Here is a 60,948-nt window from a genome sequence, read left to right as displayed (position 1 = left end):
TCCTCCCATGTGTCCTCTCCTCACTCCAATCAATGCGACCATAGTTGAAATCTCCCATAATAATCACCCTCCTTCCACCCATTTCTTCTATTTGCTTGTGCATACTGTCACCACCATCTTTTCCATCACCTGGTCTATAGCAGCACCCAATTGTATATTTAGTTCTACTAGCCACAATCTCACACCAAATGGCCTCAAATGTACTCTTTTTCTCTATCCTGCAATTCAACTTCTATTCTCCTTGGCTGGAGCTCATCAGCTATCATCAACAATACTCCTCCCCCCATTTTATTCTCTCTGTCATTCCTGAACACACTATACCCATCACATTCAATCCCACTAGTTATATCATCTACAGTCAGCCATGTTTCACTAATACCTATAACCTGTGGTCTGGAAGTGCCAACCATGGCCAAAAACTCTTCCTTCTTGTTCCTAATACTCCTAGTATTAGTGTACATGAATTTAAGACCCCCATTAGCCCCAACCCTACCTTGATGCCTTATATTAACTATCCCACTCTGATTTGTTGTCCTTATTTGCTCTGGCATATTATATTCATTCTTACATTCAACTGCCTCCATAAGGACTGTATCTCTACCCCCCCCCCCAACAAATCTAGTTTCCCTGAATTTGCACATCCACTACATTCAGCAACACTTTCTCAAGTCTTCTTACACCGTAACCATTCAAATGCAAGCCATCCATCTTATATAGATCCTTTCGCCCATCAAACTCACTCCACACATCCACAAATTCCACACCACTCGTCATACATAACCCACGCATAAAGTCATTTGCAATTATAGCCCTCCTTTTAAACATTTCACTGTCATACCGTGGCAAAAGACTAATCATTCTAACTCTCTCACTCTTTTCTTTTGCTACCTCAAACAATTCATTCAGGTCTTCTATCATTTCCATTTTATCTCCTTTCAAATCATTCGTACCTGCCACAACAATCATTTCTTTCACCCTTTCCTTTTGCTCTCTAATAGACGCAGTTACGTCCTTTATGGTCGCACCAGGTTGGTACGATTTTGTCAAATCCTCTACTAACACACCTCGTACTAACGAGTCTCCATACAGCACTCTATCCTTCATTTTGTTCATGTTCACATTCATACGTCTATTTTTCCTGTCATACCTCTTATTATTGGTTGGTTCATTCAGTCTACTTTTGTTCATGCACTCTAGCTGCTGTTTTGCTCTTTCTATCGCACTATTCAACAACGCGATCTCACTCAATGTATCTATCTCATCTTTTTTGTTCTCTGAGAAACCATTTATACTATCATTCACACTTTCTACATTCACACTCTCACAATTTTCATGTACAACTTTGCCGTTTCTTGTCATATCCCTATTTCCTTCATTTTGAAGGTTGACAAAAATATCACACTCACGATTCGAAATACGCTTCAATTCCGCATTCTCCCTACATTTTCTACACACATTCAATCCTTTATCATCATCTAACCACACTCCGACCGCACTCCGCAAAGCGTACATTTCACAGCTAGTACACTGACTCATTTCTTTTATGCTACCGTTCTTTGATAACGATGGCGAACCTTCATTACTGGCCGCCATTTTCCTACGCACAGTGCCATATTTATCCGTAACGTGTTTTGTCAAATTAAACGTTATAACACACCAAAAATAGACGCACTAAAATACGCAAGGCAAATAAAACAAAACTACACAATATTAAGTAATTTGTATCGATAACTGAAAATGATACTTATCTTATCTGGAGCTTGCACGAACACTACTCATTACGAATTCATCTAGCAGCGACTTCCGACATAGATTATGTTATAAAACACTTCAGTACACTAACCACGTTAATAAAGCTCTAATAATATACCAAAATTAAACACTTAAGTCCATTAAATTGAATCCAAAACACCAATAAATCAGCAAAAAACACAAATCTCTCAGGAGCTCTCCGATAGCACTATTAAATTTAAAAACTATATCTGGAATATAGTTTTTAAAATGAGTATCCTGAAAGTTCTTGGAAGCTGAAAGTGACGTAATTGTGCCAAGACATCGAACTTATAATTCAGCCACAGGAGAATTTTCATTTTCTCTTGAATCCTTGCAAATATTACTCTAGGTAGGAGGAGATCCTAAAGAGAGGTGTTTCTTGTGAGAAACCTTCATAGTGCAGTAGCACTATTTTCACTTCAGTTGGAAAAACCTGGGATTGAATTATGTATACTCTGGAAATTTTATGTGGACGTTTTAGCCAAATTTGCTTTAGTCTCATATGATGACTAATAAGGCCACCATACGAGACTGGTTATTGCACTGGGTTTTTGAGAGTAAATGCACCCTCCGTTTTTTTAGCATTGAAGTTGGCAAAACTGCACTCTTCCTAAAGATCAGCGTTCAAGAAATTGGTTAGGAAGTTCTTGAACTTGGAATGTTAGATTGCTATTAAGTTTTCTAGATGAAGTAAAGGAATGGTATGTGATGTCAACAGCAGAATCATGAATAGAAATTTAAGTCAGTGTAAGAAGCACTTTATGTAATGGGAGCAAGAGGATGAAAGTAAGATGCCATAAAGTAGCTCACATCATTTGATTCACCCTGTTTCCTCAAAATTTTTAAGAAAACACTAGAGGCTTCAAAACATAGTATTTTTGGAAAAATGAAGGCAAACCACCCACCATGAGAGGTAGTCATAAATCTGAGAGGACCTTTCACTTCACAAAGGAAAGATCAACCATAAAATAGAAGTTCGGTAAGCAGGGTGTCTCCCACTATGTCAATTTTTTTTTAATAATTCGATTAAAATGTTCAATTTAAAGTATATTTAATCCATTAAAATATGAACAAGAAAAGAATTTGCGGATTGCAAATATGTTTGAAGTTGAATAATTAACGAGCTGTAAAATTATATATATAAATAAAATAATCAGCTAGCGCCTTTTATTATATTAATTACATATATATATGTATATAGTAAGGGGTGTATGTTCAGGGTGTGCGGTGCACACCCAAGAAATAGCAATATCACCCATATATTTTTGCATTTATTCCTGTTAAAGACTCACCTAATTGTTTCCTGGCTTCATGTGATTCCTAAAATTAAACACGATACTAATGCTTCATGAAGAGGACACTTTGATGCATAAACATTGCATCACATTTGCATTAATGGTCTTGGTGTGTTGTCACAAATACCGATGCCTTAGAACCGATGTACATATGGGGCAACAGGTAAAATTCTTAGCGTTCCAGTGGTTTTAAATCACCCAAAAGACGAGGCAAGGTGTGCACTGAGACAATAGTACTCAGAATCAGTGTCTATGATTGGTTATTGTGTCACCCAACGCAACTGAATGTTCATGAGTTGCTGTTTTTGTTTAGTTTAATCCGTTTCGTGTACTTGAAGCTTGAACTGACGTGTTTATGACAAGAACTTTAGTATATTGTAGTCGAAGGTAAGCCTAGTCTTCTTCCATATTACACCTTTGAGTAATTCAAATATAGCACTCCTTCATTACTGTTTTATAATATACGACGTGGTATCAAAAAGATTCGAGACTAGCTCTGTTTACGAGAAATTACTTTATCTACGTTTACACACTATCACCTTCAAAATAGTTCCCTTGCATATTAATACAGTGCTCCCAGCATTCTTGTCATTTCTGGAATGTGTCCTGGAAGTCTTTTCGAAGCATGTCAATCACTTTATGCGATTCGCGCTGGATCTCTGCAATAGTGTCAAAACCTTTGAGCTGGATCTTCATCTTCAGGAAGAGGGTGAAGTCTGCAGGAGCCAAATCAAGCGAGTATGGTGGGTGCGGAAGTGAGATCATGTTTCTAGCGAGAAGCACGTGTGAGGAGAGCTCGGTGAAAGGGTGCATTGTTGTGGAGCATCCAGTTTTTCGCACACCACATCTGGTCGCTTTTGCCGAATGTCCTCCCTCAGATGCCTTAAAACCTGGCAGTAGAACTCGCTATTGGCAGTCTGGCCCTGAGAATGAATTCCCGATGCACAATGCCTCGAATATCGAAAAAGACGATGATGGGCTCTTCCACTGTGAAGACTTGCTTCGTCTCAGGGTTGTACCCATACACCTGGTAATGATCCTCAACATAAAGGATGGGTCATCCATGGCACACTGACAGAGTTCTGGCAGACTTTCCCATGGTGTTCCTTCTGCTGGGTCAGCAGCAACACGGCACATGTTCAAATCACACGTGAGGATTTCCTGGACTGTTTCGTATGACACTGATAATGGCAGCAATGTTGTGGAATGTTCTCCGACGATCCACATACACAAGTTGCCGAATGATTTCGACATTTTTGGGGGTTGAGCAGAAGAACTGATGTTCTTCCACTCTTTAAGCACGCATTCCACTCAAAACACCTAGAACGACTCATTGCAGCATCGCCTTAAACTTGCCAAATCATGTCAAACATCTCTGTGGCAGTTTGCCCAGTTTCATGCAGAATTTTACGTTTGCTCTTTGTTCTAACTTGCAGTCCATGATGAAATCGCAGATGTGGTAACGCAGGTGGTCAGAATAGCATCAGTTGCACACAGGACAATGTCTTTTGGCACTGACTTATGAAGGTAGGTGCTCCTGTGACTGTGTATGCAGCCTTGTGCTGCCATCTGTTTGAGCGGTACAAACCCAGTCTCGAAACATTTTGATACCACCTCATATATAAAAACAAATATATTGCCCCTCACTATGCAGATTTGTTACAATTAATTGATAAACTAAAGTATCCAAAGTTATCCTAGAATTAATTGTGTTAGACCAACTGAGATGAACGCTGATGCATTATGCACTCTTAAACCTTTCAGACATCGATAAAATGCAATCGTACAGTCAAATTGACGTGAGTTTTGTAGAACACGAGTTGCATACGTCACAAGACAGCACACCCAACCGAAATGGGCATGCAATGCCGCTGATATATATATATATATATATATATATATATATATATATATATATATCAGCTCCATTGAGATATATATATATATATATATATATCAATGGAGATGTCCCTACTCAACATAAAATGAAAAATTCCATCAACTGATATCCTGTATAACTCAGAAGTTTGTGGTTCTTAATAATGTCACTCCTCTTTCCTAGCATCTGCAGTGGTGGCCCGTACATAAGCACCTCGAAGGAAAAATTAAATTTTTTATTGTGTTTATAAATAATAATGCTTACAACATTATATAAATGCAGTACATGTTAAAGGTTACAGCTTATGTTTTGACATTGATTGAATAGTTAATAATTGGAATTGTTCGATTAACGCTTTAGATTACGAAACAAATGCACTGCGATCTAACGCCGATATTCTTTTGCTCTTGTCATTGCACGTCACATCATTCCCAACTGTAAATGCTCAAAGGGCAGTGTATTTTTAGTATGCTTACATGCTTTATTTCTGTGAGATATGAAACGTTTATTATTGGTGCGTGTGCGTGGTGAACTATTTTTTTTTGTAAATCTTATTTATTTATTATAGATACAAGGTTGAATTATGACGAGTGTGACACTCGTTGTTGAAAATGTGAAAAGAATTATTTTTTCAATTATCTTTACACGAAACAAATGCACTGCGATCTAACGCCGATATACGTTTGCCCCTGTCATTGCTATTGATACGAAACTTTTAGTATTGGTGTTTGTTCGTGTTGAGGATGAAATATATTTTTAATATGTAAATTTATTTATTAATAAATTCGTTACTGATTAGGAAAAAAAGTTTTTTTTTTTTTTTTTTGTATATGCAGCACCCCCACTTAAAATTTTCACTGGCCGCCGATCTGCAGTCTGCAAATTCTCAATCTGTTTTCATAATTACACAATGCTGATATCATTTTTAACAGTCCTTTGAACTCTCTCTACTATATCAGAATAACAACGGAAACCAGAATAGTCCAAGTGAGGTCTTATCTAGACCTTGTCAAACAGGCAAAAGGACATCTTTAAATGTCAAAGTTCATTTCAGCATTGTAATAATATACTTTTGAGTTGTATTTGCAATATTGGCTACAAGATTGCAAAAATTCAACTTCCTAATCCCGCCAATATAATATAGGTTATCTAATCAAAGTTCACGACTTGATTTACTGACATTGAGATGATATCCATTTTCCCATGGCCACAATTCCAACCTATTCAAATCATTCTGAAAATACTGCATAGCAGCCACATTTCTGATTATCCTACCTATCTTTGCATCATCAGCAAATAGCTGTATGTCGCCTATATCCTTTTCAATGTCATTAATGTAGATTGAATAACCCTGGCTCAATGAGTAATTCTTGAGACACACTACCAGTTAGTTTGTGTTGCAGATCCCCCACAATATGCCACTTTTTGATATCTGTGTCAGTCATCCTCTTATCCATACCAATATTTCATATTTCATAAACCAGTCCCATGTTCTCCAATTTATGCAAGTCTACCATGCTGTATTCTGTCAAAAGCCTAAGCAAAATTCAAAACTTCATGGTGTACATTCCCCTTGTCTAGCTCAATGTAGGGATCCCAAACGTCTGGTAAAATACGGGCTCGTCCCGTTTTTTGGCTGATGCGTCCCGTTGTCCCGAGAAACTCTTCAGAGCAGCTTTTTGTCCTGTATTTTAGAGTACAAATTCTATTCTATTACAAACATCGCTCTCCGTCATTACAGCGAACTGTAGACGCGTTATTTTCTCAAGGCGAGTGATGGCAACAATGATAAGTTCGTTAGAACAGTGCGCATGTCCATTGACATTTTGGCGTGCTGTGATATTGGCTCAGCTTTAAATAGAAAGGTCCGCTTGGCCCACGCCATTTTAGAAGCTTGTTCCGAGAGAAACAGGTTGATGCTTAGTAAATCCAATTGTTAGGCCGCATATTTTTATTATTTGTTTACTTATACTTAGTAAAACTTACCACGCACACACTTGGAAAGTTAGAATCATTTTGTAAGACTGGCATATGTGATGGATGAGCATACTAAACTTTCACCATCAGTCATAAGTGTCCCGTATTTTTTTCCAATGTATCTGGGATCCCTAGCTTAACGGAAACATTATTACAGAATGCGAGCAAGTTGCTAAGACATGACCTCCCTTAGTAAATCCATGCTGTTCGTTGCAAAGCAGGGATTATCTGTTAACCCTTTTCCAAACTCTTCCACTCCTGAGATACTGATTGGTCGATAGTTGGATACGTCGGTCTTTGCACTACCCTCGTGCAATGGGATTACTATACATTCTTTCCATTCCTGCAGAATCTTCCCTGTTCTGAGACTCAAATTATATTGCCTAGTTAAGGGAATAGCCAGTTCAGCTGAACACTCTTTTAGTATCCATGCTAATATCTCTTCAGTTCCTTATTAAATTTGTGGAAGAGCTCCAATCCCTCCTCCTCATACACTTGGGTTTCTTCATTCAGTGAAGAAGTAGCAGTGAACTGAATGTTGCGTACACCAGGTTGATAGCTTTTAGCAAAACTCATTTATTTGAACATTCTCACACCATCTGCATTAGTAGAATTATTCTTTCATATTCATTTTTCTTTTAGTTGCAGCGTATCGCTAAGAATGCTTTGGGGTTATCATTAGCTTGCAGAGTCAGCTTCTTATCATACTCAGACTTAGCTTTCCGTACAACAGTTATGATTTCTGGCCTCGTAGCAGATCAAATTCAGTTTCATTCTTCTCTTTAGTACATTATTTCTAATGTAACTTATATTTGTGTATTTCAACACGTACTTGCTCAGAATCGGCAAACAGTTCTCACTTTTTAAGCAACAATTCTCCGATTACGTCAAAATACAAATTACTAAAGCAGAAAGCATTAACCCACCCTCTCTGAGGTGAGATGGACTTTCAACTTGCATCATCTGGTTTCAACTCGAGTCGCATGAAGAACACGACATTTATCACCTGCATCTTAATTGGAAATTAGTTGACAATTGCTATTGTCTGGCGCTTTTTACCCTTACCAGAAACTTTTCTACGTTGTGTGGCACGTCGTACAGTTCGGGAATACCGCAATAATTCACATGATGAAATGCCTTCCTTCATCGTCGGATCAAGTCAAAGCCACTTCTACAACTTCATAATTACCTTCGAGTAAATTGCTGAAGCGCTTCTTTCTTCATTGCCCCTCAGTTCTCAATAGTCTGATGAGGAGACATGCATGCCAATTCAGAGAATTTTGCACACACGAAAGGCTGCAATCTATCGCGTGTTTGGTGCTGTAGATATCTGACCACTGATCCGGAAACTCCCTTTCAAGAGACCAAACTTGTTTTTCTCCCGAGCACTTCGGATCTTTAATAAGCAGGGTGGTGGTTTCAGTTCTGCTTGTTAATTATGATGCGGGAGGAGCATGAATCCCTTTCACAAGTGAATTGTTGAGTATGAGAAAAACAGGTCGGACAATTCAGTCATTAAAATGCTTTTATTGGCCAAAGTACAATAATAATAATGTTCTGCGAATTCTTTTCCTACAGACTTCGGAAGTGGTGGTGGGGAGGGGATAAAATTTTAATATCCGTCAATCAATGTGATATCGAAATTTTAAGCCACACATATTCGATGCAAGTATGATGGCGAGTGCATAACGCAACAGCTTAATGAACAACTTGCAGCACGTTGGGGAAATCAGTCTGAAAGTTCTGAATTCAATTCTAATGTCTACCATCAACATTGAAGCAGCCGAGAAATGTTCTAATGGAATGATCACGGTTTTCATCCGCTTTTCCAACCCCACCGACGAAAGTTTCGTGATTGCATTGCAAGTGATTACTGCTTTCTTCCGTTAGTTTTCCGCAGGAGTTAATTTCTTAAGCTGGGATTAAGGATGTGCACACAGGTTAAACTGATAGGGGGTTAAAAAAAATTGCCTGGTATGCTTCTCCTGTTACACTTGTAATGCTTATGACGACATGAAATACCCGTTCCACATTATTATTCTTTCTTTCTTTTAAATTCCTTCGCTATATCGGACAACGCAGCAGATTCCTGGGGACAGCTGAAATTTCTCGGCTGCACTGCAGGCAGCATCGATGACCTGTTGTCGACTATTCTGCAGAAAGCGCTGTGCACCTCATCTCTTTCTGTTTCTAACGCGCCAGCGATTTCTCTCATGGGGTCGGATTCAATGGATTTCTTGGAAACCATGCTCCTTAAAAGCGAAGCAAGCCTTTCTTTAGTGCTCAGCGGGTTGTATTGAGGACCAAATGATCGTAGTAAAGCGTTTACACCGCGACCATATCTTGTAAGTTTCGGAATTCGCGATGCTATCCGAAACATGCAATGCAGAATATCTGAACCAAGGACGGTCATTTTGTTACTGGCTTGACGGCTGTTTCGCTTGGCTTCCGTTGCATTTAGCACTGTGTGAAGTGTTGCCAGAAGAGCAGGAACTCTTCTTTGGAACTGTCTCGCATTTCTTATCCGAGATAATATGCCATAAATGCGCTGTGCTTCAGAGCCAAGGCAAACTCCTTCCCAACAGGTGGTCAATAAAGATAGCAACGCAGACCAAAAAGATTCGTCGAGGACCTTTTCCATCGCGCTGTTCACTTCCCGCCATCGCTCACTGTAATCTTCGAACCCCTCGAACAAGTGCCGCCACTCTTCGTCTTCTCTGTCGACGATCTGCTGGACTTTCTTCCACTTTGCTTTGGTGATCCCGAATTCAGTAATTCCTGCCCCGAAAACGGAGCTCGCGGCTAATCCGATTCCCCATCGGAGTCCAGTCTGAACCGCAAGGGTGGCCGTGATAGGAATGGCAGGAGCTGCGATGGCACCCAGACTTACACTCAGCACAGTCGCAGCACCGATGCCAATCCATTTCGCCAGATTCGTGTTGTGATGCCAGTGATCGACCTTGTCGGCGGACTGTTTTATCTCCGTGATGCTCTGATTTCTTAGCTTTTCCCATCGCAAGTATCTTTCGGTGAATTCCTCTTTTAACGAAGGTTGTCGTGCGAACAAATCCAAGAGTTGGTCGTCGCAGATTTTCAACTTCCGTTCAATTTCTTTCGTCATTTTTTCTTCGTTTCCAGAATGCTTCGACATTATTTCTACCTACAGAGGAAAGAAAACGTTTCTTATTAATGTGACCAATGCATTAGCTTTTTAATCATTTAGATATTTTTCGCGCTACGCTGACAGTCTTTCGGGAATGCTTTTCTTAATGAGGCCTTAAATCGTGTGCTTTAAAAATTTCGAGAATTTAAATCTACACTCAATGTTTATTATAGTTTAAAAATCAAGGATTTTGCGAAGAGCCCGCAGGGAAATCTGTGTATTACTCCTACCCCTGGTGTAATCACAACCTTTATAAGCGGAATGTGTTCCACTTTTAAGGGCTTTCCGCAGATTCTCAGTTTAAAGAAAGAACTGGAAAAGCACCAACCTACCTGTTCGGATAATAATCATCACTGGCCACCTGAACAAGTTTCTTTCCCACTGGGGGGGGGGGGGATGATATTGTGATTCTATTCAGCAGAAATAGTGCTGTGGATTTCACCGAAATTCGTTAACACTTATCACGTCCATTCGATTACTCTGCACTAGAAGAATCAGAGAAGAACTGCGCACGCACACAATTACACGTGGCTTCTGCGAAGGGAATGAAGCAGCGTGGCTTCCAATTTCGATGTGGATGCTTTAAACGATGATTTTCTCTGCAATGGTGATTGGAAGCGAAACGAAAATACTTAATGTGCTCGGGGCAGATCCCAGACTTAAAATCAACCCGCAGTTCATTAAATTGCATTAACTGCGTTTTCCAACCTTTCTTTTAATGAGCTCATTTTAATCACTTAAAGAAATCCGAGAGAAACATTCTCGTCTGAAGTGGCTCCTCTAGAGGCGAGGACAAACTATTTCCAACACTTTCTGCACTTCTTCACGAACAGCTGGCTCGTTTACACGTTTTATCAAAACACTCGAAAATGCTTTCCAACTAAAGAACAAGGCTGCTTGAATCAAAGGAGGTAAATACTCGAAAGTTTCCTTGCGAACATTCTTTGAAGGATTAAGCCTTGCGAACCCTTGCAAATGAGTTTTCTTGGAGTTTGCTAATACCAATTCGTTATAAAAATTGAGAGAGACGGGAAAAGAAAATCAGCGATACAGAAGGAAATAGATGGAACAAAGTACAGATTAGAAAGTGAAGTTTATTTATTATTTTTATTACTTCGTTTAAATTTCAGATGGCAAAAATTTTCTCCACCATATAGAAAATTTTGGTTCTATCGCAGGTTGAATCGCTTCTTCACCTTCTGTTCCTAAGATATACAAATTGCGGCCTTAGTGAATGCTGCATATTCATCCAGCTGTCTTATTTATCTCGCACAGCTGGTGGTCCCACTTGTAGGCAACAATGAGGAGACGAAGCATTTTGTAATAGACCACATGACCTAATATTAGCAAGCCTGGATGTTGATTAATGTACAAAGGAAACAAATACTCGAGAGAAGAGCCTCTGAAGGATTAAGTCGGCTACAAACAAAAATGTAAATCCACTATACGAAGAAAGAATCACTGAAATGATTAAATGTGCGGAGAACAAATCGCAATCACTTAAAAGTGCGAAGAAAGGATAATCACATACATTACATTACTGATGAAGTTAAAATATGATTGGGACGAAAGAAAAAACACAGGAAGAATCCCTACAATTAGTTTTTGAAAATGACTACAAAAATTTGGCTAAACGCTTAAAGAAAAAAAAAGTATGCAAATTAAAGTCATCTACAGAACTTTCTTTAGGAAGGTGGTAAAAACCAAAATTGGCAATCAAAAACAGAAAACGTGTAATCCCGGAGGAAAAAGATGTCCTGCACCGTTCTTAAAGAAATGAAAACTCTGTGGTAGGGATTTTTGATCCTAGAGAGTGGGCAAAGTCACCTACCGTGAATAAAGAATTCAATGTAATCTGTAGGTCGGAAATGAGGATGAAGTAAATAAGGTGATAATCGGATTTAAAAAAAAAAAAGGAAAGAATGAGATATGATAATATAAATGCTCAGAAGCTACATATTATAATTCAACGCTTATAAAAATCTTTTCAACAGGAGAAATTTATAGAACATTTAAAATTTGCTTCATTTCCGTTATTTAAAGGAGGTAACAGAAATCTAATTATAAATTATGGCATCAATATCATCTAAAGTTTCAAAGGTTATTGAAATCCCAAATTTAAAAAAAAAATAAATAACTACCTCAATTTCGACATCCTTTTACGAGACTAATCAGAGGAATATAATAATATAAATAGAGGAATATACACATACACAGCAGCCGTTTTTTTTTTTTTTTTTATATATATCTAAAACGTTCGACCGTGTGCATCACGACTTACTCCTTCGGAAATGTCCAGGGGCATTACAAATGATTGCTTCAAATTTGATTTAAATAACATAGCGCAATAATAAAATAAAGAGTACCACAGGGTTCGATACTAAGACTTATTTTTAATATATGTCAATGATCTGCACGAGTACAAACGTTTTCGCAAAATGATATCTTTCATTGATGACACGGTGTGTTAATATACACTGAAACGATCCTTCAGGAGCTAGGAAATAGATCAACCCTGATATATTGAAACTAAGTGATTTAGCAATAATGGCTAAATCACTTAGTTTCAATAAAGTAAAAGTAATTATGCATCTATTTCACCTTGACTAATGTGCTAGGTCATGATATAACCATAAAATGGCATGAAATAAATTATACTGGTACTCAAAATTGTCACTGCAGTTTAGTCAAAAATGTCAGTCAAGTATTTGGTGGCATCCACAGTGACAGCAAACTGAAATGGACTTCCCATATCACATTTTTAATAAACAAGTTGATGTTTGTAATTAACAGAATATATTATGTTAGAAAAATTTTCAATTTAGAATTTTAAGATGCTTTTTATTCCTGGAAAATCTCTATAATGGCGACGAACTTGATGTTGATATCAGCATAGAAAATCAAAATGAAGACAATCTAAGACCCCCAATAATGCGAGAAGAATTTGATAAAGCATTGTCCGAAATGAGTAAGGGAAAAAGTCCAGGTGTACACAATATTCCTATAGAACTGCTACAAAATCTAGGTGATGAGACAAAAACCTTACTTTATCAATTAATAGCCCAAATCTATGATAGAGGAGAAATACCAAAGGAGTTTATGAGATCAACAGTAATACCAATACCGAAAAAGAATAATGCAAACAAATGCAGCCAATTTAGAACAATAGCTTTAATCCCACACGTTAGTAAAATTCTGTTAAAAATTATTCAATATAGAATTTATTCAACAATAGATTGTCTATTGGATGAAGACCAATTTGGATTCAGAAAGAATAAAGGAACAAGAGAGGCAATACTCTGTTTAAGAACAATAATAGAGAGAAGATTAGACCTAAGTCAAAATACTTACATTTGCTTCCTTGATTTAGAGAAAGCGTTTGATAAAGTAAACCAGCAAATAACATCGGCATAGATTTGAGGGATAGGAAAATAATTTATCAAATTTTATAAAAATCAAAAGGACGGATTAAAATCAATGATAAGGAGAAAATAATAAATATAAGGAGTGGAGTAAGACAAGGATGTATTCTTTCACCACTTTTATTTCATTTATATATTGAAAAGGCCATTCAGGAAACTAAAGATAAAATAAATAGTGGCATAAAGATAAATGGTGAGCAAGTCATATGTATAAGATTTGCTGATGACATAGCCCTTGTAGCAGAAAACAGAAGAACGTTAAAAACAATGCTAGAATTACTAAATAATAACCTTGAAAAATATAAAATGAAAATTAACACAGAGAAGACTAAAATCATTGTTACAGGCAAAATTCCTATCAATATAGAGCATATAGACATCAGCGGAAAACAAATAAAACAAGTGAAAAGCTTTAAATATTTAGGAAGCCTAATAACAGAAGATGGCAGAACAAGAGAAGACATGAGATCAAGAATAAACAACGCAAAAGCCCAATTCTCTAAGATGAAAAGCATTTTAACAGGAAACCTCAACCTACAATTGAAAAAAAATTAGTAAAGACATTGATATGGAGCATTGCACTGTATGGATGTGAAACCTGGATTCCAGGCAGAGAAGATGTAAGAAGATTGGAGGCTTTTGAAATGTGGTGCTGGCGCCGCATGAACAAAATAAAATGGACAGAAAAAAAAATCAAACGAAGAAGTCTTGAGAAAGATAAACGAAACAAGAACTCTAATTAAATCGATCAAAATTAGAAGGGATAGGCAGTGACGGATTTGGGCATTAAGGGGCCCGAGGCGTTTGCGATTTTTGGGGTCCTTTAAATTATTAAGTTACAAAACAATTCATTTTATTTATTTTTTAATATTTTATGTATAATTGCACAATGCATACACATACATAACAATAATTACTTCAAAACAAAAATTATGAAATATTTGTATATTATTACCTACCTATTTTCATATAAATATGAAAATAGGTAGGTAACTTTAATTGGATATTACGTATTATAGGAACAATTCGATAGTATTATAATCACATTCAGGTACAGTCTGTATTTTGTACATAGGTATTTTATGAAATTATACTGGCACTTTTCTACTTTTTTCAGCAGAAAATTTGTCAATTAATAAATCAAATTCTAATTCTTGTAATACAGAATTTTCAATAAACATCAGTGACAAATTTGATATTTGATCTTGCCCCAATGAATTTCTTAAATAATTCTTGACACGCTTAAGGACAGAAAAAGATCTTTCTGCAGAAGCATTACAAATAAGCATTGTTAAAAAAAAATTTAATATTGTTTCTACATTTGGAAAAGTTGATTGCAATCCGTTAGTGATTGTTTTGTACATTTGAAATGGACACGTGATTTTTTCTTCTTCTTTTATGTATTTTAAGAAATGGACTTCGTCATTGAAATAGCTAATTTCAATTCATTCTTATATTTCCCAATTTAGAAATGCAATCGTTTATGTCGTCTTTACTCATATCGTGATCGAAAAATAATAGAAAATGACTTAACACATTAGAATACATATTAATTTTGGTGGAAATTTCGGTACTCAATCTATCACAAATCATATCATGAGTTTCTACGATGAACAATTTGCGACCGGTTAGAATTGTCTCATTCATGTTATTTGATGCTGCATTTTATTCATCAAAATGTCTTTTTTGTTTCTTTATTCGGTTTATTTCATAATTTGTTTCATCAGTTAATAGATTTGCTTGTCGTTCTATGGTTTCAAAATCATTTCGTACATCCATTATAAAATTATGCAAAGATTTTAAAAGTTTTATATATTGCAACAAATGTGTTTAAACTTCTTGTAGCGAAAGACTTGTGTTATTTATTCTTTGCAATAAGCTATCCCATAATATTGCTAACACTGCAATTTCCTATTTATCGAAATATTTTTTTAACTTGCAATCTATTATCTGGTTTTTCAAGTTCATTTTCGCCTATTTTAATAAGAACAGTTTTAATATGTTTATAATTTAATCGCAAAGCAGATACGGCATCAGCTCGTGATGACCATCTTGTGTCGCCGATTATTTCAATATGTTTGGAATTTGTATCGGCAAAAGTGTCTGTAAGTAAATTTGATCGTTGCGTAGATTTAGAAAAAAAATTATATACGTTCTGTACGAAATCGAAATAATAAACAGCCTTTGAACAAGCTTCTGCAGCAGAGTTTCCAATAATGTTAAGTGTGTGAGTGGAATATGGAATGAAAATTGCTGATTCGTTCAACATCTTAATTCTTGCTTGTAGACCACTATATTTGCCAGCCATATTTGCCTCATTGTCGTATGTTTGGCCACGACAATTTTTATATCTAAAGATAAGAGTATTTAAATTGTTAAAAAAGAGTTCCTCTAAATTTTTTGCGTAGTGGTTATTTAATTGCAGAAAACCAAAAAACCGTTCCAACACATCTCCTTTACTATTTATATATCTCAATATAAAAGTTAACTGGTCTATATGGCTCACATCGGGTGTGGAATCGATGATCAACGACTAATACAGAGCTTTTACTTCCAAAATTAATTTATCCTTTACTTCACAGTTCCCCACAAGCAATAAATTCATCACACATCGTATGAGATAAGTAATTAATCTTCCCGCTTCCGATTACAAGTTACAAAATTTTCTCTTTTGTTAACACCACCAACACTTTCATCTTCTCTGTGCCCCCGAAATCCTAAACCCAAACTTGCTAACAACTTTACTGTGGCTACAATTCTTTTTAGAACATCTCGCCAATATTTTTGTTCAATATTAATCTGATTAATCAAATGAGAATCAATACGTCCAGTTATCGACAATCCTTTTTTTAAATCAACATTGAAGAAATATGTTCTTTCAATGCGCGTTTAAGATTTTTCCAATCATTGTATCCTGTACTAAATTTAGTAATAGAACGTGTAAAACGTTTGCAAACATAGCAGTAAATCAGTTTGCTACTTTCTGAAAAAAAAATAAGCCATTCTCGATTTCTTTTGTGCCATTTGCTTTTTCACAGTAAAAATGAACACTTGAAATATCTCTGTGGTACGTCTGATTTCTGTCATTATATTCAACTTTTAAAAATGTTATGTCTCCGATATTGCACGGTTTATTATTTATAAAGTAAATTTACCATTTTCTCTGATATTTTGCACGGCCATAAAGAGATATCTTTTGGAAAATTATCGGAGTCTGGTTGTTTATGTTGATCTGCATCAGCACCTTGTTCTTTTTCTTCTTCAGTATTTTCCTGTGTCTTGCACATCTCGTTCAAGTTCAGCATTGTCAGTTGTGTCGTCAGGCACCTCCTTCCTTCGCAGAATTTTCTTCATTTCGTTCAGTGTTTTCTATTATGTTATAATTTTTTAGACTATCTTCTTTTTTTTCGTCTCGTTCATCACGTGTTGGTTGACGATCATCGTTGCTCTGAAATTTAGATGAAGTCAAAAAAACCTCCAAGGAGTTTTTTTGAGAGAGCGATTTTTCTTTTTTCTGCCCAGGACAAGTACGCTCGTTTCATGGCTAATATATTAAATATGCATATATATTCAAAACAATTATTTCATAATTACAATTACAAAAACCGAACCACAACAAAGGATACTGAAGGTTACAAGAATTTCATTGGTTCCTTAACCGTTTATACCGCCTTTATTTGAAGCGGTCGATTTGGAAAACAAAAATAGAATTTATTTTATTATATAGTTACAATTAAACAACAGTACAGACAGTAGTTCCAAGAATTAAGACAAAATTGAAACAAAATGGAATATTAGTTTTCCAAATTTTTACTAAAAAAAAAAAAAAAAATATATATATATATATATATATAGTGCGGGTCGGGGGCCCCCCTAGCCTTGCGGGACCCGAGGCGGCCGCCTGTGCCTAAATCAGCCACTGGGGATAGGTGGTTTGGACATACTTCGACATGGACTTGTGAAAAGAATAACTGAAGGCAAAATAGAGGAGAAAAGAAGAAGAGGCAGACCAAGGAAAAGCTTTCTTGACCAAGTCAAAGACAGCATGGGTTTGAGGAGTTACCAGGAGGTTAAGAAGAAAGCCAATGACAGAGTGGAATGGAGAAAATTGTTGCTGAGCTACCAATCTCAAGACTGATGATGATTATTCCTGGGTAAATTCTTCACTCCAATATGGTATCACATGTTGGAATGGAGATTATTACAACAATCTGCTTCTTCTGATTCGAATACAAAATAGAATAATCAGAGCAATAGCCGTGATTAATTTTTTTTTTTTTTTTTGGCATATTCAACTAGTGACGTGTTTACCATTCTTAACATTTTGCCATTACAGAAACTTATGTTTCTTGCATACCTAACTGTATGTAATATACCTAACTGTATATAATGTCAACTATGGTTTACGTTGTGGCTGGAACTTGCTGGGAGTTCTCAAGGCAAACAAAGAAAATTTTCATAAATCCTTTGAATACATAACAAGCAGCCACCTAACTTAAGCCTAATGAAATAAGGTCTCCATAACATCAACTTACACTTTTAGAAAAAGAGACTAACCTCATGGGATTAATTAACCCTGACTTTTATTTTATTTTAAATAAATATTATAAAATTACTCTAAATGCTATACATTACGTCTCAATTATATCCTGTATACATACATTTGCGTTCAGCCATTTAATTTTTTAGTGATAGACATGGCCTACATTTGAATTTTTTTATAGTAACCAGTATGGCACTGGCCCTTGGTTACACACCTTGTACAGTTCCTTCTAGTTTATTTCCATTTTCTGTTCTTTATTCCTATCTTTTCTTTAACTATCATCATCACCAAATTCCTGACATGTGCTCAAGGGTGTACAGGATATGACCGTACTAGATGAAAAATTTACATCATTACTGACTTCCTATCTACAATTTTCCTCCAAATCAGTCTGCTACCTGTCAAGACTCCAACATTATCAGATCTTATATTTGTCTTCTAAGGCAGTGCTTCCTAAACTTCTGGATGTCAGGGCCCCTTTGCAAAAATTAAAATATTTCACGCCCCCCTCGAAAAAAATCGTAATAGAGAGATATATTATTATAATATTTATTGTATTTATATTCAATACAAAACATACACAGCGAATATTGCAAAAATCAAATGCATATATTGCATTTTTTGCCTCATACCGTTTGGTTCTGAAGACGATGCGGGCTGTTCTGGTAAAATATGAAATACTGTCCTTTTTTTTTGAGTATGTTTCTGCTTCTTCTGATTGTTCGCGGGTATTTTTTTTTATTTTTTATCAGCCACTTATCCATCTCAGGGTTAAATTTTTTTAACGTAGAATAGATCAAATAATATCACTACTTACTGATACTGGCACACCACAGACTGATAACATGAAATTAGTGATTACCTGAATAAGGGAATCCCCGGACCAGGAACATTTTTCTCTTTTGTGACTTTTCTTCCTTTACGGTAATTAAGCCTAACGCGAAACAGACAGCAAATGCAGGTTAAAACGTGCATATGATTGGTGCGGTATTAACAAAAGATCGCGCAACCGAAAGATAAAAGCACACAATTGAGTTGAAATGCTAACTCTCTTCAACCGAATTCCATATGTGAAACTGCCATAACATTTATTATGTATATATATTACACAGTTTTAACATTTTTACGAATTTTAACACGTTCGGTTGAATTTTATTGCTGCCTTGGGAAATCGAACTTACACACATCTAATTAATAACAATAGTTTTTAGTTAGATACTGTGTTTGCCCATGCAACGTATGGTTTTGTTTCAGTCTGTACAGCATAGTTTCATTAATTAGTGTTTTTATCCCAGTTGTCTCTATTTGCACTATTTGTTGAGAAATATATTACACAGACTCCTCATACCTTATTCACTGGCCTAATAAAAGTACTTGTTTTTATTGCCTCTGCAGTATAGTGGCTGTTAGGGAGGGCGTGTTGTTTACCACTGCAAGCAAGTTACTATCTCCTCACATGAACTTGTTCAAGCTTTTTTTCATGTGTGAAGTATGTGCGAAACTTTTATTGGTAACAGAAAACTAGCTCGGATGACAGTGATATATAAAACGAGTTTTGATATGTATATAAAGTCAATATCAATAGTCCCTGATTACGAACGCGTGATGAAAGGGACAGGGAGATTTGAAGCTTCCCTGGGGAGCATTCGAAGTAAATACAATTAATCACTGCTTTGAAATGAAACATATGAATAAGCAATATTTACTAATTTCAATAAGCGCAGGAAGCAAAGTTTGTAAACCAACACCAATGTGTGAATTTTTCCATTAAAATATAAAAAATAACAAAAAAGAAATAATAAAAGTTAAATACGTTTCTTTTAAAATAAAAAAAACTCTACTTAGTCTTAAAACATTTTAAATTTGTTTTCATTATTTCATGCACCCATCAACAAAAACCTACAGTCCCCAAGGGGGCCGCGGCCCACAGTTTGGGAAGTGCTGTTCTAAGGCACTTTTTACCGTATCGATCCACCTCTATCTTGGTCTTCCTCTGGGTCTTTTTCTTGCTAGCCTGGCAGAGAACACTTCTTTAACTATCAATCTCTGTATTACCACTTGAAAAGTAATTGTAGGATTTAAATATATATTTATAACATGTGTAATATTACTTTATTAATTTATTATTATTATGTGACACCTCCAGGGAGTCCAAAGACTCATCAAGGGAGACTGTGCCAACACTATCGAACGACTGATCCCCTTCCAACTATTAACCGCGCTCAAACTTGATTAAGTTTTTGCGAGCGATTAATAGCAGTGGCTCTACCAATCGACCAACTTCGCTGGCTAATCACTTGTATTGTTCTGATTATCTGTTGCATCACTATTATATTTTCATTCGTACTTGTTTAGTGTTAATAAATTTCAATTTCACTAACGGACCGTTGTTCATTTCCCCACTTGTAGATGAATGTCATGATTTAATAACTGCATTATCAACTACTTTTCACTAAGAACTTGATCTTTGTAACGGCTGCTGTTATAGTAAGTTCAGCCTTCGGCTTAACCGAGTGTTTGATACGTCAACTTCATTAAATTTAATCATTATGATTAAGTTTAATCAATTATCTGATGATAATTTTATCATTAGATAAGATTATCTAATGAGAGAGGCCTACGCGTCTTCTTTTTACTGCAAGCAACAGCACCCTTGCTGTGAATTTCACTTGCTATCGTTAACAATAAAACAATAAAATAAAATAATAAACAGTTTATAATTCACGCCGAAAGACTGAAATACAAATAAATGCAGCGAGCAACGATGTCGTAAACGAACTTCTATTCCTCGAAATCTTTTTTTTTTTTATGTAGCGTGGCGGTTGAGTGGAATGCATTGCCTGAGTGTGTTGTGAATGCTAAGAGTGTGAATGAGTTTAAGCTTCGGTATGATAGATGCTACAGGCAGGAGAGATATTCTATAAGCTGTAGACTTTTGTAATATATGTACACTTACTTCACATTGTAATGTAACAATGTATACTTCTTATATAATATGAAAGCAATGCATTCCACTCGCCACGTAAAAAACACACACTTCTCACCCTCTTATTCACTACTTCCTTGTGCAATTTTCAGGGATGGCCTCTAATCCCTTCCCCTTCCTTATTTTCCACTATCTGAAAAATCTCTCTCGTATCCATTCGATAAATACCTCTCGACAGTTTAAACATCTCAATCATGTCATCCCTTCGCCTTCTCTGAGCCAACCTCTGCAAATTACATGACATCGATCTCTCGTTATAGCTCACGTTCCACAGTCCTGAAATCATTTTTGTCAACCGCTTCTGCATCCTCTCTAAAGTATCTTCATCCCATCTAAACCCCAGTGACCAGATATGAGCACAATGGTCCAGATATGGCCTTATACAATGGAATCGCTACCATTTTTATCTCATAATAGAATAGAATTTTATTAATCTGAAAACAGCATGTTTTCAGATGATCTGCCTCCGTAGCGCCAATGGAAGAATAGCGCAACATTGCGCCCTTCGATTGGGAAAAACCTTGATTCGATACTCGTCGTGACGAGGGGAGTCCTCATATGGGCTTTTCAAAATTGAAGGCGAGTTATCCGATCTCATAGGGAGGTAGCAGGGTTTTTTTCTCCCGGAAACTTTTTTAAATCCTGAGTACAGACAAATCGACCTTCAGAACACAAGCGATTTTCAAAATAATCGGCAAAAAACTGTTGTTGGTCATGATGGGCAGTGGATGGAGTTGATGGTAATAGTGGAAAGGATGAGATGTATTTAGCGAAGTAGAGTAGAATGCCCTTGTATGATGAGTCTTTGGACTCCATGGAGGTGTCATGTAATAATAATTATGTTAATATTTGGTATATTATAAAACCCCACAAATAATGATCAAACTATATATTAGTTACATGAATCAAATGATCTACAAAGATTAGTGAAATCATTAAATGAAATTTCAGAACAGTATAATATGGGAATATCAAAAGTAAAAGGCAAAAGTAATGGCTTTCAAAGGAGAAAAGCCCAATAAGTAAAAGAGTGATAATAAAATATTGGAACAAGTAAATACTTTCAAATACCTGAGATGCGACTTCTCATATGAAGATGAAAAAGAGACATTAAAATATCAAGTTTTTTGTAAATTAAAAGGCATAATAAATATATTTAAGCCATCCCTAATACAACACACCAGAAACAGACTGCGTACTGTCTAAAGCAGCTTTATTATATGAAAGTGAAATATGGACATTAAAAATGAAGAATGAAAGATTCTAACAGCAGAATATATCAAGTGGGACCATAAAACAAAACAAGAAAATTTAAAATCCCTGAGTATAGAAGTAATTAACTACCATATAAGTAAAAATAAACAAAAACGGTTAGACCATCTAAATCGAATCGACGACAGCAGCCTACCAAAAATACTGCACAGATGTAAAATAAATGGAAAAAGAAGAACTGGAAGACCAAGAAAGAGATGGCATGAGACTGGAACAGGCCACTCGGGCTAAATTCCATCATAGAAAGTACTTAATCCTCCTCAACGTCAGACCAATCATATACACACCTTCAGTCGATTTTTGTTTATTATTATTATTTTTTACAGCATACTTTTCTTCTGACATCGATGAGCCTCAATGACGCACCGCAACTTCATGCAGGATGGTCTATTTTTCCAGATACATTAGGGAGAAGTTGCTTTCTCCATAATTTCTGCATAAAAGTTGCTGTCCCCTCTAAAATAAGTTCTCAGATCTCCTTCGACATCCCAAATCACCCCATTCTCCATTCAAAAAACTATAAGGATACAAGACTTACTGTTAAGAACATATGTGCTTCGACATCAAGCACGTGGAGAATTAAAAAAAAAAAGCCAAAAATTGGGATTTTCAGAATATACAACTAACAGTCATCTGGCAGCATAATGTTAAAAACCTCACATCAATGCAGCAACACCAAGGTAAGATCCATTATTATTCCTCCCCCCACCCCAAATTATTCTGCGTTTGTTTTTTTCGTTAATCTGCTTGTTGTGTAACTCAATGTTGTATATTCTTTTATGCCACTCTCATGACGAAGTATATTATAGTGCTGGCAAAGATCTGTTTACTTTTAGAAGTTAAGCAGAAGACATGTTCAGAAGCGATATTCGAACTCAAGGTGAATTTATGTTGGGTGAAATATTTGAAAAGATGCATCAAGCAGAAAAAACAAACAATCACTAACAGATTTACTTTCATCGGCAGCGGTGTTGATAAGATCTAATAGAAATTTCTATGAATGAAAGTTCAGTTGCATTTTTAAAAGAACCAAAGACGAAGCGAAGAGCGAAATTATGAAAAAAAAAAAAAAGTTTTTAATGGTAAGGTATTCACAAACAGATCCAGCATTTGTATTTGAAAAATTTCATCGACAGTACACGTGGTGATTTTTAAAGCGACGCTGATGATAGATAATTTGTTTTAGAAATAAATAATATTAACCAGAACCAAAACTCTTCATCTTTCAATTTATGAAGCATTTCATCAGGAATATCTTTAAATAAACTTATCTCTGAACATCAAGACGACATCCGTCTTATTAAACCTCACAAATCTGGTCTTCCCCAGCATGGAATTTTAAGCGAAAACACTACCCACAGGATTCAATGGCAAGAGGCTAAGCTACTACATAGATCCACGTACGAACATGACCGTTTACACATAAAAAAAAGTGCTGAAGTCAAATTTGGGAAATTGGTATTCTCAAATGTATTAAATAAATTTATCCATATGATTTGTTATGATACATAAGACGAAATCTTTACATACAAAAAAAGTTATTTGCTGTGGCATAGGTCTTGTTCTGTAGTTATTTCAACTGTTTCGACGTATGCATTTTCCCTTAAGTCTCTGCCCAGACAATGAGATTATAATCATAACGAGAAAGTTTGGGAGGAGACGCTATAACGATTAGTTTGGGAAATACACCCGATTTCTAATACAACAGAACTTTTGTACCTATCGCAGTTATTACAACTGACCTCTTAAGTGAAAAAAGTTGAATAAGAATTCTGGGAACGGCAATTATGCCTGCTGTTTCGTGAAAATATTAATACGAGCGTCTATTATTGGATCTTCAGCACATCGGTTTAAAATTTACCCGATTTCAATCGTGCGAAAATTGATAACAAAATCACATCAACCAATTTATTATCTCTCTACAAATTGATTATTAATCTTAACCATCGAACCGATGCACTAAACTGCAATGTCGTGAAGGTAGGAGGTATAAAATTCCCATGAAAACGGAAAGTACAAAAAACTGAACATTTAATCATATTCAAGTGAATATAATTTTAAAAATTACTTGTAAAATCTTAAATTTTGCTGATTAAGCTTACTGTTATACGTTTTGTGAGCTAAATATGGTTTTATTGCTTTCCATAGCTTGTGGGGGAGATTTCTTCAGTGCAATAACTTCAGTCCACTTATGAGATGCCAAAATCGGTTTAAAATTTACGATTTCAATCGTGCGAAAATTGATAACAAACTCACATCAACCAATTTATGACCTCTCTACAAATTGATTATCAATCTTAACCCTCCAATCGTTTCATTTTTCTCTTTAAAAGTTTGGAATGCACTGTTGGCTTTTCTTCACGTGTTCTCTTGTTAAGCGTAAGGTTGCTGTCTGGCCCTTGACATTAAAATTAAAGAATATGTCAAAGCAATTCCTCGTGAATATTGAAATAGTGGAAAAAATAGTGGTATTTGATTTTAATTAAATCAAAAAAGACATTGCTAGATTTATTTCTCATATAATTTAAATCTAGCTGTTTCCCATAGTTATTCATATTATGAGAACGTCTCTCACCATCGTCGTCACCTAATAATTTCTCATTCGAAATCCACACCCATAACAGGTTACCAACGTGTACTCGAGGCATACTGCGTTATGTTATGTTTTCAATAACAAGTAGTTATTTATTCCAACACGGCCAAGGATATATGGCCATACATCTCCTGTTATAATCAAATACAACTTATTTATATTTACTATACTGGGGTGAGAAAGAAAACTTTTTAAGCACTACACAACATTACTTAACTTACCTGCTAATGCAAACCAAAACCAAACCTTCAGCAGCGCATGACCAATGCTGCCCGTACACTTACTTCCTGGTAGTTGTTTAATCTGAGTGACGGTCGTGGATATCGTAGCGCCACCACCCTACAGAGCGATGAACCTGATATATTGTTAATATCACATTTTAATCTACGAAGTGCTTATTTAATAGTTACATTTGAAATTGGGAATTCGTGCATTAAATATGTCTGTGATCGTTCTTCTACATACATACATTATATATATATATATATATATATATATATATATATATATATATATATATATATATATATATATATATATATATATATATATATATATATATATATATATATATATATATATATATACACTTTATAATATAAAATGATAATTAAAATAAAGTGATATTACATCCCATTTTGTTCCGCTACAAAACTTAGATGTTAAACTTAAATATTAAAATTTAAAAAAATAATCACTAATAACTAAAAATAATAACTATCCAGGTTTGCTGGACGTGTATATACTTCCTATGCTTTTTTTTTATTGTTCTCTGTGATGAGTAAGGTTTTTCTACGTGCCCCCATAGAGAGTGAGGCCCCCAGCTTGCGCATCATGCGCCTAATGGTAAATGCGGCCCTGAATATATATATATAAATAACGAACTTCTATGTATATATATATAGAACGATGATATATATGTAACTCCGTAGATATGGAGAAAATATATGAGCGATATTCTGCACCGACTGATTCAGAATTTATGCTAATTATGAACATTTCCAATTAACCCTCCCCCCACCTCTCTCTCTCTCTCTCTCCCATGAATTATAAAGAACTACTCTAATTTTCTACTAAAAGTTTTCACTAGACAGTCATTAATATCTATTTTTTTCATTTTAACGTTTATTAAAATAAGAAATTTGTTGTATTCGGCGAATTCCGGCGTATTTCTTTGTGGGTGGGTGTTGACATTATTCCCAGTTAAAAAAATAAAATATATAATAATAAACAAATTCAGTAGTGGAGTGTCAGTTTATTTCTTAAAAAAATTCAAATACTGACAATGTTACTGCGACTGGAAGTAAATTTTTATATTTTCATCATTACCAACACTAGACAATAATCTTCCCTTCCCAGGAAACACTTTGGTCTCCGAAATACTAGACAATAATGTTCTCAGCTGGAGGTAAAGTATAAAAGCTTAGATTACTCTCAATGCTATTGAGAAAGAATGGTTGTAATCGTTCAGAAGTCGCACTAAACAGCCTCAAGCAGTTTCGAATTAATTCATGTATATTGATTGTAGATGCAATTTCATGCTCTATAGATATTATTATTATTAGACCAGTGAGTCGTTCCTGAGGCATCGTAGAGCGATTTTTTTTTTTTTTTTTTAAGTTTTAATTTTGAGAAACTCGGGGGAAATATTGCGAAATTATGTAGGATCATCCGCGAGCAGCAGGACGGCTGGACTTATTTAATTTTTTTGGTTTTTTAATTAGTAATCAAGGTTTTTACCAATTTTTTTCGAAGGTTGTAATTTTCCCCCGAAATATGTAGCAAAATCTGGCTCCCAGAAGTTCGCCTAATGGTAAAACTGGACCTTGGCATAAGAACCCAGCTTTTCTCTTTCTTTGTGGGGGAAGGACCCACCTATTAATCTGCTGATGTTAAAAAAAAAATATTTTCAGTATCGTTCATAACACAATTGTTACGAACGAAAAGCGCTTAGGTTAGGGAGCATACTCATGCATTTTATTGTACTAAAAGAACATAGCTATTTCAAAAATTGCCACCGATCTAAACTAGCTGAAATATCTTTTATAAATATGCGGTCATTTCTTGTTTGTACTGATATGTCAGATAATGATGATGATAATAATAGTGATAAGAAAAGATGCGGTACTTTCATTGAGTGGAGATTATTAGAATGAAGTAATTTATAATGTACTTTCTTTGTGTGATTTTAGAAAAGTGCACATCATTATTTTCTGGCTATTAGTGTCAACTGAACATCAGAAATCATGAAAATGACTAACTATAGTGGATTTGTAATGGTTTTGACCGCCTGACTTAGAAGAGTAAACCTGTGTTACTTTGGATTTCCTCAATTAGGAAATTCAAGCTAATATTTTGGTGATTTTCAAAACCGCGCGGTTAGCCTAGTGGCTTTGCGCTTCGCAACCATATGCTTGGGGAAGGAGTGTCCCAGGTTCGATTCCCGTTGTAAACGTGAGGAATTTGAGGATCTTCCTCAGGCATAGCCAAGTTAGCCGGTCTTGGGCGCGGTCAGTAGGGTTTTTTCCGCCACTTTATCTGGCGTTTTTCATCCCGCAAACAGGCAAACCGGCCCGTGAACATACGCCTCTACAGTCAAAAAAAAAAAAAAAAAATATATATATATATATATCCCCCAGCGGCAGACCAGGCGACGGGTCGGTTGGGAGTAGTACTAACAAATAAGTCGCATCTAAAGTAACACGCGGACCCTGCATGGGAAGCGGGAATAACGCGTAGAAGAAGAAGAAGATTGTGGTGATTTTCAAGACAGATGTATGCTTACAGCTTCAGATATACTGCTGCTGTTTGAGAACACTCTTTTCATATATTTAGTATAACTCATTCTGTATTCATTTTTAGATTAGGATTTTCATGAATTTATAAAATAATCGTTTGACAAAAATAATTATATTCAATCAAGTTCTGGGAGAACTTTAAAATGTATTGACGATTAAAATAATTAGCCAAAAAAAATTGATAGTGACATTGATCTTCCATAGTGATACAACAATATGAAGTGAAAAAAGTATGAAAGGATTTCTTATTCTGCACTGGCATTAAAAACTATAATTATGCGATAAAAACAAGCAGCAAAAATGAATATAACTCAGGTATAAAGTCTAATATAGTTCTAATGGACATGACGGTCAAACTGCACTTCTCATCCATGTTCTTTCAACAGGTCGACAGAATATTATCCAGGTTTGCTGGATGTGTATATAGGTCCAGCAAAGAAATGGTATGCTTACATACATGAATTTTATTTAATACAGGAGTTCCTGTTCGTTTTATTTATATTCTAAGGAAAGAACAATGTATTTCAAATGGAAGCGGGAGGCCCCACATATTTTTCAGCGGCCTCTAGTTTTTATATTATTTTATTTTGCAACTATAACTCCCCTGTTTTTTATTGTTCTTTGTAAGGAGTAAGGTTTAAAATAAAATGTGGCCCCAGCTTGCGCTTCATGCGCCTAATGGGAAATGCGGCCCTCGTTAAGGATGTATGGATGACATAACAACCCCACCCCGCCCAATCTCCTTCACATCAGTAATTAGAAGATTTACATTAGCATGTAGCAAACGTTTTTCTCAGATAATATTAATTCTTCCCTATATGCGGGAATAAAAGGCGTTAGCTGATTCCCTCCCCTTCCCTCCCTCTCACTAACACAATCGACACGACTACTTCAAATATCTTATTAGTTGGGATCTTCTTCTTATTGTGCTATCTTCTATCGAAGGTCAGCGACCATCTTGGCGAACAAACTGCGATCTTGTGTTAATCTGAGCAGTGGTGCACTGCTCTTTCCTGTCCACGTCTTGATGTTGTCAAACCATGATATTCTTTTTCTTCCTCTAGTTCCTTTGCCATCAATTCTTCCTACCAAAATAGTTTGTAGAAGTTGGTATTTGCTGTTTCTCATGATGTGTCCAAGATATGATGTTTTTCGTTTCTTGATTATTTGCACAAGATGTTTAGCTTTGCCAATGGATTTTAAGACATCTTCATTGGTAAATTTTTCTGTCCATGATATCTTTAGCATTCTTCTGTATAGCCACATCTCAAAGGCTTCGATTTTCTTGATGGTTGTCGCCTTCAATGTCCATGTTTCAACTCCATACAGCAGAATAGACCACACGTAGCATTTCAGCATTCGGCATCTGACTTCCATGTTTAGGTCTTTATTGCAGAATAGTGTTCTCATTTTCATGAAGGACTGCCGTGCAACTTCAATCCTTGTCTTTATATCTATTTCTGGATCCCACCGTTCATTAAGCCAGCAACCAAGATATTTATATCTTGACACTTGATCAATATTTTTCCCATTGAGTGTCAGTTTCATTGATGAGGCTGGATGTTTGCTGATGATCATGTATTTTGTCTTGTTGAAGTTTATATTTATTCCCATTCTTTGGCTTTCTATGTATACTCTGTCAACGAGTTTTTGGAGATCCATAATGTTATCTGCAATTAGCACGGTGTCATCTGCATATCGTAGGTTGTTAACAATCTTTCCATTTATTGTGATTCCCTCTGTACATTCTTCCAATGCTTTTTTAAAGATTACCTCTGCATATATGTTGAACAGGAGTGGTGAGAGCACACATCCTTGTCTCACTCCTCTTTTGATGTTAATATCACTGGTGGTAATGTTGTCTAATTGAACGGTAGCTGACTGATTCCAATACAGATTTGTTATTAGTCTTATGTCTTGTTCGTCTAGCCTTATTTGTTGAAGGATTTCTATTAAGTTGGTGTGTCTGACTTTGTCGAATACTTTTTCAAAATCTATGAAACACATAAAGACAGATTTCTGTTTTTCTATGCATTTTTGTATCAATATTTGGGTACAGAAAAGGGCCTCTCTAGTACCAAAACCATTCCGAAAGCCGAATTGTGTTTCACTTAGAGTTTCTTCACTTTTTCTATAAATGCGATTCTGAATTACTTTCAAAAATATTTTTAATGTTTGGCTCATTAGACTAATAAGTCTGAAGTCACCACAGGAATTCGCTTTGGGTTTCTTTGGGATAGTGATAAATGGAGATTTGAGCCAATCTGATGGAAATTCATCACTTTCATATATTTTATTAAATAGTTTTTCAAGAAGTTTGATGTTATCTGGTTCGATTAATTTTAAAAATTCTGTTTGCACACCATCTGGTCCACTGGCTTTTCCTGTTTTACTTGTTCGTATAGCATTCTCTATTTCGCATTTCATGATTGCTGGTACTTGAATGTTATCTTTTATATTTATAGGCTTCTGTCTAGTATCATTGAAAATTTCTGTTACATATTTTATCCAAATCTGTGCTTTATTCTCTTCTTCTAGAACTATTTTTCCATTTTCGTCTCTTAGAGACACTATTTGCTTTTTCCTCAGTTTTCCGGAAATTTCGTTGATTTTCTTATACAGATTGAAATTATCATGTTGTTTCTGAAGCAGTTCAATTTCAGTACATAAATTTTTCATCCAATTTTCCTTGGCTTCTTTTATTTTTTTCTTGATGATGTTATGTGTTTCTGTATACCTGGCTAGGTCTTTGTTTTTGTACATTCTTCTTGTATCAATAAGAGAAAGAATCTCATCTGTCATCCATTCCTGTTGTTTTATATTATTCACATAACCTACTTCTTCAATACTTGTTGTTACGATGGCATTCTTTAAGCTATTCCAAAGAGATTCCACACTTTTATTTTCTTCTATGTTAATCTGTTGTAATCGCAGGTTAAGCTGTGTCTTGGCATTTTTATTTATGTTCGGGTCTTTCAGTTTTTCTACATCAATTTTCTTTTTCTTCTTTTGTGATTTTTTAGCTGATTTTAATCTAAGACGTACTTCTGCAGCTATGGGATTGTGGTCTGATGAGATATCTGCTCCAGGATAAGTCTTTGCACTCTTTATACTACCGTGGAATCTTTTATTTATCAGTATATAATCAATTTGATTTCTGACAATGTTATGTTGGTTATCTTGAGGCTATTTCCAAGCGTACAGTCTTCTGGGTGGAAGTTTAAACCAGGTATTTACTATTGTTAGATCTTCTTCCTGACAGAATTGGACTAGGCGATCTCCTCTGTCATTTCTGGTGCCTAAGCCATGTTCGCCAACAATTTCTCCATCACCCCCTCTTCTCACTTTTGCATTGAAGTCACCCATCACTATGTTTATATCATGTATATAATATTAATTCTTCCCTATATGCGGGAATAAAAGGCGTTAGCTGATTTCCCCCCCCCCCTTCCCCCCTCACTAACACAATCGACACGACTATTTCAAATATCTTATTAGTTGGGATGCAATGTGCTTTTATATCACAAGTGCGGCAAGCTCTTTTCACTCTGGCCGCGTATGGTGACATATACCGTAAAAAGCAAACATGTCGCGTGTGCTCGGCCGCATATGCACGCAAGTGACCGATCGTAACCACAGTCACATAGGGAAACCACGGCCGCTATGCTAGCCGCCGACGGCGACGGAGAGAGAGAGAGAGATACGCGCGTCACAATGACGTCAAAAGATGTAACTTCCGCTTCACCCCCTTCCGGTGCGTCATTTCCGGTAGCGAACGAAGACGAGGTACCCGCTCACGCATTAATGCGTCCGCTGCCGTCTCCCATAGGCTACCATGTTAAAGAACCAGCCGTTTGTAAGGAAAGAGTCCGATATTCGAAATGGATTAATTTCAAAACCTGAAATGAGCCCTAATTTTAGTAAGTGGCGTTATTCTCACTAAAAGGTAACAAATTGCATGACATGCTAAAATTGGAATTTAGCATCTATACGATCTCTCTCACGTTTAGTCAAGAACTTTATTAGTAAGACCCTGCAAAAATATTTAGTACCAACTTATGCTGGACAAAGGTACTAAATCTGATAAAAAGCACTAGAGTTTTATTTGCTTCCGTTTCACTCTATTTAGGGCATTTTACGATATTGCTACCTGATTTTGCTAAATTAATTAACTCTTCAGAAATAGCAAAATCTGTAGCTAATGAATGTTTCAATGTTTATTTTGTCAAAAGGAGTCCATTTATCAAGGGAGTTTGCAGTTGATTTCTTATTTTATTCTTATTTATTGTCACTGCTGAAAATATTCTTTCACTTGTGTTTTTTCTCTGAGATTTACGTACAAATTTAAATATAGAAAGTTTTTCTTACCACTCGACAATGTTTAAAAGGAAAATGTAAATAATAATATTTTTCATGAATAACTGAACAAGTTTTTGTAAATAAAATTAATAAAAACACTGGACTTCAAACCCTGTACTGAACAGAAACCTGCTTCAAATCGAACTGCGACTGTGAGCAACGAACTGAAATTTACATCTCATTGGCGCAGTTGAAAAAATTTTAAACATCTGACTGTTTAAGTATCCCGACAATTCCATTGTCGTTTGCTTAAGTTTTAAATGTACAGCAAAATGTTTACATAATGGGGTCCAAATTTCTTTTCTTCCTTTTTTCTTTTCCTTTTCTTTCCTTATCTTTTCTTTTCGATTTGCCATTTCTTTCTCCTTGTACTTCTTATTTGAATCAACTTCATTCTCTGCTTTTTCTTTACTTGTAAGCTTCCATTAACATCTTTTCTATGCTTTCCTTTTTGTAATCATTTAACTAGCTTTTCTTCTTCTACTGTTTGCTTCATTTGTAAAAGACTTTTCCTGGCTATGTGTAACCGATCCACATTGTCTTGTTGATGTCTGTTATTTTTGCTTTGGGTGCTGGTTTCTTTTTGGTACAAAAAATTTGATGTTTATTTTGGGTGCAAGGAGTTCATGGTTTGTATCCATATGTATTTTCTTTAGTGTTTTAACATTTAGGATCGAGCTTTGTTCATACCTTATTAATTAATATGTAGTTGTGCGGTTCTTGGTTTCTCCATTGGGTGAAATATAGGAGTATTTATGGCTTTCATTATTATAAAACATTGTGTTGGTGATAAACAGGCCATTTAACTTATCGTAATTTTGTAAATTTCTCCTCTGTAATTTATTTGTCCTTTTCGATTTTTCTCACAACATCGGTATTTAGAACCTGAAAAGCGTTCAACATTGTATTAAAACCTTCTAAGATTACCAGGGCGTCTCTCTTTTTTATTATCTATTACTTCTTGCAGTTGTTCCAAAAATTCTCTATATTCAACTTTATGATAACGGTGTCCTCACGGTTAGCCTAGTGGCTGTGCGTTTCGCAACCCTATGCCTGGGAAGGAGTGTCCTAGTTCGATTCCCTCAGACGACGCGAGGAGCTTAAGAATCTTCCTCATCCATGGGGTTTTTCTTCCCGCAAGCAGGCAAACCGGTCCAGTGAACACACACGGATTACAGTCCGTGTGTGTTCTGACCCATACTGACCCAGCCATAGGTCTGATTCTTCAGCTATGCCGGTTCCGGAGCCCGGATGAAATTTGGGGGGACTGAGATGGTGCGTACCTCTCCGTAAAGGGGACTCACGGCCGTGTATCATCATACGATTATTATTATTATTATTATTATTATTATTATTATTATTATTATTATTATTATTATTATGATAACGGTCTAGTGACTTACACTCGGATAATTTTAATATAAAAGTTTTTTTTTCTTTTGCTTTAAATATGAGTGAATAAATCATTGCAGGCTTCCAAGATGAGGCAAGTAATTTAAACCAGAACTGTTACTTACTAACTGGTAACTTCAATGGATAAGATTCTTAAAGAGATGGGTCTTATATCAGCAATGATGTTTATGAGATGATTTCTGATTATAATTTCAAATCCATCTCCATGCTGCTGATCTCTTTTTTCAGAATAGTACATTCTTCCTTCATTATGGTTTGCCATACCTTTCTCCGTCCAATGCGTCTCGGAAATTCCGATCACATTACATCTAAAGCGTTTAGATGGAATCTAAAGCGCCTCTTCAAGTAGCCTCAGATTACTAGTTTTATTCTATGTTCTGATGTTTATTGTCCAGAAACGAAAATGTCTTCTTCAGGACCACATAGCCAGTTTTTAACCTGTCGGCTGTGGTTATGGGTCAGGTGCATCGGCTTCCCCGAACGCAGTGGTATTCAGTCAATCTTTGATTTCAAATCTATGGAACTGGTTGGCATGATACTTTAATGTTTAAAATCGACTTGACAGGCCTCTGTTACAGATGTAGCAATAACTAGTACTTGGCTAGGATTGATAGCCACCGAGTGACTATGCTAATTCATTCGCCTGCCAGAGCCTTCCATCGTGACAACACAGTTTTTCTCTCTCTCTCCTGGAAAATGATACTCTACAGTTGCCCCTGTAGAGCGTTCTTTAGTAGAGCTAGAACTAGTGCTTATATGGAGACATTGATTCTCCATGATATAGTGCTGTCATAGGATAATGTGAGGCTTCTTTGGTTGTCAGAGTTGTCAGCCTAACTCCTCCACATCTTGTTAGCAACTACCACTATTGGTCCACAACATTATATATATATATATATATGTTAAAGATACCAAGCTATTTTAAACCTGCTTTTAATCCATTTCCCAAGTAAGCAAACAGACAAGTAAAGTCAAGTTTGCGCCTGCAAGTGATGCAAGTCTTAGGCAACTCGTGGTAAAGGTGGATTAAGCTCTGATCACTATTCTTAATATTTACCCTTAATGCAAAGCACATCTTCTTGAGGAGATGTATGATGCTATGCCTTAAAGGCAAGCGATCATTATCCAGAAGCTGTTCAAGTTTTTCAATTAAAGATCTTTTTTCGTTGAACAAAAACCTCTAACAGATAACATTTCTTCCGCTGAACGAAAAGCTATTAGAAATCTAAAAAAGAACAGAAATATAACAATTTTACCGCGGATAAAGGTAATGCCACAGTTATCCTCGATACTGAAAAATATCATAATAAGATGCTTCTATTGCTTGAAAGTGACACATATTACAGGATGATCCAACACGGAAACTACAAAACTGTACTAACAACTTACTACAAAATACTAGTGAACTTCCTAGTGATGTACGTCTCTCTCTCTCTCTCTCTCTCCTTTTCGCCCTATTGTCGAGGGTTTACAAACTACAAATCAAAATATCTTGCAAAATATCTCGTCTTTTTCCAATAAGTCTTCCCTTAGATGTTGTATCTAGTATTAAATATTTATACATCAACGCGGATGATATTATAGCCAGTTTAGATATTATTTCATTATTCACAAATGTACCAACTGAAGTAGTATTAATATTATTAAATGATAAATTATCCCAAAAAAATGTTTACTTTATTAAAGCATTACGTTCAATCTGGCTACTGCTGATATCAAGATACCATCTATAAACAGAACCAGGGCTTGGCGATGGGGAACCCTTTATCCCCCATTCTGGCAAATATTTTCCCAGTAGACTTTGAAACAAGAGCTATATCTTCCTCTTCATTTATACCAAAAATTTGGAAACGTTATGTAGATGACGTTTTTATTAAATGGAGTCATGGTGAAAACTCTCTCACGAATTTTCTTCATCATCTAAATAACCAGCATCCAAATATAAAATTCACGGCAGAACTAGAACATGATAATTCCTTTCCTTTCCTGGATATAAAACTCTCACGCTGTTCTGGAAAATTTAGAATCTCTATGTACAGAAAACCTACGCATACTAATAGATATTTTCACAGTCTTTCTCATCATTTTCCACCACAGAAACTCGGAACTATTTCCACTTTGTGACACAGAGTTCGCTCTATTTTAAACGATCCCGATGAGCTTCAAAATGAAATTAATCACCTCTCACATATTTTTGAACAAAATGGATATCATAAAAGAACAATTAAGAAATTTCTTATAGATCCTCTTAGGCACCACAATACAGAAACTACCCATTTTAAAGGTAACATCTCAATCCCATACATCACTTCGGTCTCCCAAAAATTGGTAAAAGTCCTTCAAAAGTACAACATCAGGACGTTATTCACCACTCTTCCAAAAATCAGATCTCTTATAAGCCATCCTAAACCAAAGCATCATAATCTAAAATATCCTGGCTTATATAAACTATGGTGTAACTTCAATGTTCCTTATTACGGTCAAACTAATAAACTGTTGAAATTCGCATGGAGGAGCATGAAAGAGACATCTCCTATAAAAGATCAAATGCCAATGCCTTATCCAGCCATGTTCTCTTCTCTAACAATCCTCATGATAATTTTGAAGGTCACCCAGTTTCCTGGGATAGATCTGAAAATATTTTCCGTGCAAGGATGAATTTGAAAGAAAGATAGTGGAATCCAGGGAGATCGTCCTTAATCCTGAGCATTTGAACAATAATTTGAGCTATAACATCCCTGAGAGCCATACTGCTGTTGTTCAATACTGGCGTTCTCGAGAGTCTACTACCATGCATAGAATAAACAATGGCACGTAAATAGAACAACTGGAATTTTAATATAACGTTTTTTATTTTTAATTATCTAATACAATTAACCTGTGTTTCTCAGTTTTCTTAATATTTTCAATGTTTTATTATTATTTCTTCTACCTACAAAGAAACCCGATGAAGGCCATAATAAGCCGAAACAAGTTGTATCATTAAAGTTTTCTAACTTATTCTCGGTTTTTTATTCATTAAATATCTTTTTAAATATATCACAGTAACAGAGTCAATGCTCATGAATATATATATGTAAATAATTTTTTTTTTTTTTTTATCCTTGGGAATAATGTATCAGGGCTACCAAGTAATTTTATAAACTTGGCTTATTTTACTCCTAATCCCAAGTAAGAAAAAGGTGGTGCAACACCAGGGAAACTCATTGTAAAGGTAGGTAAAGCTCTGATCACTATTCTTAGTATTTTCCATAATGTAAAGCACATCTCACTAACAGATGTATACTGCAATACACATTATGGGTGGGGTCACTACCCAGACCGGTTTCAACCTTTATTGAATATATATATATATATATATATATATATAGAAAATATTTTACCTTGGGTATAAAATGTTAAAGATACCAAGCTATTTTAAACCTGGTTTTACTCCATTTCCCAAGTAAGCAAAACAGACAAATAAGTGAAGTTTGCGCCTGGACTTAATGCAAGTCTAGCTGACCCTGCAGGTACTGCAAGACCAAGATAACTCATAGTAAAAGTAGAATAAGCTCTGATCACTAATTAATATTTACCCATAATGCAAAGCACATCTCCTGGAGGAGATGTATGATGCTTTGTATTAAAGGCAAGGGCCACTACCCAGACCGGTTTCGACCTTTATTGAGGTCTCATCAGTGGGAGCCAGGCTAGAAATATCAAGATTTTAGTAATACAGAGCTTATAAGTATTTTACCAGAACAAGTTACCATAAGGTGTTTTAACCTTAATAAATTAAAATTTTATTTAATATATATATATATATATATATATATATATATATATATATATATATATATATATATATATATATATATATTCCTGGCTTCTCCTCGGTTGTTATGGTACATTTTAAAGAATAAATATTTAATGACTTTGAACCGAGATAAAATATTAAGTTTTAATGAAAATGATACAACTAGTTTCAGCCTTTTACAGCCTCCTCCTTCAGGTATCAATTAAAGGTAGAACACAGTAATAAAAAATTGAAGTTACAAAAAACTGAGAATTACAGGCAAAAAATGCAATATATAATTGACACAAAAACGTATTTTTCAAGTCGTTCTATCTAACGTGCTATTGTTTGTTGTATGCGTGCTTGCAGGTTCTAATGAGCGCCAGTATTGAACAACTGCAGCATGGCTATCAGCGATGTTGTAACTTAAATTGCTGTTCAAATGTTCAGGATTAGGTAGGATTTCTCTGGATTCCACGATTTTCCTTTCAAACTCATCACTGCAGCGAAAAATGTCTTCGGATTTATCCCAGCAAACTGAGTGATTCTGGAGATCATTATGAGGATTGTTTGAGAAAAGAACATTACTGGATAGTGCATTGTTCTTTTATAGGAGATCTCTCTTATGCTCTTCTATATGTAGTTCAATAGATTTGTTAGTCTGTCCAAAGTAAGGAATATTACAATCGCACCATAATTTGTAATAATCTGGATGTTTCAGGTTGTACTGAGGCTCCGGATGTCTTATAAGAGAACTGATTTTAGGAAGTGTAGTGAAAAACTTCCTGATGTTGTATTTTTCAAGGACTTTAGCCAATTTATTGGAGACTGAACTAATGAATGGGATGGAGATGCTACCTTTAAAATTAGTAGTTTCCGTAGTACACTGCCTGGGATGATCCAGAAGAAATTTCTTAATCGTTTTTTCAGAATATCCATTTTGTTTAAAGATAAGAGAAAGGTGATTCATTTCTTTTTGGAACTCATCTGGTTCATTTTAAAGGAGCGTGCTCTGTGTCCTAAGATAGAAATAGTCCCGAGCTTTTGAGGTGGAAAGTGATGAGATTGAACAGTGCAGATATCCGTTAGTATGAGTGGGTTTTCTGTATGTAGAGATTTTAAATCTATCAGAGCATCGTGTAAGAATTACATCCAGGAACGGAAGGCACTTATTTCGTTCTAGTTCGGCAGTGAATTTTATATGAGAATGCTGGTTGTTAAGATGATGAAGAAAATCCATGAGAGATGTGTGTGCCCGTGACTCCATATAATGAAAAGTCGTGAACATAACGTCTCCAAAGTTTCTGCTTAAGTGAGAAGGACGATATGGCTTTCGTTTCAAAATCTTCAAGGAAAATGTTTGCAAGAACCGGGGATAAAGGGTTGCCCATTGCTAGCCCTTGGTTCTGTTTGTAAATGGATTCCCTAATCTGAAGTAGCCAGATGGAATACAATGCTTTAATAAGCAAATATCTTTTTAGACAATTTGTCCTTTAGTAATGTTAATACCTCCTCCATATGGACGTTAGTAAATAATGGGATAATGTCCAAACTTGCTATGATATCATTTTCGCTGATAGAAATATTTTTGATATGAGAAACGAAATCTGTGGTGTTTTTGATGAAAGATGAAGATTTATTGGAGAAACACTTGAGGTATTCTGCAAGATATTTTGAAAGCTTATAAGTAGGGCCATCAATTCCTTCTACAATTGGGCGAAGAGGGCTTTTTTCCTTGTGGATCTTCGGAACTCCATAAAAGCGTGGTATAAGAGGGTGCAGAGAACGTAAAGAAAGGCGCATATTGTGAGGAAGTTAACTAATAGTCTTTAACAGATTGTTTTTGCAGTTTTGTAGTTCCCTTGTTGAATCATCCTGAAGAATTGAATATGTAATGTTGTCTTCAAGCAATTGGAGCATTTTAGTGTGGGAATCTTCAGAGTTGAGGACGACTGTGGCATTGCCTTTATCTGCAGGTAAAATAATGATGTTTTTGTTCTTATTAAGATTCTTTAAGGCCTGTCTTTCGGCAGGAGAAATATTATCTGTTGGAGGTTTAGCATTATTGATAATAAAGATGGATTCAATACGGAGAAGTTTTGCCAAGTGGTTTGGAATAAGCGAACTGGCTTTTTCTATATTTGTAAGTAGAGACTCGTTTGGAATAAACTTAGGTGAGGGAATGAAATTTAGACCTTTGCTTAGAATATCTTTTTCTGCAACTGCTAAAACATGTGACGAATTGTTTACTACAACTTTGTCAGGATTTATACAGGCTTTAGTAGGAACAGATGTGTTCTGTACTCTCTTAACAATCTCAAATTTCTTGATAAGATTAAGCTTACTATTATTTTGTATCCGTGTTGCTTGCGCTTCACTGACAAAGATAAAATCATGAAAATTATCATTATCTACAACCTCTCCAAGTCTCTGAGTTAAAGAACTTTTTACGTTGAACAAAAAAGCAAGAAAGCGTTTTGTATCTGAGATTCTTTCGCTGAGAAGATCGAACTTGGCTTTACGATAAATTCTTTTAGCGCGTTTGTTGTCATTTTTTCTTGGAACGATATGAAATTAGGAAAAACTTGATTGAATTTACAACGTTTGAGGAAAACTAACCTGTTGATTCTCAGTCCTATTTTCTTCAATGTTTTTTTTTATAATTTCTTTTGATGTTAGTTAGAGATGCCTCGTCATTTAGATGTATTCCTGAGCTTCTACTCGGCTGTTATAGTACATTTTAAAAAATAGATATTTAATGAATTTAAACCGAGATAAAATATTGTTTTAATGAGAATGATACAACTAGTTTTAGCCTTTTACAGCCTTCTTCAGGTATCCACTGAAGGTAAAACACAATAATAAAAATTGAAGTTACAAAAAACTGAGAATTACAGGCAAAAATGCAATACATAATTGACATAAAAACGTTGTAATTTTTAAGTTGTTCTATCCTTCACTTCCTAAAATCCGTTCTCTTATAAGTCATCCGAAGCCTATTCATCGCAACCTAAAATATCAAGGTGTTTACAAATTATGGTGCGATTGTAATATTCCTTACTTTGGACAGACTAACAAATCTATTGAACTACATATAGAAGAGCATAAGAGAGATATCTCCTATAAAAGATCACACTATCCAGTCATGTTCTTTTCTCAAACAATCCTCATACTGATTTCCACAGTCGCTCAGTTTGCTGGGATAAATCCGAAAACATTTTTCGCTGAAGTGATGGGTTTGAAAGGAAAATTGTGGAATCCAGAGAAATCCTTCTTAATCCTGAACATTTGAACAGCAATTTAAGTTACAACATCCCTGATAGCCATTCTGCAGCTCTTCAATACTTGCGTTCACGAGAACTCACAAGCAGGCACGCTATAAACAATGGCGCGTTGGATAGAAAAACTTAAAAATACAACGTTTTTATGTCAATTATGTACTGCATTTTTGCCTGTAATTCTCAGTTTTTTGTAACTTCAATATTTATTATTGTGTTCTACCTTCAGTGGATACCTGAAGAAGGCTGCAAAAAGGCTGAAGGTAGTTGTATCGTTCTCATTAAAACTTAATATTTTATCTCGGTTTAAAGTCATTAAATATCTATTTTTTAAAAATAAATAAATAAGTAAAAAAAAAAAAAAATATATATATATATATATATATATATGTATTCATCAAAGCTTGATTTGCTTGCTCAGTCTAAAAGGCTGGTTATATTCCACTAATTCGAGCCCTACCCAAGGGCCTATGAGTTGTGGAAATACTTTCTGAAAATGAAAGCTGTGCCGAACAAAGCGGCCTTTTGCAGCTTCCCAATTTTTAATCCATCTAACTCGAGTGCTTCTAGATGTTTTTTCAATGTTTTCGGGATGGCGCCTAAAGCACCTATTATTATGGGAACAACTTTTATTTTCTTTTGCCAGATTCGTTCAACTTCGATTTGCAAATATTGATATTTTGTAATTTTTTCATTTTCTTTGTTGTCAATCCGACTATCTCCTGGTACCGATATTTCGATAAACGTAACACCCTTGTTTTCACTTTTTTCAACCACTATGATATCGGGTTTGTTACATTCCAAGCTTTTGTCAGTTTGGATTTTGAAATCCCAGAGTATTTTAGCTTTTTCATTCTCAACCATTTTCTGGTGAACTTTATGCTTCCAATAGTCTTTAGATACTTCAAACCCATACTTTTTACAAAAATGCCAATGAATTATCTTAGCTACGTTATCATGCCTTTTACAATACTCAATTTGTACGATTCTGCTGCACCCACTTATAATGTGGTCTACCGTTTCTTCCTTTTCTTTGCACAATCTACACCTACTGTCTTTTTGAATTTTTTGTATTTTGCCTTCATAACGTTGGTTTTAATGGCCTGCTCTTGTGCTGCAAAAATTACCGATTCTGTTTCTTTCTTTAGTTCTCCATTTCTCAATCATTGCCAGGTCAAGTTGCTGTTAGCGCTGTCCTCTATGCTGTGAAGGTATTTTCCATGCAATGCCTTATTTTTCCATCTTTCGGTTCTCACTTTTACTTGGTTGGTTTTGTATTCCAAATTGTCTCTATGGGTTTAAATAAAACCGCTTTCCTTACCTCAATTAGAAAATTTTCCGTTGTTTTCTGCAGATAATCATTTAAATTTCGTTTTTCTTTTTCAATAACTTGCTTCACTTGTAATAATCCTCTACCTCCTTTTTTGCGTGATAGATGTAGCCTATAAATGTCACTGCAAGGAGTGAGGACATGGTGCATTGTCATTAATTTTCGAGTTTTTCGATCTATATCTTCCATCTCTAGCTAGGTGCATTCAACAATACCTGCTGAATATCTTAGAACAGCTATGGCCCAGGTATTATTTGCTTTTATCAAATTTCCAGCATTAAGTATTGACTTAAAGAGTTTTCTTAATCGTCTTATGTATTCTGCTCTAGTTCTTTCTTTGATCTTATTGTGAAGAATATGTGATGCTTCTAAAATTCTCATATATTTGTAGCTGTCATCAAATTTTATTGCTTTGATTATTTCACCATTGAGTAGCTCGATTTCGTTAATATCTTCAAACTTTCCTCTTGTTATTCCAGGAATTGCACATTTACCTAAGCCAAAATCCATTGATATATCTTGACTGAATATGTGCACAGTGTTTAGCAACGATCCGAGTTCATTATCTGATTTTGCATACAACTTCAGATCGTTCATGTATAAAATGTGAGATATCTTTGCACTCTTTTGCGCAGTTTGATAACCATGACCAGTTTTATTTAAAATTCTAGTTAAGGGGATCAATGACAATATTGAACAATAGAGGAGATAATGAGTCTCCTTGAAAGATGCCCCTTTTTATGTTTACCTCTCCAATTTCTTCTCTATTTTTAACCAACGTTGTTTTCCAGTTTTTCATGCTGGATTGAAATTTTTGCACGTTTTCGCTAATACCGAATAGTTCTGTGCATTTTAATCCAACTATGAGGCACCGAATCAAACGCTTTTTTATAATCTGTCCAAGCCATATGAAGGTTAGTTTGTCTACGTTTGCAATTTTTAAGAATCATTTTACCAATCAGCAATTGGTCTTTTGTGCCTCTTGAATTTTTGCTGTTACCTTTTTGTTCAATTGGGAGAAGAGAGTTTGCTTTAAGATAGCTGTATATTTTATCAGCTAGTATGCCTGTGAGTAGCTTAAAAGTTGTTGGCAGACTGGTTATTGGTCGGACGTTTTCTGGGTTTGGACCTTTTTCTTTATCCTTTATGATCAAAAACGTTTTCCCTGCTGTGAGCCCCTCTTCTTTGCATTTTCCTTCTAAAACATCATTAAATTGGTTAGCAAGTCTTTCATGTAAGCCTATCAGATATTTCAACCAGTAGCCATGTAATTCATCCTTCCCGGGTGTTGACCATTTTTTTATTTTTTTAGTTTGCTTTTGAACCATTTCAGTTGTTATTTTCAGTTGGTCCATTTTTGGTTCTTGAGATTTGTTCGTAATTTGTTCAATCCACTTTGCCTTGCTATTGTGCCTGTTAGGGTTGTCCCATAGGTTTTTCCAAAACGTTAGCGTCTCTGGTATTTATATTTATATTTTCTTTAAGGTTATCATTCCTGCAGCAATCAATTTTCTTGTAAAACTGGTGCTGATTTGCTCGAAACATCGAATTTTGCTTGTACTTTCAATACGTGCACTGTATCTTCTTATTTTAGCTGCAACTGCAACTATTGTTTGCTTCACTTCCTCTAATACTTCATCAATAGGTAGTGCTCCAGTATTATATCTCTTTATGAGATTATTTCGGATTTTTGTGCTTTTCAGCTTCTTTTCCTTTAAGGTTTTTCAAATTGCTCACGTCTGCTCTGAGTTTAAGTCGTTGCTTCCATTTTGGTTCCTGAGCCTTACTGCTTTTGGGCTCACTAATCTTATATCCTAATTCAGATGTCACGACGTAGGCTATTGAGTACATAAGTTGATTCGTTTGCCAGTCCCAATAGTTACAGTAGGAATATCCCTTGCAGCTTTATTGGCCCTCTTGTAGGAGTTCCTTCAGTTTTTATTTATGTACTTGTCTCAATACTGGAGGCCTAACTAGTTCCTGATTGCTGTTCATTTGCTCGATAATTTTTTTTCCGAGTTCTTGTTTCTTATCTGATAGCTTCCTTTCAACTATTTGTATATTTTCAGAATTTTCGGCACTCTGCACGTTGGAATCTGGTTCTACTCTATTCATATTCTTGGTCACTTCAGGGTCAGTACGGTCTCCTTTTACAGCTTAAGGTTTCAATGCTTCCAGCTCAAGTTCACTAAATATCTTGCGTTTGATAATGAAGCTGCATTGCTGCATCAGCCTTTCGAATGAAATTTCAGAATTCGGGTGTCGTTCAAGCCAAAGTTGGAACATTCATTTCTGAAATCTCCTAACTGATGGGTTTGAACTGTAGAAGCACTGCATGACTTGTCTATTTTCAGCCATGCTCCACTTTTTACTAGTAAATACTTTCGAGTTCTGTGGATCTTGCTCCTGTAGCCCATTCGTCCCTGGCTGTCCAGGAAGCCTAACATCCAGTACCGTCCTTGGTAACCCGCGCGACGACCGATGCTGTAAAGAGTTCTGATTTGTCTTCACCATTTTTAACTGGGAGTGGGTTGGTGCATGAGATAAAAAAATAGGTAAATAGGACAGAATCACTCCTAGCCCTCGAATACTCTAATAGCATTGGGGGGGGGGGGGAAGGAGCAAGGTGAAAAGAAATACAGAGGGCAAGAAGAGTAGGGACCAGTCTACAGATAATATAACAGGTGTATATTAGATGAAGTAAGGTGTGGTCTAGCATCAGGTGCCTAGAGTTCGCCATGCCCGTACTCACTAGAGTGAGCCCTTGAGGATTATATAGATATATATATATATATGTATGTATATGTATATATATATATATATATATATATATATATATATATATATATATATATATATATATATGTATGTATATATATATATATATATATATGTATGTATATATATATATATATATATATATATAGACAGAGAGAGAGAAAGAGAGAGAGAGACAGCAATTCGAACAGACTGAAGGTTTTGCCATGGGACACATTAATTCTCATTTAGCTAATTTATACAGATTTGAACCATCAGATATGGAGAGATTTCATACCAAACCAAGATTATGCGTGAGATATGTGGACGAACGACGTTTTCGTCATTTGGCCAGGCTCAGAAGAAACCCTACATAACTTCATTGAGTCGAATTTACATCAGAAGTAAGGCATCGGTCCATTTATTTCTTGGATGTTCTCATCTCAGTTGAAGATAATAACATTCTTACTTTTGAAGTATACAGAATACAGTTCAATACCAGTTGGTATCTGAATGCTAGTTGCCACCACTTCTTCTTTCACTCTGCCTTATCGCATGTTAAACGGGGTAGGCACACCAATCTTTAACCTTTCTCTTCCAAGTTCTCTGGTCCAGGGCATCCTTCGGACTCCATCCTTTCTCCCTAAGATCCTCTGTCATCGTATCCCTCCACTTGAGCTTGGGCCTGCCTCTTTTCCTCCTTCCCTCCAACTCCATATACTCCACTCGTTTACCAACATACTCCTCACCCTTCCTCTCAACATGTCCAAACCACCTCAGCCTACTTTCTTGTATCTTCTTGCCAATTGGTCCCACCTTAACCGTCCCTCTGATGTAGTCATTCCTTATCCTGTCCTTCTTTGTCACACCACTCATCCATCTCAACATTCGCATCTCAGCTACCTCCATCTTCCTCTCCTGTGCCTTGGTTATAGGCCACGTCTCCGCACCATGGAGCATCGCTGGCCTCACCACCATCTTATAGAGCTTTCCTTTCCTCTTACAACTCACTCTCTTGTCGCACAGGACCCACTTATCTTCCTCCAATTCATCCAACCGTATGTTATTCGGTGCTGTATTTCCTCATCCAGGTCACCATTCCTTTCGACAACTGACCCAAAGGTACTTGAATTTCTTCCCTGAAATTAGCCTTTCACCCTGGAGTCGTATGACGATATCCACGTCACTCCCCGTTGACATATATTCAGTCTTCACTTGGTTAATTCTCATGCCGCTCTCCTCCAATGCCTTTCTCCACTCTTCCAGGGTATTTTCAAGCTTCTCTCGGGATGATTCGCATAGAACAATATCATCGGCAAACAGCGTGCTCCATGGTGCCTCCTTCTTGACATCCTCCACTAGTACATCCATGACCAGGTCAAAGAGGTAGGGGCTCAGAGGAGAACCATTGTCGGCATGACAGAAGGTGAACCCTTCTGTCATGCCGACACTAGACCTGACCTGAGTTTCTGTTCCCTCATACATCTCCTTCACCAACCTCACGTACTTCTCCGACACTTCCTTCTTCCTCATACACCTCCATACCTCCTGCCTGGCCACTCTGTCGTATGCCTTTTCCAGATCTATAAACACCATGTGCAGATCCACTTGCATCTCTCTATATTTCTCCATCAATCGCTTTAGCGCAACTATTGCATCCGTTGTCCCTCTTCCTGGCATAACTCCAAACTGCTCCTCACCAATTTTCGTTTCCTGCTGTAACCTTGCTTCAATTACTGTTTCCCATATTTTTAATGTGTGTGACATCAGCTTGATTCCTCTATAGTTTCCACAGTCTTGAACATCTCCTCTTCCTTTGTAGATTGGGACGAGAATACTTTTCCTCCATTCCTCTGGTATCTTTTCCTGTTGGGCTATTTTACACATCAGATCCCATATCATATCCACGCCCTCACTGCCCAAACTTTTCCATACTTCCCCAGGTATCTGGTCTGCTCCCACAGCCTTTCCATTCTTCATTTTTCTCAGTACCCAAACCACTTCCTCTCTACTTATGTCTTGCACCGGTCTCTTATTTACCTCTCCATTCTCGCACCTCTCTCTCTCTTGTATTCTCCTCATTTAGTAGTTTTCGGAAATATTCTTTCCATCTTCCTCTGATTTTGTCCTCGTCTTGTAATGCTACTCCTGAGGCATTCTTTATCTGCTTGACTGATGTTATGTCTTTCGAGGCCTTATCTCTGGCTTTCGCTGTTCTCAACAACTAAGCTTCGCCACCGTTTCTCTCCAGTTCTTCATAAACCTCATCAACTGCCCTCGCTTTTGCCCTTGCCACAGCTCTCTTTGCATTTTTCTTTGCTAATCTATATGCCTCGTTGTCGGCTCTAGTTCCAGTCATGTCCCATTTTTTCTTTGCCTCTTTCTTTTCCTTGATCTCCATGCCTCCTTATCCTCAGGTGGTCCCTTTCCTGATGTTATACCAAGCACCTCTTCTCCAATTTTTCGAATATTCCGACTACTAACGTTCCACCATTGCCACCACTACTCGGCACAAAACGAGGCATAATCAAAACCATGAAAAAGAGAGCAATTACGATATCAAGTGATGATAATAAAACAAGAAAGAAGTACCTTATATTAAAGAGATTCTTTAAAAAATGGTCACAACATCAAAATTATTAATAACGGCGTGAATAAACCATCGCAGCTTCCAAGACCAGTACAAAAGCGAGGTTTCTTTAATTTACACCAGAAATGTTACTTACTAACTGGTAAAAATTCCACTACTTTAAAGTTGCCTTTCGACCTCTACAAAAATATCCACGATGTTAAGATAGCCTAAACAAGTCCGTCAAAACGAACATGTCAGGCTTTTCGCATCATGAACGGAAACCATGAAGTTAATTGACAACTCGCTATAATGCCGTACATAGAATTTAAGAATTATGTCCGTAAATTTAAGGAGGCAAGCGAGATGATAATATGTCCGACACCGGTGTAACAGAAACCAATGTCTGATCCTAATTCCTCCAACTCTAGGCAACATCCATAAAAGATCTACATTTGATGAATTAGGCTATGAGACAAGTTATGCTGTGTCTTGTAATAGAGGACCGCGCGTCTGACATCTCGTTCCTACGTTCAACATCTGTCGCGAGTTGAATGAATTAAATTTAACGGTGTGTAATTCAGAAACGCCTTGTCAAGACCTCTTTATATTTGCGTTTATTGTATTGATGTGCACAACAGCGTTGTACGAAATTAGTCATTTATTTCATTGAAGTGCTTTACTTTTCTTAAGCGATTTTCGCCAGTAATTGTTTCCAAAATGTTACGTTTGACTAACAACTTTATAAAATGCCTTATTACTAACTGCTTAACTTTAAATTTATTCATGTTTGTAATTTTAATTTTGCGATATATCTAAAGTTTAATACAGATATCCAGCAATTGATATATACTTTGAAGGAGAAGTGGTTTAAGAAATCATCTAAAGCACTGAATGGAAGGGGGGAGGGAGGGAGTTGAATGCAGATTGTACCTAACTCAGCCAATGCAAGACAACTTCTTCCCTCCATTCAGTGCTTTAGATGATTTCTTAAGCCACTTCTCCTTCCAAGTATACTCTAGAAATCATCTTTCGTCGCAGTAAATCAGACCACATAATTTTGTATCTATTTTGTCTTCTGTGGATGAGATTATCGCCGCGATTTCCGCTCCTCCTTTCACAGGTCAGATTATTGATTCCCCTCTTCCGATCCAAATACTACATGCGAAAGATTTACAAACAGCGTTCCTGTTGAAAGAAAGATCTTATTTCTTAATTTGCTTCAAAAATCCAAGCACAGGTTCACCGAAAATATGCCGATACAGCGAAGAAAACAAACAAACAAACAAACAAAAAACAATAATCACATCGCAAGGATGTGATTATTGTTTAAGCGATTCGAGATGCATCCTCAGCTGTATTGGAGCCTCCAACAATTTAAAGCAATCATTAACGGTTTAAAAGCAGATCATCTACAAAAAGTTACCTTGCCTTGTTCTCCCTTCCAAAGGCAGAACTTCTCATCTGTGTTTCCACTTCTCTCTCTCTCTCTTAGATGGCTCCAATGTGACACTTAAAGACAGCGTGGATTGATAAGAAGACTGAAGATTGATGCCACATGGCATCAATCTTCTCTAGCAACCCCAAGTTCCATATTTGATTACAGACTTGATTCTGCCTACTCATTTGATAAACGTTGCAGTGCTGAAATATCCACAGTCTCAAGATTTGGCACCAATCCCCTCCTGAGCTTTGATCTCCATACCATCTTTCAGTGTGGTGAAGACAGAGTCTGGTCTTTTTTTTTTCCCTCTTACAAATTAAGATCTTACTTTGTCTCCTCCTTACCTCTGAATGGCACACAGGTCACCAGACAGAACCAGCGTCTCTTTAACATTTCTTTCCCTGAGAAACCAATTCCACTTTAAGTGTTAGTTTCTCAAATAATATCAACAATTTTTGTGATCTGATTAATGTCTGCATTTTTTATAATCTGTGCTTTTTATTTTACTCAAATACTCACCCCATTGTCGCTGGCAAACTCTAAGCTGTTATTTTATTTTATTTTAATTAATTTATTTATTTTGTAATCAAGGATCAAGTCTGGGTAGCGTATGTGAATGCAGGCAATCTAATGAAATTAAGAACTCACACAAATATTTTCAAAACGTTTCTTTTGGTAATTTTAGTTAATAGTTTTCTGCAGAAATTATGCAGACAATTCTCATAAGGAATAGCAATATGTCATAAGGTTATAACATTGTTATCCCGTGCGAGAGGACTACTTTCTTGGTTTCATGGCCTCCTCTTTCATGGTGACCCAGTCTGTCTTTGGCATTTCTGTGTGGACTACTACTCTTGCCTCGTATCCTTCTACTTATCTGGTGACACTATGAGAAGCGTAAGCTGCTAGAGGCACCAGACAGGTCGAAGGATACGAGTAAACAGTAATAGTCCACACAAAGAAATGCCGAAGATGGACTGGGTGACCATGGAAGAGGATTCCATGAAACCAAGACAGTAGTCCTCTCGTAAATTTTCTGCGGTCATTGGGACAAGCAAGTCTCCTCACAGCGAAGTGACAGTCCAAGAGCCAGTGACAATAATTCTATTCTCTTTATTCAAGGGAGAGAGAGAGAGAGAGAGAGAGAGAGAGAGAGAGGAAGGGAGAGAGAAACTCGATGTTAGAATAATCCCCAGAAGCGAATTCTCACCATATGTACAGATTTGGACATTCTAAAAATAACACCACAGCAAAAAAGAAAATGGTTCTGTTTTGTGGAAAATAAAAGCCGAATTTTGTTTTGAAATTGAGAAGGTTATCTGAGCCACATTGAAGAATGGTTTACGGTTCAGAATTTAGGGTCGTAGAGGTTATATTATAAATGTTGTGGTGCTTTGTGCATTGCAGCATTTGTGAAATGAAAAGGAGGAGTGCCATGTGCTGTTGTCAGAAAAACTTAGTATTGGACTGCCGGTCAAACAGAGTGGAGTGGGATTGAGAAAACAGAGCTTGGAGAACCCAACATCAGTTGCCGAGTTAAAACAAGATGCGTAATGTTCTATGCAGGCGTAATGTTGTAACGCTTAATGACACTGATTTGAATGATGACTCAGTTGTAGAAGTTGGGGAGGGAAACCACAAGATGGGAGCTTGATTAGCAGACCCTCATGTAAGATGCAGTTAAATGTCTTGGATATCAAGAGCAGCTACTTCAGATTAGCCAAACACTTCCGTGGTATCAGTTTAAAGCCAGAAGACGTTAGTAAGCAAATCTCCTTTTGATCAACTGTGGCGAAATCTATACTGATAATCCTGTATTAATTGAATACCATTAACATCGTTTAGAAGTGGCTGTAATGGTTCATTCATTCTTTCATCATTTATTAGAAAGCGAGAGGGGAGAGCGAAAGAGAGAGAGAGAGTTGAGAGAAAGTGAGCACTAGTTTCATGATAATGGTTTGTTATACAAAGGTGAGTAGTATGGGATGCACTAATAACCAGATCAAGATCAAGATTAGATAAGGAATCATTACGTGATTGGTTGTTGAGATGATGACATCATTGCGTGAGTGACGGCATGAGTTCGGAATGTTTGGAATTTCCCTGGGGGGCATATGTGTCAATAGCTTCAGTTCTTGTGATTTGGTTTGCGTATGAAATTACGGGTGATGTTTAGAGATAAGAATTCGTGTCGTGATTGGTGGGCACTTCTGACCAGATCAAGATCAAGATAAGATAAGGATTCGTACCGTGATTGGTGGGCACTTATGGACAGATTAAGATCAAGATAAGATAAGGAATCTTGTCGTGGGTGAGTGTTGTTATCAGATGTAGATAAGTGACATCATTTGTTGGTTGTAAATAAGTGATGTTATTGTTTTGAATGGAACAGAAGATATAATAGTGGATAAGGATTCATGTCATGATTAGTGGGACACTTTTAACCAGATCAAGATCAAGAAAAGATAAGGAATTCTGATGTGGATGTGTGTTGTTATCAGATGAAGATAAGTGATGTAATTTATTAGTTTTAAATAAGTGACATAATTTGTTAGTTGTAAATAAGTGACGTTATTGTTTTGAATAGAAAATGAATATATATTGGTGGATAAGGATTTGTGTCACGATTGTCAGACAATTTTAACCAGATCAAGATCAAGATAAGATAAGGAATCGTGCCATGGATGTGTGTTGTTTTCAGACGAAGATAGAGTTTGGAATTTCACTGGGGGCCATCTTTTGTCAGGGACATCTTGTGGTGTGTTTGGTTCATGTTAAGCATTGTGGGTAATTTTAGAGATAAGGAATCATAACGTTATGTGTTTGGAAATTTCGGGAGAACATACATCACGTGTTGTTTTGGTTTGCCTATGGACTTGTGGGCGGTGTTTTTGAGATAAGATATTTTGGAATTTCCAGGGTGACAAACATCCATCATTGTTGTCAAGTTTTGTGTTTGGTTGTCTATAAATGGCAGTACTAATTTACAGTATAATTTGGGGTATTTCTTTCCTGTTAAAGGCTATGGGAATTCTTAGAGTAGAGTAGAGTCGATAAGGTGGCAGTGCTTCGAGCTTTTCAGAATAATTTAATTATATGCTGATGTCACTCAACCACAAACATTAGGCATGAAAAGTCGCTATGTATCCCATGGTAATATTCTAATGGATGTACCCTATGATAATCCTTATATAAAAAAAACTATTCAGTAATAGAAATAGAATTGTGCTTACCAAACATACGATCACTGGTCATTGAAATTGCAAATATCACATGCTATGTTTAAGTTAAACAAAAGAGATTAACTTACTTTTTCGAATGGGGCATCTTGGAACTAGCTAGCTAGGTTCTGAAAACAACATTTATTCCAAATTGTTGATTTTAACATATATTCACAGCACAAAAACACACAAAACATATGACTTGAAAGAACGATATTTCTGTAAATAACCAGAAAATCTTGTCGACTACTTCCTTTAGATTTCCATCCGTGTGGTTCTCTGCATTAATTCCTTCCCACAATTGCTCATGCTATGTTTTTCCAAGCTTGGTGGGAAAGTCCAAACCTCGTTTTGTTGAGGGTACTTGTTATTTCCTATTTGGAATTCAGGGTATTGTTAGAGTATGGAATTCTGATAAGTGAAATAGTTTTTTTTTACAATAATTAAACAGAATTGCATTACAGTATAATGTTATGAATTTGTATGTCAAGTCAGAACAACAAAAATAAATAGTTATTTCTTATTATTTTAATGAATATTTGCACTGTATTATACTTTGTAATTAAATAATTAATTTAATTTTCATGTTACCAATTCTATTAGAATATTATTATTATATTAAAACATTCTATTAGATTAGACATTAGCAGTTCAGGGTTTATGAACATATGAACAAAATGTTTACAGATATCACAAACAATGTCAGTAGCTAGTATATTAGACAATTTTCTAAAATAATTAAGTACACGATATCAGTTTCCCCACTTTTTTTTGCTCCCCTAATGGAATATTATGTGCTAAGATTTGGAAAGAAAAAAAAACTTTCGACTGCCTGCCATATGTTTTTAAACTTTTATCTGTCTTTTTTTTAAATAGTTTGGAAACGTGATGGGTTTAACTATCTACTGTCTCTGTAAATTTCCATCTCTGACTATTAATTTTACCTACGATTCCTTGTGCTTTTAATCTATTTCTGTAACTGAAATTTATTTTATTTATCTTTCTTTACCATTAGCATGCTATGTAACGGATATCGAGACATACAAGGTTTTGAACTCTCTGTTAGCGTTTTCTTTTAGAATCCAAAGACACAATTACATTATTAGCTATCACATCTGTATTTTTTAAGAGTTTGGGAAATGTGATAGGTTTAACTATCTACTGTCTCTCTGTAAAATAACCAAATTCAAACAGTCGTACTTTAAGTACGACTGTTTTTTTTCTAGTCTGGTGGAGGTATCTACAGATATAGTAACAAATCGTCACTTTTCAGGTGAAATCTCCATTAAAATTCTGTCTATTAATTTAATATCCCATTCCTCTTGCTTGCAAGATTTGACACAGTTTCTTAGAAATATTTAAGGGTTTGCATTAAAAAATAAGACTTTTAATTCACTGAGTGGATTTTCAAAAAAGTCTGTTAGTTTGTGGCAAGAAACTTCACAAGAAAAAAAATTCATTTGTACTTTATTCATTTCAAAAGACACAATTACATTATTAGCTATCACATCTGTCTTTTGTTTAAGTTTTGACTCACACTCAAGTCACTTGATTTTAACTTATATCATCTACAGTTGTGTGAAATGAAAGAAAAATGTACCTTCTCTTTATTTTTGAAAACAGCATAAATGTTTTCTGTCTATTTCTACTTTATTCTGTTTTCTCATTCCCCAAAATTTCTCTTTTTGCTTTCTGCACACAGTATGATACCTTTTTTTCTATGCCAAACGTTTTAACAGTTTTATTAAAGTGATGTAACTATCTACTGTCTCTCTGCAAAATAACCAAATTCTATCAGTTGACTGTTAGAATTTGGTATGAGTGTTTTTTTCTAGTCTGGTGGAGCTATCTACAGATATAGTAACAAAATTGTCATTTTTCAGTTCATTTGTACTTTATTCAAAATTACAATTGCATTATTTGCTATGGTGTCTGTTTTTAATTCCCCCCATCACTAGAGTGTATGGGTGGTAAAGTTGTGAAATAAGTTTCAACTCGCAATCAAGTCACTTGATTTTAACTTTTATCATCTACAGTTGTGCGAAAAGAAGAAACATGAGCATTCTCTTTATTTTTGAAAACAGCATAAATGTCCTGTCTATTTCTTCTTTCTCCTGTTTTCTCACTCTCAAAAATTTCTCTTTTTGCTTTCTGCACACAGTATGACACCTTTTTTTTCTATGCCAAACTTTTTAGCAGTTTTATTAAAGTGATGGGTATAACTAATAATCTACTGTCTCTCTGCAAAATAACCAAATTCTATCAGTTGTGCTGTTAGAATTTGGTATGAGTGTTTTTTTCTAGTCTGGTGGAGCTATCTACAGATATAGTAACAAAATTGTCATTTTTCAGTTCATTTGTACTTTATTCAAAATTACAATTACATTATTTGCTATGGTGTCTGTTTTTAATTCCCCCATCACTAGAATGTATGGGTGGTAAATTTGTGAAATAAGTTTCAACTCGCAATCAAGTCACTTGATTTTAACTTTTATCATCTGCAGTTGTGTGAAAGGAAGAAACATGAGCCTTCTCTTTATTTTTGAAAACAGCATAAATGTCCTGTCTATTTCTTCTTTCTCCTGTTTTCTCACTCTCAAAAACTTCTCTTTTTGCTTCCTGCACACAGTACAATACCGTTTTATTTTCTATACCAAACTTTTTAAGAGTTTTAGTAATGTGATGGGTTTAACTATTTACTGTCTCTCTGTAAAATAACCAAATTCTAACAGTCATGTGATTAGAATTTGGTACAGGTGTTTTCTTCTCGTCTGGTGGAGTTATCTACAAATATAGTAAAAATTGTCATTTTTCAGTTCATTTGTACTTTATTCACAAAACTACAATTCTGTTATCTGCTATGACCTCTGCTTTTAATTTCTCTACACTAAAATAGCATGGGTGGTAAAGTTGTGAAATAAGTTTCGACTTGCAGTCACTTGATTTTAAAGTTTTTTTGTAGAGATGTGTGAAAAGAAAAGAAAATGTACCTTCTCTTTATTTTGAAAACAGCATAAACGTTTTCTGTCTATTTCTTCTTGTTACATTATATGAACATTAATTTATCCTGTCATCTCAATCCACAAATTCTAACATCTGGTACAGTATGAGAAACCTTTTTAAAACAGAATTGCATTGAGGTATATAAAGTTAGATTTTATTTTATCAAATTCTAAACAGAATGAACGTGTAAAAATTTCATTGTGGGAAAACACAACAACACTATCCCACATCTTTGTTCATTTATGTTTATAAATGCTGATGTTAATTTGCTGAAATATTATTATTTACAGAGAAAAAAATTTGAAACTTATAATTACCTAAAGATATTCAAAGACTTTTGTGGTTCACTCATCATTTTACTTTACTGAACACAAAACATCACAACACAATACAATAGCTGCCCTGGATGTACAAATTGCAGTAACTCAAAAAGCACTCGACTCGTTTGTTTTCCTTATAGTACTTATATGTTTACCTGATCCTTACACTGACCGTTCCTTCCAAAATGAAACGTTTGCACAGATGACTCACAGATTCATTCATTCATCATATCCAATGCATGCTGTTGGATATGATGTTGATTTGAGATTATCTTACTTTGTGACATCATGGGGGAAACATTTTCTCTGTGGCTTGAAGGAGGTATTCTATATTATTTGTCTGTATTATGTTAAGTATTTTATCCTCAAACAGCATATTTGATGTTAGAGCATGTGACTAGTTCTCTCACTCATTTCCAAAATTGTTGGGATTGGGGAAAAATAGCATTAGGTGGTGGAGGTGAAAGGGTAGGCAACAGGGAGACAGTGGTCTTCCTTACAATGTTCCCCCACCCATACCCTAATCCCTCACCCTACTCTCCTCCAGAATATGTCTGCTCAGGATGTAAGACCATGTGACTAGTTCTCTCACTCATATGTTCGAAATCGTTGGGATGAAAAAAAAATAGCATTAGGTAGTGGAGGTGAAAGGGTAGTGAGAGGGTGACAGTGGTCTTCCCTGTAATGCTCCCCACCCCAAACTCTAACTCCCCTCATCCCTCTCTCCTCCAGAAGATGTCCACTCAGCCTAGTGGGGATGAGTGAGCTCCTCATTTGCAGATATCTTTTAGTGATGTCACCTCTTACTGATACTGATAACTTGAGAGCAAAAAAAAATGCATTCTTTTTTTACAGAGAGATAGATAGTTAAAGTCATCACGTTTCCCAAACTCCTAAAAAATACAGAAGTGATAGCTAATAATGTAATTGTATCTTTGGATTCTGAAAGAAAACACTAACGGAGAGTTCAAAACCTTGTTTGTCTCGATATCCATTACTTACCATTTGAACAAATCTTAACAAAGGAAGAACACTATCACCTTCCTGCCTACCATTTCACTTCCACCACCTAATGTTACTTTTTTTCCCATCCCAACAATTTTGGACATATGAGTGAGAGTCTTAGTCACATGCTCTAACATCAAAAATGCTGTTTGAGGATAAAATACTTAACATACTTAACATTACTTAATGGTAAAGAAAAATAAATTTCAGTTAGAGAAATAGATTAAGAGCACAAGGAATCATAGGTAAAATTAATAGTCAGAGATGGAAATTTATAGAGAGATAGTAGATAGTTAAACCCATCACATTTCACAAACTCTTAAAAAAAGACATAAAAGTTTAAAAACATGTGACAGGCAGTCGAAATTTTTTTCTTTCCAAAACTTAACACATAATATTCTATTAGAGGAACGAAAAAAAAGTGGGGAAACTGATATCCTGTAATTAATTATTTTAGAAAATTGTCTCATGCCAGCTATTGACATTATTTGCGATATCTGTAAACGTTTCGTTGACATGTTCGTAAACCCTGGACCGCTAATCTCTAATAGAATGTTGGTGTCATAAGAACACAGAAAGACCGCACAAAACATCAAAAGGGAGGAATTGAATCATGAAAAGACACGTTGTGCGCTTACTTAAACAGATTATATAGCCTAAAGTTTTAAATGATTAGAACTTGGTAACATGAAAATTAAATTAATTAATTAATACTTCAGCACCAATATTCATTAAAATAATAAGAAATAACTATTTATTTGTTGTGCTGGCTTGACATACAAATTCATAACATTATAGCTTAATGCAATTCTGTTTAATTATTGTAAAAAAAAAATATTTCACTTATCAGAATTCCATACTCTAACAATACCCTGAATTCCAAATAGGAAATAACAAGGTCCCTCAACAAAACGGGGTTTATACTTTCCCACTAAGCTTGGAAAAACATAGCATGAGCAACCGTGGGAAGGAATTAATGCAGAGAACCAAACGGATGGAAATCTAAAGGAAGTAGTCAATGAGATTTTCTGGTTATTTACGGAAATATCATTCTTTCAACTAAATATGTTTTGTGTGTTTTTGTGCTGGGAATATATGTTAAAATCAACAATTTGGAATAAATGTTGTTTTCAGAACCTAGCTAGCTAGTTCCAAGATGCTCCATTTGGAAAATAAGTTAATATCCTTTGTTTAACTTAAACATAGCATGTGATATTTGCAATTTCAATGACCAGTGATCATATGTTTGGTAAGCACAATTCTAATTCTATTGCTGAATAGTTTTTTTTTTTCATAAGAGTTATCATAGGGTACATCCATTAGAGTATTATTACCATGGGATACATTAGCGACTTTTCATGTCTAATGTTTGTGGTTGAGTGACATCTGCATATAATTAAATTATTCTGAAAAGCTCGAAACGCTGCCGCCATATCGACTCTACTCTAAGAATTCCCATAACATTTTACAGGAAAGAAAAACCCCAAACTATATTGGAAATTAGTACTGCCATCTACAGACAACCAAACACAAATCTTGACAACAATGACAGATGTTTTTCACCCTGGAAATTTCAAAATATCTTATCTCAAAAACATCGCCCACAAGTCCATAGGCAAACTAAAACAACACGTGATGTATGATCTCCCGAAATTTCCAAGCACATAACGTTATGATTCCTTATCTCTAAAATTACCCACAATGCTTAACATGAACCAAACACACCACAAGATGTCCCTGACAAAAGATGGCCCCAGTGAAATTCCAAACTCTATCTTCATCTGAAAACAACACACATCCATGGCACGATTCCTTATCTTATCTTGATCTTGATCTGGTTAAAATTGTCTGACCAATCATGACACGAATCCTTATCCACCAATATATATTCATTTTCTATTCAAAACAATAACGTCACTTATTTACAACTAATAAATGACGTCACTGATTTACCACTAACAATTACGTCACTTATTTGCAAGTAACAAATTACAGCACTTATCTTCATCTGATAACACTCACCCACAATGCAATTTGTTATCTTATCTCGATCTTGATCTGGTCAGAAGTGCCCTCCCAATTACGACACGAATCCTTATCTCTAAACATCACCCATAATTCCACATGCAAACCAAAACACAAGAACTGCAGCCATTGTCACGTATTCTCCCAGGGAAATTCCAAACATTCCAAACTAATGATGTCACCCACACAATGACATCATCATCTCAACAACCAATCACGTCATGATTCCTTATTTATCTTGACCTTGATCTGGTTATTAGTGCCACCCCTACTACTACTAAGGTGATCTGAAACGTTCTTGCCTGACAATGAAAAAAGGAATTTATAAGTCCAAAATTATTTTTATTTTTCAACATATTCTCCCTTATTACTAATACATTTATTCCAGCGCCATTATCCCATCACTGTAGTGGTTCTCAGTAAGATCTGCAAACTACCTCTCTATGGCTGCAACTACCTCTTGATTCGAAGAAAAACGCTGACCAGCGAGGAAGCGTTTTAGTTTTGGGATGAGACAGAAGTCAGAGGGAGCCAAATCTGTGGAATAGGGTGGATGCTCCAACAATTCATAATGCAGATCCCTTAATTTTCAAATTGAACACCTTTGTGGGCAGGTGCATTGTCCTGATAAAAGAATGTGTTTTACTTCTGCAAACCGGGTCTTTTCTCACGATTTTTTTCGTTCTCGTCTGGATAAAAGATTAGAATAATATTTCCGAATTATTATTTTTTCCTTTTCAAGATAACTAATAAACAAAATGCCTCTAGCATCCCAAAACACCGATGCCATGATCTTCCTGCTGATGGAACCTACTTTGTCTTCTTTGGTGCTGAACAACCGGCTTCTGTCCACTGTTTTGACTGCTGTTTGAATTTGAAGTCTCATAGCAATAAATCGAAGCACACAATCAGTTTTATTCTTGTTAATAAGCTCCAAGCACTGTTTAGAGATTTTTATGCGAGTGCATTTTTGATCTGCTGTGAGCAAGGCGGCACCCATCTTGCGCAAAGCTTTTTCATTTGCAATTCTTCATGCAAAATATATCCTACACGTTCTTTTGAGATGCCTATAGTCTCAGCAATGTCACGCACTTTGACTTGCCGGTCATCCAATAACATATCGTGCACTTGATCAATGATTTCTGGTGTTGTTACACCTTTTGGAAGTCTTTCAATTGGATTATCTTCAAGGCTGGTAAGGCCACGTTTAAACTCTGCAGTGCATTTCTTAATTGTCGAAAACGAAGGAAAAGAGTGCCCATGAATTTCTTTTGGCGTTAAACCTTGTTTTACAAAGAATTTTATAACCGCACGATACTCAGTTTTATCCATTTCAAGGGATACAGACAACAATTTGCTTCAGACAGATGTATAAAAGAAACTTCTTGATAGAATGACTTGCAATTTCACACTGATGCTTATGACAGATGAACAACTTAGAAAAAATCTCCCGATAGTGTTGCCAATTATGGTCGAAGCCGAAAACCTTTCACACCACCCAAGTATACTGCGATCCCCAATTAAGAGGAGAAACTGCACTGTGTACGTGATGATACCATTTATAATCACGTGCGGTTTATAATCACGTGTATATAAAGGTTTCAAATTCTCGAAGAAAACAGCGTACTTTTCGTGTAGAAAATGTACTTTCGGTTTTAGTTATTTTCTGCAGATTGCAACATTAATGTTACAACATGTTCGACTTTGGTTAATTATTTCGACTACATATCACCCTTTTTTTAAAAAGGCCTCTTTTGTCGAAAGCTTAGGGTATTGAGAACACACGTGTATTTGATAAATAATGTGTTTACTAAAAATGAAGAAATATAATCCCATCAGTTTCGTACGTTGTCAGACTCACGCATCGGCAGGTATATCAGAAAAAGTTATTCAAAAGAAAGAAAGAGAGAGAGAGAGAGAGAGAGAGAGAGAGAGAGAGAGAGAGAGAGAGAGAGAGAGAGAGAGAGAGACTAGGAACAGTTAAATGGATATAATAAATGTTACCATAACTTCACATCTGGTAAACACTTATAAGTGTCTACAATAAAAAAGTGAGATTCATTACTGTAGGCGTGTTGGAACACTGCTGTTTGCTGCTGTCACCTTTGGTGGAATCGGCGTGTCGAATCCTAGGTTAGCAGCTAGATTTTAATGTAAGCGGACAAACATAGTTAAGATTATGCCTTGATTTTTGTTATATTGTGGGAATCCGCAGCATTTGCGAGGCTTCCTTAAACTATCTTATAAAACAATTAAGATCAATATACGGCATTTTTTGTTTGTTACCAAACTACTTGATATCTTTCTGTGGTGGTTGTACAAACTACCTGTGGAAGTTGTTTGGGTTGGCAAACTTGATAAATCAAGTTTGCCAACCCTTACTTCTTCAATTTGGACGTATTTTACTTGTTGAGGCATGAGGATATTCTTGTAGGTTTCGTATGGTCAGAACAACCAGCATTCTTCTAACATGTAATTAATTTAATGTTTTTACATTCCGGTTACTTGTATGTACCAACTGTGAAGTTCGGTACATAACATGTTTCACGTTTAATGAAATGATTCTTGTCTTCTTTGAAACTTAAAGGTATTTTAATTGATTTTTCTGATTAAATCCGTTATTTGTCTAAAAGCATGTGAACTGAATACCGAACACTCTCTACACAACTGATAAATAAGTTAATTAAATTAAGGGTATATAGATCCCACATTGTTTTAAAACCGAATAAGAAACTCAAAGATTGG

At 35.7% G+C, this 60,948-nt stretch overlaps 1 protein-coding gene across 1 annotated transcript; it reads right to left on the bottom strand.

Annotated features, from left to right (window-relative positions):
• Nucleotides 1–8,431: 8,431 nt before the first annotated feature.
• On the bottom strand, nucleotides 8,432–25,197 carry LOC150103672 (uncharacterized). The gene is made up of 2 exons (XM_090396627.1): nucleotides 25,125–25,197; nucleotides 8,432–10,084 (listed from the first exon to the last, which is right to left on the bottom strand). Exon 2 carries the CDS (start codon nucleotides 10,073–10,075, stop codon nucleotides 8,960–8,962), a length of 1,116 nt encoding a protein of 371 aa, XP_090252753.1. The 5' UTR covers nucleotides 10,076–10,084; nucleotides 25,125–25,197; the 3' UTR covers nucleotides 8,432–8,959.
• Between the last annotated feature and the right edge of the window lie 35,751 nt (nucleotides 25,198–60,948).

This window comes from Typopeltis vanoorti, chromosome 8 (genome assembly GCF_054136105.1).
Source record: "Typopeltis vanoorti isolate ZY-2024b chromosome 8, IOZ_Tvanoo_1.0, whole genome shotgun sequence".
NCBI lineage: Eukaryota > Metazoa > Arthropoda > Arachnida > Uropygi > Thelyphonidae > Typopeltis > Typopeltis vanoorti.
This window is presented reverse-complemented; position numbering and strand designations above follow the sequence as displayed.

What these genes read in the sequence shown, in the direction of transcription:
- LOC150103672 (XM_090396627.1), bottom strand. Translation starts at nt 10,075, where the DNA reads ATGTCGAAGCATTCTGGAAACGAAGAAAAAATGACGAAAGAAATTGAA.